This window comes from Meles meles, chromosome 1 (genome assembly GCF_922984935.1).
Source record: "Meles meles chromosome 1, mMelMel3.1 paternal haplotype, whole genome shotgun sequence".
Classification (NCBI taxonomy): Eukaryota; Metazoa; Chordata; class Mammalia; order Carnivora; family Mustelidae; genus Meles; species Meles meles.
In genome coordinates this window covers 202,706,787-202,775,403 of record NC_060066.1, presented here as the reverse complement: position 1 = coordinate 202,775,403, position 68,617 = coordinate 202,706,787, and the positions used below count along the sequence as shown (strand labels likewise).

The window sequence follows — 68,617 nt, the reverse complement described above, 5'->3', positions numbered from 1 at the left end:
TTTAACTCTGGAATTAACTTTAGGGGGTAGAATGCTCTTATCATCCTGAGTTTACGGATGTGAATACTGATGCTCCGAGGGGTTAAGCAATGTGTTCAAGGTCACACAGCAGGTTGATTGTGACTCTGGGATCCAAGCTGAGGTCTGGCACCCTTCCAGATGCGAAGCGGGTCAAAACGCCCATTGGACCTCTCCCGACGCCCAGCCCCATTCCTCCAGAGCCCCGCTAAGTCGCCGGACATAGGAGAAAAACAGAGAGCTTGAGTGTCTTGTGAAGGCCCAGCACGGGAAGGCAGTAAGCGCCAGACCTCCCATCCTCAGCCTCTAACTCCAAACCCGAGACCCCAGGCACTCACGGCATTGGATGCTCCCGTGGGAGAAGGTGTAGTTGTAGTGGTCTGTGTGGACCTGGCATTGGTGCTGCCTCAGGTGAGCATAGCAGCAGTCATGGCTCTGACAGCACCTGGAGAGACGGGACAGGAGGAGGGACGGGCAGGGAGCACGGCTGCGTGAGGCGGGAAACTGAGCGCACGTTATGGAGGGTGCGCTCGCTAAGGCTTACTGAAGGCTTCCTGAGAGCCAGGCACGTGTTTCGTGTGTGAATACTCTCTTCATCTTCACCACTACCCTGTGGTGGGGGCACTGATATGATCCCCGTGTCGCAAATGAAGAAACAGACTCAAGGAGGTCAAGCCACGTGCCCAGGGCCCCACAGCCTCTAAGTGGTGGATGAGGGGAGTAACCCTGGGTCTGGATGGCTCTCTTCCCTCCTGGCTGATTCCCCAGGGGGCCTGGTGAAGATTGCACGAGACAGTGGCAAAAAAGGAGTAGGAATTAAAAAAAAAACAAACAAAACAGCATGCCATGGCAGCGGGGGTGCGTGTATTCTAACTAGATCGGGGTTGGAAGGGCAGGAGGCCTTCAGAGACTCTGCAGAACCAGCCAGGAGGCAAGCTCCAGGAGGTATACGGGCCTCAGCAGGGTTGCTAAAACAGACTACAAAATGAATTCATGGAGTGACTACATGGGGGAACAGGAAAGGGGAGAGTCCCGGGGTATGGGCAGGACAGGAGGGCCACCCACCGCCCTGCCTGTGAAGGAATTACCTGTCTGTGGCATCTTTGGGTTGACCTCTGCCCCCAGGTCCACAGTGACAGCCGTAGGACCAGTAGGAGATGAGGGGTGTCTTCCTGGTCATTTGTTTGATCATCTTGTTCAGGTTCAAGATCCCGCCCTGGGTTGGAACCACACCTGCCAAGGAGTCCAGCAGCAAAGGGAGGACATGAACGTCAGAGGTGGCCAGTGGACCACAGGCCTGGTACTTGTGCCTGGTCGGACCAAACCAGTGACCTTGGATAATAAAATGACAACAGCCACTATGCACTATGGCTGTTTAAAAACACAGCAGCAGTGAGTGCTTATTACGTGTTTTTTTTGTTTTTGTTTTTGTTTTAAAGAGAGAAGGAGAGTGAGAGCAGGGGAAAGGGGCAGAGGAAGAGGCAGAGGGAGAAGCAGGCTTCCTGCGGAGCAAGGAGCCCAAAGCCGGACTTGATCCTAGGACCCTGGGATGCTTAACCGACTGAGCCAACCCGGTGCTCATGTAGTCATTTACTGACTTCATTCAACCCGTGAGATAAATACTCATCCGCCCCCCCAATAAATACACTTTTTATTTTGGTACTTTCTAGAGGTACAGAAAAGTTGCAAGGAGTTACAGAGCGATCTTATACACCCCTCGCCTACTTCCCTTTGAAGTGATGATCAGCCTACGTAATTACGGTATACTTTCGGGAACTAAGAAACTGACATTAGTACAACAAGAACTATGCTTAATGCCCACTTTATAGATGAGCAGCTCGAGCCTCGTACTGGGTCATGGTGGCCAGTCAACAGAGGAGGTAGGCCAGAAACCCCAGGCGGCTTGGGGCCATTTCCTGCTCCTACACTGAGTTTCCAGTCTGTAACAGGAAGACTCACCCTTCTCCCTGCACCCCGCCCTGCACACCCCCTCCCCCACCTCCCTTAGAGAAAGCTACAGGAAAAAGCACTCCGTGGCTCACCTGGGAGTGGGCCCTAAATTGGGGGAGGGGGAGGTGGGAAGAGGGGATTTGGGAGGGGCTTGTGCAATGGGCCAAAGGTGAGATCCCCAGCAGGTTGCCTTGGGCCGCAGCTAAAAGTGACCGGGGGTGTCTGGTACTTACAGGTCTGTTCTGTGCCTGGTGTGTCCCCTCAATGTACAGGAACCCATGTTGTTGCTCCTGTTTGACACGGTGGCTCCAACTGCACACCCTTGCTAAGCCTTGAGGGGACTAATGACCCATCCCAGGCCCACCGGAAGCCCAGTTTCTGTGCTAAGGAAACCGGAGGCAAGCCACAGAGGACTTACCATTCACCTTGTGCGCCAACCAGGGACTTGAATTCAGAATCTTGCCTTTCTGGTCTACCTCATCCCTCTTTCTGCCCCAAGTCTGGCTCTTTCCATGTCAGCTTAGCAATACACAAATAAACTCACACTTAAATGACATAGTTTTCCCTTGCCAGGCAAGCCATAAGTTGAGCTTTGGTTCAGAATGCTTTGGTATGGTAGTCTTATTTCTTATAATTTTACAGTAAGGAGAAACCAGCCCTGAGACACCGAGGAGCTCCATCTGGGGTCATGATGCCTTTAGTGAACTGGATTAGCTTGTCAGTAATTCCTGTCCTGGCAGCTCTTTCTATCCTTCGCTGCCACCAAGGGGGATGGGCGCCCCTCCCCCAAGAGTTATGCGGCTATCAGCTCATGTGTGAAGCTATTGTTTGCTCATTATTAATCCCACTTGCTAAACCCTTTGGATACATTTTCTCTTCAAAGTCCTAACAACCTTATGAAGAGGGTGTTATTGTGTCCATTTTATAGATGAGGATATAGAGAGGTGGGGTGATTTGGCCAAGGTCATCCTGCCAGGAGACAGCATTTGAATGCAGGCTCGCCTGTGTATTTTATCTCTGCAGTGTATTGCTTCTTTATGTCTGAGAGATGAGTTCCTGTAGCTTGACTGCAATTTCTCCCCGATGGTTTTTGCCATAGCCCTGGAGATGTGTTCCTCTAAAAAACTTTAGTAGTCCCAGGATTATATAAAACCCCACTTTAAACTGCTTTAAAATCCTTTCTAACACTGGATACTTGGATGGATTGAGAAACAAAAACACCGATTTGCTAGCAAGCACATTTTTACATTTGATCTGCGCAAGATTGAAAGGAAACAGCCCCATCTCCCACCACCATTAACAGGACCCTCTTCCCAGATTCGAAGGAGACAATGAACATGCAAGAAAGGGTTCTAAAAGTACATGGTGCTGTGCGTAAGTGAAAGATTGTTATTATCCGGTCAAGGTGACAGAGGGGAGCAGGGTGAAGCGGGGAGATCCTTTTCTGTAACTTGTGTCCAAAGTCCTGTAGGCACCTGCTTAGCCAGCCTCAGTGTCTGAGCCTCTAACTGCATATCCTCATGGCAGACCAGAGGCAAGCTGCACGGCGTGGCAGCCCAGAGCTCCCCGGCCACAGCCAGCGTTCTAGGGGACCAGTCACTGCTGCTGGCTCCTTGCAGGGGCAGAAAGGTTGAGGACTGGGGGCCAGCACAGGGGATCAGAGCAGAGGCTCAGTTGAGGAAGAAGATACAGTGCCCACTCACGTCCCACCTTCCCTTCCCAGCTCACCAGCAAACACCAGCAGTGTGCACAGCAGGGGAAGCTCCATGGTCCCAGCACAGAGCAGTGGACGCAGCTGCCTGAAGTCCCTTTCCATACAGGCAGCCTTTTATATCAGAGTCGCCCCACCCGGCAGAGCCCACCCCTGTCCTTCCCAGCTCTGTCATCCGGCACACTCTTTCCATTTCCTGTTTTTAGCAATGGGGGAATTTTATCGTTTTTATTTTTAATACCAGTTTTTTTTTAAACCCTTTGATTGCAAAATGAACACATTCAGTGGAGGAGACTTGAAAATCATAGACAAAACAATTTAAAATCGCTTGTGAATCCGGTATACACCATTCCCTTTTTTTTTTTTTTGGATTGAAATATATTTGACATATAACATTGTGTAAATTTCAGGTGTACAACATGTTGAGTGGATACATTCATATATTACACCATGACCGCCAATTTAGCAATAATTAGTACCTCTGTCACGTCAAAGAATTATAATTTCTTTTTAGTGGTTGGAATAAAGATCTAATCTCTTAGCAAGTTGAGTGATTGCAATGTAATATTGTTGTCTGTATTTGCTAGACTGTGCATTTGATCTCTAGGACTTATTTACTACTTGTTGCAAGCTTTTGCACATAAACATTACTTGTCCTATTTTCGCTCCTCCCTATCTCCTGGTAACCACCATTTTACTCTCTGTTTTTATGAAGGTTTGTTGTTTTTTTTTTTTTAAAGTAGTTTCCATGCCTCATGTGGGTCTGAACTACTAACCCTGGATTTGAGATTGAGAATTTCAAGCTTTACTGCCTGAGCCAACCAGGTGCCCCCTGCATATGGCTTTTTCAGACTCCACAGATAAGTGAGATCAAACAGTATTTGTCTTTCTCTCTCTGACTTATCTCACTTAGCATAATGTCCTCAAGGTCCATTCATGTCACAAATGGCCGGATGGCCTTCTTTTCAAGGCTAAATCTTGTTTCATCTTGGTATCTCTACCCCATCAACTTCATTCACCCACTGAGAGGCACTTGAATTATTTCTGCCATTAACCTTTTGTATCTGTTCTTCTGGTTCTATGGCTCTATGGACCTTTCCACACTTTTCCCTTTCCAGCTTAGAAAAATGTTACAAGTAGTTTTTTGTCTTTTCATTGACCCATATAGCTTGAATCTATTTCTATGTCATTAAGGATTCTTCTGTGGTAACAGTTGGCAAGGCAACTCTGTATTCCTTTACACATCTCTGCTGTACATTTAATGAATCCCCTATTGATGGACATATGGGTTGTTTCCACTTATTTATTTTTGTAATTTTGTAATACTAGTCCATACAGTGGTACAGTGAGAGACATCTTTGAGGCTAGATCTTAGTTTGTGTTCAGAATTATTTTGTAGGATCTGTTCCTAACGTGAACTTGAGCATCACAGCATGGGCACAACTTGAAGGCAGTTGATGGGTGTTGACATTTTATTCTGCAGATCTGCCTCCGTTTGCATAGAAGAATCCTAACACGTTCAATGGTATGGACTCAGCCTAGCTGGGTGGGGGTGCTGGTGGCAGGCGTTCTAGAGATGGTCTCCCACAAACACTCCACTGGTAACCTTTCAAGTTTTAATAGAGGGTCCACTGGTAGTAGAGACTGGATTTCTCCCATGCCTGTTAAACGGCTTTCAAGGACATAGTCCACAGACTGACCTTGCTGCCAATTCACCCAAAAAAGTGTGCCAGTAAAAGTCACTGCTGAGAGTTCTTTCTAATTTTTTCCTTTGTTCCTTGACTCAGTCACCAACCGACCACTTCATCTGTGAGAAAATAATCTTCATGCAAAATACGCAAGCAGTAAGCTCACCATATGTCCTGGGCATGGTCTGCGACATGCCTTCCTGTCATGGGCTCTGTGGTCATTCCCTTACACTGCTCTCAGTGTGGGACTTCGCCATACTGTCCTCCAGATCTGGGTTCCTGATGGGGCATGTGGGTACCTCTCAGAATCCCAGCTTCTCCTGATCTAGTTATCATTTGGGTAGGAGCAAAACCAGCAAGGACCACAGGTCCTTTGTTGATTCCAGAAAGCTTTTCCCTAATGGGAGAGAAGACATACCATTCATGCTACAAAGAGGCCTCAGAACCACCGTCCATGACATGTCCTGAGACACCAGGGCACACCTGAAAGGCTAGGTGTGGGGCCAGAGGGACCTGCTTCAAATTCTGGCTCCTTCTCTTACCAACACTGGGACTCTGAGCCAATCGCTCCCCTTACATGAGTCTTGGTTTCCTCATTCACTCGTGGGGACAATATGTGGACAATAGTCCCTCCCTTCTCTGATTGCTATGGGATTTAGAGACCATGTGCATCCAGCACACTGTACCGGGCCCCACATGTGGAAAGAAAGCCACCACAGAGACCGCAGCTCGGGCTGTGTAGCATTTCATGGAGGTGAAGAGGGTGGGAGGTGGTGTTTGAATCCAGACCACCTGGGTTAAGACTAAACTCCCTGGAGCTCCAGCTGCCTCACCTGGAGCATCATGTCTTCCTCTTCCCCATGTGTAAAATGGGACAGTACCTACTTCACAGGCCTGTTGCAGGAATTAAACATGGTAGGTGAATGGGGCTTGGTCCAAAGCTGGAGATCAACAGATGGTAGTTATGATGGTTCCCACCAACACCACCATCTTTATCAGTACCATCCCTGCTTCAGTGAACAGAAAACAACTAGCCTTTTCTTCTGTGTTGTCAAATATGCCTTAGTCCTGTCCACTGTTCCTTTCCTCTGAGTGTATTTGTTTTTCGCTAGAAATTTGCTCTGGTTTAAAAAAAAATCTATGATTCTACTTACCCCGCTTAAGCTTTCCTGTCTTAAGCATAAAGAATATTGTTATTGTAAGTGTTCTAATAGCTCTATCTACTAATTCTGTCATTGGGGTCATTTCTGGGTCTGTTTTTATTGATTGTTTTTTTCCCTTATTATGACTTTCAGGTCACCCCCCATGTGACACTGGGGGTGTTTAACACTGGGATGTTAAAGCTTTGTCTATGTTTAAAGGGTATTTGCTTTATTTTTTAAAAAGATTTTATTTATTTATTTGACAGAGAGAGAAATCACAAGTAGGCAGAGCAGTAGGCAGAGAGAGGGGGGAAAGCAGGCTCCCTGCTGAGCAGAGATCCTGACGCGGAGCTTGATCCCAGGACCCTGAGATCATGACCCGACAGAAGGCAGAGGCTTAACCCACTGAGCCACCAGGCACCCCAAAGGGTATTTGCTTTAAAATAGATATCCAGAAGTGAAATTGCTGGGGTGGAACAGAGCAAGGTTTTAAGCCTCTTCCATTCTTTGAAGTCTGTAGGAATTTAGAAACTCTCTTGCTTCTGTCCCCATCAGCACATACGAGTTTCCACTGGGGCTGGTCGTTCCTTGGGACTTGTTAGCAAGTTCTGTGTGCTTTTACTTCCCTGGAAATGGTAGGAAAAACGCTTGATGATACGATTAGACTGCAACCCGTCAAGACCTGCTGGTGGTGGGTGGAAAGGAGCAGGAGGGGCTTAGATGCTGGCATGCAAATTCTGTTAGGAATATTTATCGTTAGCTGAGACTCTACTCTGTGTTGGGCAGTGGGTTGCTGTCTCATTTAATGTTCACAACTGCACTTTGAGGAAGATACTGCTGTTCTCCTTTTACAGGTGAGGAAAGTGAGGCTCAGAGAGGTTAGAAAGTTGTCTAGGGTCACACAGCTGGTACACAGGGAATTTGGGTCTGAACACAGATCTGCCAGAGCCACCTTTATTGTGAACTGGGCACTGCTCTAAATGGTTCACACATAATAACGTAAGGGTAGATACTGCCCTAATCTCCATTTTAAAGATGAACCATTGGACCCAGGGGCTCCACAATACTTTCTTGCCCTCCCCACACTGATGGAAGTGGAAGTGAGGAGAATTGGCCCGAGTCTGGAAACTGGTTTCCCCCACCTCACTGCAAAAGAGAAGAAGGTGGACCCCATCTCCTAAGAGGTATCCCCAAGGGGGAGAGCCTGTCCTTTTAGCCAGTGATGGAATCCTCCCCTCGAGCCATTCCTCGCTCCAAAGCTCCACTCACTGCCACAGTCTCGTGGCCTGGGTTCCATCCACTGGAACATGCAGAAGGCATCAAACAGGAAGCTTGGAGTTACTGAAGGTTTGCAGGAAAGGGTGCTTCCCTGGAGGCTCTGAGCTTTGTCTCTGATCTCCTGTGTTGGCTGGGTGTTGGTTACCTTGGCGTGCTCACATTGTGAAAATTCCTTCAACATCTTTGCAATCAGACTGCTGCAGCTTTGAACTCCAGCTTAACAATGGCATTACCTTGGTTCCACTACTTCATCTCTCTGAGCCTCAGCATTCCTATCTGAGAAATTGGGCCAGCGATGCATCCCCGCTGGCTTGCTGTCATGAGTTCAGGTGGAATGATGGGGAATACAGGCACACAGGCAGTGATCAGTAAATGTATGGCACCTGGAGACCCTTCCTTCTAGGAAGAAAGAATCTAAAGTTCTGACCAAAGCAAGGAGCTGGGCAAACTGACCTCCCCACATGTCTCAGACCCAGAGTCTCTTGTTTCTAAATGACCCAGGGCTGGTCACACAGCAGGGGGATTTCCACTTTGACCTCTCAGTTCATTCAGAGTGACCTAAACTCAGACTAGTGGCCATGGAATGTACTTTCAGAATCACTTGAAATCCCCACAGCCAGCAGCTTTGCGGTGGTCATTGCCAGAAGGTTCTTCTGTTCCCAGCCCCAGGCTTGCCCCCGCTGCCTTCCTCCAGCACCACCCCAACCTGGGAGGTGGCAGAGCCTGGGCATTCAGAAGGAAGTGGGGCCAGACCGCCTGGACTGCTGTGGATTTGACTGCTCATCTGTTTCCTCATCTGTTAAATGAGGTGGAGGGAAAGGAGAAAGGGCCTCATCGGGGTTTCTGGAAGGTTTCCAAGGGGCATATGTGGTGCTTGGCTCGTACACTGTAAGCTCTCCATAATGACAGCCAGTGTTGTTATTGATATTAGCTTACGGGAGGCAAAGACCACACTTCCAAGAAATTCCGTGGGAAACCAGCAAATGGCCCCATTTGATAGGCATTTCCTGAGTACCTACTACATGCTAGCTGCCAGCATGTACAGCATGCTGGGTAGGATGAAGAGAGGAAGGAGTAAGGCAGATCCCCACTAGGAACTCATGATGTCTCCAGAGCAACCAGATACTTTGGAGCTGGTTGGAACCTGGGCTGTGCCAACCCCTGGTGCACCAACTCCGGGTGGAGATAAGGTCTCCTACCAATTTACATGAGATGATTTGGAGGGAGGTGAGTTGATCTGCCTGAGGAGTCAGAATGGGAGGATGACTGTGGATACCAAGATATTCGTTTGCGGGATTGGGCTGGAGACCCATGGAGAGGGCCATATAGAAGTTTCAGGCCTAGGCTACAGTCATGGGGTGGGTCCCAGGGGACAGAGGAGAGCAGACATGGCACAGTGTGGAGCTGCAGTCATATCCCCTCCTCTGAGCAGAACAAGAGTGGCTCTGAGGCTGGAAGGTGGGGTGGCCCCAACGAGTGTCTGAGAGCCTGCAGCTTTGGGGTGCCAAGACCTCCATGAACAACTGTGGAGGTCACATGGGGGAGCAGAAGAGAAGACTAGGAGAATCCTGGGGCTCCCAAGGCTACTACAGAGACTCCCAGAAATAACAGCAGGACTTTATTTGGGAATTAGGAGCTCAAGGGGGTTCTGACTTACATGGGCTGGATAATAAGCCAGAGGCATTTCTTACTGTGATATGACCCACAGACCCTGTAAGCCCTAGTAAAAGGGTTAGCTTAGAGGGATACACCATTAACTCCATGGAAAATAACAATGCTTTGCCTTGCACAAAACCTTTGCTCTCACTCCCTCCTCAAAGCACAATTTAGAAGCTGGTACTATTTGCTCCCTTCCAGAGGGGTTAGTGGGACTTTAAAGGGTCAAACCACTCAAACAGAGGGCTAATCAGACCCAATGTCACTCCCAAGTCTGGTTTTTCTAGTGTAGCTAATGTAGCTGTGGGCCATGTGGACAATGGCTGAATGGTGTCCTCCCTCAATTTACATTGAAATCGTAGTCCCCGGTACCTCAGAATGTGGCCATATTTGGAGAGAGTCTTTGAAGATGTAATTAAGTTAAAATGAAGTCATTAGGGTAGATCCTAATTCAATATGACTCCTTTTAAGAAGGGGAGCTTGGGACAGGGACAGGTAGCGAGGAACGACCATGTGAGGACCAAGGAAAAGATGACCATCCATGAACCAAGGACAGAGGCTTCAGAAGGAACCAACCCAGCTGACACCTTGATCTGCATCTTCCAGCCTCTGGAAATATAAGAAAATAAATGTTGCTGAAGCCACCCAGCCTGTGGGATTTGTGATGGCAGGTGGAGCAGACTAACACAGGTGTTAAGGGAGCCCAGAGAGAAGAGATGTCCTGGTAGGCTCCCTGGAGGAGGTGAGCTTCTATTAGTCATCATCCTCTTTCTTCTGCTTGCTCCCCTTCTCCACCCCCCAGTGTACACACACAAACAATGCCTGCAGTGCAGGGATCTGATCTGAGGGACTGGCGTGGTCTTCCTGACACTGCCTGTACACAGGCCTTCCCTGACTCATAAGGCCCTCCAGTTTATTGCCTCAAGTGTCTGCCTCCATGAAATGGAAGCAATGTCCTTTGATGCCTCACTTCCTCCACAGTCAACTGCCTAATGATTAGGGATGACTTGGCAAAGCAATCATTATAGATATGGATATATAAAACATCTTTGTTATAAATGTAGAAGCTGTCTGTTTTTTCTTAGAAGGGTTCTTTGTTTCTTTTAAAATCAACTTTACCGAGGTACAATTTACATAGAATAAAATGTACCAATAAATGTGTCAAGTTCAATGAGATGTGTCAATGTACACATTGTTTCTTTTAAAATCAACTTTACTGAGGTACGATTTACATAGAATAAAATGTACCAATAAATGTGTCAAGTTCAATGAGTTCTGACAGATGTGCACACCTGTAGAACCATATCCCCAGCCATGACAGGAAACACTTCCATTCCCCAAGAGAGTTCCCTCGGGCCCCCCTCAAGGTTGTGCTGTCCCATGGAACAGGGGTCCCCTCTTTTCAACCACGGAGCTGGTATCCCATTGTATGACTGTATCACAGTCTGTCCTTTTTCTGATTGGTGAACACTTGGATCGTTTATAATTGGGAGCTGTTATGTTTGTGTATATGTCTTTGTATGAACACATGCTTCCTTTTCTCTTGGGTAAAAAGCAAGAGGTGGAATGACCAGGTCATATAGTAGGAGTATGTCTAATTTGGTAAGAAAGTGCCCAACTGTTTTTCAGAGTGGCCATACCATTTTACATTCCTTCCACAAGTATGTGAAAGTTCCAGTTACTTCACATCATCCCCCAGATTTGGTACAGTCAGTCTTTTATCTTTTAGGCACTCTCATAAATGCGTAGTAGAATTACATGTGGTATTAACTTTCATTTCCCTAATACCTCATGAGCCTGAGTACCTTTTGTATATGCTCATTTGTCAACTATGATCTTCCTTGGTGAAGAGTCTGTGCAAATCATCTACTCATTTTAAGAAATTGTGGTCTTTTCTTATTATTGAGTTTTGAGAGCTCTTGCAAAAGAGCTTTGGAGAGCTCTTGCAAAACAAATCCCGCCCCCTTTAAATATTAACTCCCGTCCCTTCCTCTCTCTAGTCCCTGGCCACCAGCATTCTACTTTCTGTCTCTATGAATCTGGCTATTCTGGGGAACATCATAGAAGTAGAATCATACAGTGTTTGTCCTTTTTGTGACTAGCTTGTTTTACCTAACGTAATGTCCTCAAGTTTTATCCAGATGGCATGAATCAGAATTTCCTTCCTTTTTAAAGCTGAATAATATGATCCAATAAAAAATGCCTTTATTGAAATATAATTTTGGTTCCATACTATTCATTCATATCAAGTGTACACTTTGGTGTATTTTTTCTCTATATTCAGTAATGCAACCATTACCACAATCTAATTTACCACATCCACCCTAAAAACCTTACCCATTAGCAGTCATTCTCTAACCCCCTCGGTCACACACTCCCTCCCCACCAACCCCCACCCTACCCCCCAACCCCCAGCCCTAGGCAGCCATGAATTTACTTTGTGTCTCTACAGATTTGCCTATTCTGGACATTTTATGTAAATGAAATGATATAATATGTGGCCTTTTGTAACTGGCTTCTTTAATTTCACATACTTTTTCAAGGTTCATCCATGTTAGAACATGTATCATCAATATTTTTTCCTTTTCATTGTTGAATAATAGTCCACAGTACAGATAAGACACATTTTATGTGTCAGTCCATCAACTGATGGACATTTAGGTTTTTGCGACTTTTTCTTATTATGAATAATGCTGCTATGAACATCTGTGTGCAATTTTTTGTGTGTGTGGATGGATGTTTTCATTTCTCTTTGGTATATAACCAAGAGTGGCATTGCTGGGTCGCATGGTGACTCCACGTTCAGCGCTTTGAGAACTCCTGAAGTGTTTTCCCAAAGTAGCTGCTCTGTTTCACATTCTCAGAGGCAATGTATGCGGGTTCCAATTTCTCCACATCCTCACTATTGCTTGCCATCATTTGTCCTTTTTATTATAGCCATTTAGCGGATGTGAAGTGGTATCACATTATGGTTTTTATTTGCATTTCCCTACTGACGAATGATGTTGAGCATCTTTTCATAGGATTCTTGGCCATTTGTTTCCTTCTTGGGCAGAAATGTCTATTCAAAGCCTTTGCCTATTTTCAAATTGGGTTGTTATATCTCTATTGCTGAGTTGTAAGAGTTCTTTTTATATTCTGGACACAAGTCCCTTATTAGGGATGTGCACATATTTTCTCCTATTCTGTGGGTTGTCCTTTTACTTTCTTGATAGCATACTTTGCAGGGAAAAGGTTTTAATTTTAATGAACTTCAGTTTATCTTTTTTCCCCACTGTACTTTCGTTGTAGTATCTAAAACGTCACCCAACCCAAAGCCACAAAATTTTAATCCTGTGTTTTCTTCTAAGAGTTTTATAGTTTTAACTTTTCCATTTAGATCTGTCATCCAGGGGCGCCTGGGTGGCTCAGTGGGTTAAGCCTCTGCCTTCGGCTCAGGTCATGATCTCGGGGTCCTGGGATCGAGTCCCGCATCGGGCTCTCTGCTCAGCAGGGAGCCTGCTTCCCTCTCTCTCTCTCTGCCTGCCTCTCTATCTACTTGTGATCTCTCTCTGTCAAATAAATAAAATTAAAAAAAAATCCATTTAGATCTGTCATCCATTTGGAGTTAGCTTCTGTGTATGGTGTGAGGAAGGGATCCAACTCCATTCTTTTGCATGTGAATATCCAGTTGTCTCTGCACCATCTGTGGAAGGCTTTCCCTATTGAATTGTCTTGGCACCCTCATCGGACTATAATCCGTTCTGATAAATTTTTGCATATAATGAGAGGTATGAATGGACATTCTTTTTCTCTTTCCCCTTCCTTCCTTCATCTCTCTCTCTCTCTTTCTTATTGATAGTTAATTATTCTAGCACTATTATTGAAAATCTATTCTTCCTCCATAGAATTGTCTTTGCATCTTTGTTGAAAATAAATTTTCCAGGGGTGCCTGGGTGGCTCATCATTTCAGTGACTGACTCGATTTTGGCTCAGGTCATGGTCTTGGGGTCTAGGGATTGAACCCCATGTCAGGCTCCATGCTTAATGGAGTCTGTTTGGGATTCTCTCTCCCTCTCTTCCTCTGCACCTGCCTACCCCGCTCGTGCTCTCTCGCTCTCTCTCAAATAAGTAAAATCTTAAAAAATTTTTTTCCATAATTCTGTAGCTTTGATTTTGCATCATCTATTTTGTTCTATTGGTCTCGTTGTCTATTTTTATACGATTGCACATTGTCTTGATTATATAATGTTACAAGCCCAAAATCAGATGATGTAAGTCCAACAACCTTGTTCTTCATTTCAAAGTTGATTTGATATTCTAAAGGTTTTTAAATTTCCATTTGAATTTTAGGACCAGCGAGGCAATTTCTATAAGAAAGTTCTATAGGATTTTAATTGGGAGTGCACTGGCTCTATAGAGGAAATGGGGAGAACTGACATCTTAACAACATGCAGTCTTCTGATTCATGAACATGGTATATCCCTGCATTTATTTTTGTCTTCCTTGATTTTCCTGAACATTGTTTTATAGTTTTCAGTATACGTGTCTTCCATATATTTTACCAAATTTATCCCTGAATATTTCATATTTTTGGATATTATTATGTGTTTTTCAATTTCAATTTCCAGTTGTTCATTACTAATATATAGAAGTACAACTAATTTTCTTACATTTTCACCTTCTATTACATAATGTTCTAAGCTCATTTATTAGTTCTAGTAGCTTTTTAAAGATTCTACAGTATTTTTAACATGGACTACCATGTTTATGTCAGTAGAGACATCTTACTTCTTCCTTTCCAATCTGAATGTCTTTCATTTCTTTTCTTGCCTGGCTAAAACCACCAGTACTATGTTGAGTAGAAATGGTGAGGGTAGATATCCTCACTTTGTTCCTCATCTTTGGGGGAAGAGCAATCAGTCATTCACCATTAGGTATGATGTTAGCTGCAAAGGATTTTGTATATGTTCTTTTTCAAGCTAATGATGTTCCCTTCTATTTCAGTTTGCTGACTTTTTTTTTTAATCAGGAATGGATGTCAGATTTTGTCAAATGGGCTGTTTATTTGTATTTATTAAAAAGATCATATAGTTTTTCTTCTTTAGTCTGTTAATATGGTTAATTACATTGATTTTTAATGTAAAACCAAGCTTCATTTCTGGGATAAACCCCACTTGCTCATTGCCTTTTTTCCTTCTTTATATTGTCAGACTCTTTGCTAATATTTTGTTAAGAATTTTTGCATCTAGGGACCCCTGGAGGGCTCAGCTGGTTATAACTCCAGCTCTAGATCTCAGCTCAGGTCTTGATCTCAGGGTCATCAATTCAAGCCCCATGTTGGACTCCAACCCCCAAAGAATTTTTGCATCTATCTTCATGAGGGATATTAATCTGTAGTTTTCTCTTCTTGTAATGTCTTTATCTGGTTTTGGTATCAGAATAATCCTGGTTACCAGAACAAGTTAAGTGGAAACATTTCCTCCACTTAAATTCCCTGGAAGAATTTGTTTAAAATTGGTAATTATGAGCTGCATTTTGCCTCCTCCCACATTCATATATTGATGCTAACCCCCAATATATCAGAACGTGACTGTATTTGGATATATGGCTTTAAATGGGTTATTAAGTTAAAATAAGGTCATTAAGTGATTCCTAATCAAATTGGACTGGTATCTTTATTTTTTAAAAGATTTATTTATTTATTTATGAGAGAGAGACAGAATGGGAGAGGGGCAGAGGGTGAGGGAGAGAATCTCAAGCAGGATCCCTGCTGAGTGGAGTCCGGCTCAGGGCTGGATCTCACCACCCTGAGATCATGACCTGAGCTGAAATCAAGAGTCAGACACTTAAATAACTGAGCCACCCAGTTGCCCCATAGACTGGTATCTCTATAAGAAGAGGAAATTTGGGGGCACCTGGGTGGCTCAGTGGGTTAGGCCTCTGCCTTCAGCTCAGGTCATAATCTCAGGATCCCAGGATTGAGCCCTGCACTGGGCTCTCTGCTAAGCAGGGAGACTGCTTCCTCCTCTCTGCCTGCTTCTCTGCCTACTTGTGATCTCTGTCAAATAAAGAAATAAAATCTTAAAGAACATTAAAAAAAAAGAAGAGGAAATTTGTACATACAAAGAGACAAGAGGGATGTACCTATACAGAGGAAAGACCTTGTGAGGACACAGAAAGCAGATGGCCACCTGTAAGTCAAAGAGAGGCCCTCAGAAAGAAGAAACCAACCCTGCCAGTGCCTTGATCTTGGACTTCTAGATGCAAGAACTATGAGAAAACAAATTTCTGTTACTTAAGCCTCTCAGTCCATGGTAGTTTGCTACAGTAGCTCTAGCAGTCTCATACAACTTATATTATTTCTTCTTTATGTATTTGGTCAAATTTACCAGTGAAGTTATATGAACCTGGAGTTTATTTATGAAAATGTTTTTAAAATTTTTTTATTTATTTATGTACTTATTTATTTGACAGAGAGAGACACAGCTAGAGAAGGAACACAGCAGAGGGAGTAGGAGAGGGAGAAGCAGGGAGCTTGATTCCGGGGCTTGATCCCAGGACCCCGGGATCATGACCCGAGCCAAAGGCAGATGCTTAACGACTGAGCTACCCAGGCGCCCCTATGAAAATGTTTTAATCTATGTATTTAATTTCTTTATTAGATATAGGGATATTTCCAGATGTGTGAGCTTGTGTCTTTCAAGGAAATTGATCTTCCATCTTGGCTATCGAATATATTGTCTTGCATTCATTTTAATAAAAAAACACAAATAAGAAAACAAAACCACCAGTTATCCTACTGTCTAAAAATAACCATTACTCATGTTTTGCTGTATATTCTTCCAGATAATTTTTATACGTGGGTACACCAACTTCCTTATTTCCCTCTGCCCCCACCTTTTTTTAAAAATAAAACTGTTTTTACTCTTAATACCCAGGGTTTTTGTTTTTTGTATCACCAAATTTTTGAAGACACAATTATAGATAGATGTCTACTAATATGCTTAACTCACCCCCTAACTTACACTTGTTCTGATTTGTGGAAGGAGCATCACAAAGAATGCCACAGTCAGAACTCTTTGCATTGTTGCTGGGAACAACTCAGGTGTGCATCTTGGTTTACAGGCATAGAAGTGGAATTACTGGGTTGGCCGGTTTATTCTTGACTTCTGGTGTTGAGTACCCTGTGCTTCAGGGGAAGTAGGGGGAGGGAAGAAGCCATCCCATCTCCTCACCCCATCCCCCAGGGACTCACTATCTCTAGAGAACAACCCAACCAGCACAGCCAGTGGGGAATGTGAGATGGGAAAATGACAAAAAGGCGGTCCAGAGGCTCCCAGGAGTCCCCTGCTCTGGCCATGGCCTCTTGCATAGATCAGCAGGTTGGAGCTGTATCTTCAGTCTGTGGACTGTACTGGGCCTTTCTTCTTGGTTCTTTCTTCCTTCCTCAAGCGAGTGATATCATTAAGAGGTGTTTGCAAAAAAGCTTTGTGCAGACATGTGAAGACAGAGACCAGCTTCATCCTCCCATCTTGCTTTGTCCTCAGGGATCTCCCAGTCTGCTGGGGCTGATGCAGCCCATGTCCCATGAAGAATGCCCAGACATTTTGATAAAGTTATAGTCCCCTGTTCTCTGGGATTCCCAGGCCAAATGAAGGGTCAAGGTCCGCAAGTCCAAACACGTACAGGTACCTACAAAGGAATGAGTAAGCAAGTGCGCGGTAGTACCTTCCATGCAGGGACACGTGAGCGGGTGCAGTGGGGTTTCGGTAGAGTAACTTTCTTGGAAAGAGGAGGCCTGGCATCCACAGAGAGGAAGTGGGCCAGGGGAGGTGGAGGCCGGCGGGAGAAGGGGAACAAAGGCCACCTGGTTTGGCAGAACCAGAAGAGGAAGTTGGAAAAGTGAAGTGTGGCAAGGGAAGTCCCAGGGGATTACTTCTGTCCCTTGTCAGCAAGTTTAGGGATGCTGGGGGACACAGGCTGATGTGAAGGTGGGGGAGGGTGTATGGGCTAATTTCCGAGAGTACTGTTCTCTCCCTCTTCCTTGTTCCCCTTCCCAACATCTCAGCTCACCTCAAGGGCTGGAGAACAGGCTTCTGCTCGGTAGCAGTCAGATCTTTAACTGGGCTCTCACCACATGTCCCGGATGACTGGACACCTGTCCGCATGATCCTGACTCGGTGAGGCCTGGTTATACCCATTCTACAGCTGCGGACTCAGAAGCCAGGGAAGGGGACTCTCCTGCTGGGCTCTCAGAGCCAAGAAGAGGGGGTGCTGAGTTTGAAGCCCCTGTCGGTGCAATGGTCCAAACCTTTGGGGGCTCCAGGGCTCCAGCCCTGTTCTGTTTCCTTCCTGTCCCTCTCCTCCCACACACTTGCCACCCCCACGAGAGGCGACTGGCAGCAGCTCACAGGCCACCAGACTTTCAGCTGGAGACAGCTATGCCCCCAAGGGTACCTCTAGAAGTGTCTGGAGACAGTCTTGGTTGTTACAACTTGGCAAGGTTCGGGGAGAGGAGCGTGGGGAGGGGGCCCCTGCTGGGTCTCATGGTGGAGGTCAGGGATGCTGCCCAGCACCCTGGGTGCCCAGGACGGCCCCCACCACAGAAACGCATCAGGCCACGCGCGCGTGCCCTCGTGGTGCTGTGGCGCAGAAGACGGCTCCTGGAGCAAATGGGCTCGCCCTTTCAGATGCCCGCTGGGGGCTTCCTCCAGTCTTCCTCCAGTCTTCGCAGACGTGCTGGCAGGTGTGGGTAGAGCATTCCCTGCAGATTCTGGACCAACATCCTTCCAGCTGTGCACGGATGCTTTACAGACATGGGCATAGCCACTCGGAGAGCCCCTGACAGAGACTTCCTCTTTGACCAAACCCTGCTTGGGCTCCCTCGAGCTCTTTTTCAAAGAGGGCTGGACTTTCAGACTCCTGTGTTCGTCTCTGCGCTGACCTGCATTCTCTCCAAGAACCTCTTTGAGCCGGCTCAGCCAGGAGCCCCCACCCTCATATCTGATCACCCCCGACGTCTGACGGGGCTCCCCATCAACCTGCCACCCCCAGGTGATGTCACCCTGGCCTGTCATTTGCAGGAGTCCTGCTAGGTGGGTTTTGCTAGGATCCCCTGGCCCCCTTAGTAACTTTCCATCTGTTGACCCCCATCCTGCTCCTCGGCCACAAATTCCCCTTTTCTTTGTTGTATTTGAAGTTAGACACAGTCTCTGTCCCACCCCCGCCGCCCCCGAAGTGGCCCCACTTCTCTCCAGTGCCCCCTTGTGTCAAACCCCCTGCCCTGTGCTTTAACAAATGTAACTGAATGATTTTTTTGTTTCACATCCGTTTCAGGTGGAAACAGGGAAACCTCCGGCTGATTTTCCTTCCAGATGTGCAGGGAGGGACCAGCTCCTGGGCAGGTGTGCAAACCCCCACCTACACCCTCCCTGGGGCGGGGACCGTACCAGGCAGCTGTGGACAGGGCGGTGGCTGTGGGAGGGAGGAGGTGGAGTCTCCTTTTTCTAGGGCAGTGTCACCAGCCTCCCGCCCAGGGGCACGGCCCCAGCACTACCTTGCCAGTGTGTGTGGCTGTGTGAAGCTGGGGCCTGTCCCCGGAGCCTTCAGAGAGATCACAGACCTTACAAGCCCTATGTTGCTGGACCCCCAGAACACAGAACATGGCAGATGGGGCACAGGCCAACCCCAGAGTGTTCAGGAAGAAGGTGCTGGTTAGGCATCCCCCTGGGTGGAGGGGCCCAAGCCTCGGGGCCACTTCTCCTTGGAGAACCTCCAGGTATGTGCCTACTACCCTGGGATGAAATCCTCCACGGGGAGCAGCAGGGATGGGGCTGGGGAACTGGCACCTAGGGTTCATTTCTTCAGAAAGAAGAGCTCTAAGTTTCTGAGTGATGGCTGAGATATGTCACTGCATTTTCAGCACCAGAAGGGCTTTGGGATCATCTAGTCAATGCTCACAAGGCACTTGAGGCCCAGAGAGGGTAAGAGATCTACCCGAGGTCACACAGCAACTTGGAAGAATAGCCAGGATGAGAATCTAGGGACCCAGGTCTCTTGGCTTCAAGTGCAAGACCCAGCCAGCAGGTTGGGTCATGTGACTTCCTAGAGTGTGTATGGAAAGGGGGTTGGTTCTGATCCGTGACAGTGGCCCGACCCCATGGGACAGTGAGTTTCCTGTCTTGGAAGCTGGTGCAGGAAGGGCATTCCTACTCAGGGTAAGAAGGAAGGAGGTTCCTGGTGCCTCCTGGCTCTGCCATCCTGGGGACTGTCCTTTCAGCAGATGCTGGGCAGGTGGGGGTTGCTCCCCACAGAGCCCGGGTAGCAGGAGCAGAGGCCTGAGGGGCAGCATTGATAGGGCCTCTAATGAGGCCCGGGAGGGAGCAGCAGGCCTGGAGCTGCAGGAGAATGGAAGGGACGGACCCAGGACTTGGATTTTTCTCCTCTCTCAGATCTAGCTTGGGTATGAAGAAGTTCTTCACCATGGTCATCTTGGCTGGCAGCGGTGAGTAAAGGCTCTGGGGAGACTCCTCTTTCTCTCCTGCTCCCAGACTTTCTCCTGTGACTTTGGGCACCTAAGTTCTCCAGCCACCGGCTGGCAACAAGCCTGTGGCCTGGGCTGCCTGTCTGGGCCACTAGGGAGCCCTTCATTGTGTCTTGGGGCTGTTTGCTGCCCCGGCCAGCCGTCAACACACCAGGGGCCCTTGGTTTGGCATTTACGAGCCTGCAAGGCGGCAGGGCCCAGAGCTGAGCAAGCGTCATAAAACGGTCATGTTTGCTTAGGGCGTCTGGCCGCCCCAGGACAGCCTGGGTGTTTGTGTACATGTGTACATTAGACAAGAGCTAATGAGTTTGTGTGTGGCTGTAAGCAAGTCTATCTCTGCGTGCAGAGGTGTGTCTCAGCACATGTCAGGAAAACATGTAGGTATATGTTAATTGGGACACCTGGACCGGCATGAGGTGTGGGTAGCAGGTGTCTGTGAACGCACAAGCCACTGGGGGCAGGGCCTGGGGGCCCCTCCTTTCCTGGGACTGCTGTTCCCAGGCACACTGCCTGGGGACAGCTGAGGCTCCTGACACAAATCTGGCCCCACACACAACTGGGTGTCTTGGGGAGGCGGGAGGTGGCCGGACCCCTCGCTGACTTCTCCTCCAGCCTGTTATACAGCATCCAAACACAGTCTGGTTTGAGGGAAAGAAAGAGACACCAGTACAAAATAGGGTTCAACGCGGCCAGATGTGAGAAGGGGGGGGGCTTGAATCTGCTGCTAATGTGATTGTTGTTTAGAAAACAAGCATCTGCCTTGAGCCCCATGTGCAGGCCGGGGACCGCTCCCGCCCGACGGAGCGCGGACTCCGTCTCTTCTGCTTGGAGCGCGAGTGTGGGTCGTAGGGCCGCACATGTGCCTGTGTGCAGGCATGCGACCGAGTCTGCGAGGTGTATGTGTGATCATGGGTGTGTTTGCGGGTGTGAGGTGTGTGAATGTGTGAGGCGTTTGCGGGTGAGTGTGAGCAGGACTGTGTACGTAACAGTGTGTATCCGCATGGGAGATGTCTGTGGGTGTGTCACGGGTGTGTGCTTCGGCACACGTGTAGTGTGTAGGGGCAAGTGCGAGCGTGCATCTCGCCTGAGGGTGCTGTGTGTGAGGTGGGGGATGTGTGCAAAAGAAGTGTGTTTCTACGTGCACTATGCATGGCTGGGTGACTTGTGTGTGTCTGAGTGTGAGGTCGCTGGGTGTGACCATGTGACTCTGTATGAAGTACGGGTGGGTGAGTGTGTGTTTGTGGGTAGTGTGTTCCCCAGAGTGTGGGGTGCGGAGGAGAGTCTGAAGTGTGTGTGTGTCCATGGGAGTGTAATGGGGTGTGTCCCGGTGCATGAGGTGTGGGGGGCTCGTGTGATAAGCCCACCTCATATGGAGCTGCTGTCAGGGCGCCCTGGGGAGGGAAGCTGCTCCACCCCCACACCCCAGGGTAACACCTGCACAGCCAGATTGCAGTGGCAGGAGGCGGGGCTTCAGGCTAGGGAGCCAGGAAGCCAGGACCCCACAGGGCACCCTGCAGGAGTGTGGCGTTCTCCCTAGCTTGGGCCATGGTGTCAAAGAGCTTATGCAACCTGCTTTACGGTGCCGCAGCGCTCAGGGAGAAACCTGCTTGCAAACCCTCAGGTGTCTGGGTTTGACTTCCAAGGTCAGATTCAAGATCAGACTCCCCGTGCTGCTCGGCATGCCCACCCTGCTCCAGCAGCAGGACGCCAACACAGCGGGAGGAAGGGCTGGGGGACAGAGCTAGCGTCCCGTTTCTCCCTCCCCTCACCAAGAGCCCTCACACCCTTGCGCAGCTTAGGGATGGGCTCAGGCCCAAGGGACATGGGGTCCTGCCTCTCCCTGCCCCAAATTCCGCTGACGCGTGTACTTTGCTCTGCACCATCCTCTTAAAGCCACTTGTCCCAACTCCTTTCCCACTTCCTCTCTCCTTTGCTCCTTATTTTCTGCAATGACAAAAATCACCCAGCCAGCAGACAGGGAGGCTCGGGAAGAGCAGGGGTCCCCAAACCCATTAAATGGGGCTGCAGCGGCTCTCCTGCCTGTGTGCGGGGCAGCCTCCCCCGAGTAAAAACTTTAGCACCTGGCTTGGGGTTGACTCAGCGGTGAGCGTGGAGGAGATACTGAGTCAGCACAGGCCCAGGGCCCAGGAGTCGGGGAGCAGGGGAGGGGAGAGTCTGCCAGGGTGGGCTGGCCTGGCAGGTACGGAGAAGCTGCTGAGTTTGCTGGTGTGGGAAGGGGTCATTGCGCTATTGCTTCCTGTGAGACACAGACCGAAGGAGAAAGGGTGTGTGTCTGTGTGTCTGTCTGTGTGTCTGTCCATCTGTCTTTGAGAGTGACCAGAGCGCTGAATCGTCTCTGACTTCATCATGAATGGCACCAGCCCCAGGACTGTGGCAGGGACACTGAGTCCTTGCTAGAGGCAGAGAAGCCAGACCAAGCCCAGGGCCCAGAATCAAAGCCCTGTGTTCAGGGGAGCACATGGCATTTGTGAAGCCTGTTACAGTGAGTGGACTGGGCATTGGGGTCTCACTGCCTGGGGTCCAAATTCTATCCCTACCGTTTTTGATAATGTTCTCAGGCAAGCTGCTGGGTGCTCTGGGCCTCAGTCTCCTCATCTATAAAGTGGAGATAATAATACCACTCAGTGAGTTAATGCATGGGAGTGGCTTAGGACAGAGCCTGGCACAGAGCACTCAGCAAATAGCAACAATGATTACTTTCTAAGGGCCCTAGTGCCTCACAGTTGTTTGTTTGTTTTAAGATTTCATTTATCTATTTGAGACAGAGAGAGTATGAGCAGGGAGAGAGGGGCAGAGGGAGAGGGGGCAAGAAGACTCCCCACTGAATGGGGAGCCCAACACGATGTAGCACCTGATCCCAGGACCCCGGGATCATGACCTGAGCCGGAGGCAGACGCCTAACAGACTGAGCCACCCAGGCACCCCCCTCACAGTTTTTTATACATTGCTTCCCTTCCCCTCTGTGCTCACCTTCCCTCCCGCCCCCCTTCCCTGGCTCTGGGGTGTGGGGAGGACAGTCACTCAGATGGGGCAGGGGTAGGCACCCACCAGGACACTCACAGCACCCCTTGATTTTCTTGCAGTCCTGCCTGAGGCCCATAGCAGCCTGCTTAACTTGAAGTCCATGGTGGAAGCCATCACGGAAAGGAACGCCATCCTGTCCTTCGTGGGCTACGGCTGCTACTGTGGGCTGGGAGGGCGCGGGCTGCCCATGGACGAGGTGGACTGGTAGGTCCCGGAGTGCCTGCGCTGCTCCTGCGTCAGGACAGGGAGGGGAGACAGTGAGGGTTGGACTGGTCTCCATCTCTGATAGATGGGGGAGGACTCCTTTCCCAAAGGATGAGGCTGGTTGAATGAGTTAGTGACCTTGACCCATGCCCTCCTCAACTGTCTTGGATGCTTCCTACTGTCCTTCTCCAAGTCTTGGGCTTGGAGGCATTTGAACTTGCACTCTTGCCAGGAAGGAAACATTGATCTGCCCCCAAAACACATGGGAGCAATGAACACGCAGTTCACGCTCAGCAAAAGCAAGGGCTGTGACCTCTCTTGCCCCCATCACCTTGGGGGCTCTGATGGAGGGCTGAGCTTCTTCCATCAGACTGCAGACCGAAGCCATGGTTACTTTCTGCTCCTATCTCCCCAGAAGCAGCCGGCACCAAGTCTGGTATCATGGGGGGCAGGAGAGGGGGGGAGACTTGATGAATGCATGTTGACTAATTGCCTTCCTCCACCAGAGGGGCTGGGGTTGGCTACGCTACATTTGCTTCCTGTCCCTGCAGACTTTGTCTCTCCCTGACCATCCCGCATAGCCAGGCATGGCCCCTTCTTATAGCCAGGCAGGCTCTTTGGACACTGACTGAGCCCCGATTCTCTTTCCCATCCTGACGGCATTGCCAGAGAGCCTGATGCTTCCTGCCTCCCGCAGCTGCACTCAGGGCTCTCAGGGGGAGAGCTGGGAAGCAGGATCATGGGCAAGAAACTGGGACACTGGCCGGGCTCTGCCTGGCTGTGTGACTTCAGTCATGTGACTGCCCCTCTCTGGGCCTTAGTCTGCAGGTCTGCTCCGTAAGGAACTGGTACAGATTGTTGGGGTCTCTGACAGTGGGAGACAGGCCAAGTCTGGCTACATGGCCTGCTATCCTCCACCTGCCCCTAGGTGCTGCCACGCCCATGACTGCTGCTACCAGAAGCTCTTCGACCTGGGCTGTCACCCCTATGTGGACCACTATGAGCACACCATTGAGAATAATACTGAGATCGTCTGCAGTGAGTCCTCCCTCTGCCATTCCCTCCTCCCCAACCTAGGAGAAGGGCTTAGATTGCCAGTCCCTCCCCCACCACCCTGTGCTGAGGCTGTGCACGCGGTTGCCAGGCAACAGACAGGATGCCCAGTTAAATTTGAGTCTCAGATAAACAATGAAAACTATTTTCACATCATTATATCCTAAATATTGCATGGGACATACTCATACTAAAAAATTCAATGTTAGTGTAAAACCAATTAGTGTTAGTGTAAACATAAGAATTAGCATAAGTATATCCCATGTAATATCTGGGACATACTTACATAAAATATTTACTGTTTGTCTGAAATTCAAATTAGCCAGGCTTTTTGTTCTTGTTCATTAAATCTGAGAACCCCGGCAGTGGTCCTCATCCTGATGTGCTCTAATCCTCCAAGCCTGAACGAGCACCCTCATTCCCTGGTCCTTGATTCCTCAGCTCCTTGGGGTTTAAGGAGTAGTTCTAAGTCAGTGGGTCTGGTTTTCAACCAGATCCTCTGGTGATGGTGAGACTTTGTGACATGCTGACCTGGGTTCAAATCTGGATTCTGCCAGAACCTCCTGCTGGGTATAACCCTACCCAAGGTGTTCCCTTACCTGGCCTCAGTCTCTCCATGAGTCCTTGGAAGAGTTTGGATCAGAGCAGACCTATTTCCTTCTAGTTCTGTCTTTGAGACCCTGCTGGAAGGTGGCCTCATCCTAGGATGCTCAGTGTTTCCAGGTTTTAAGGGATGAGAATCAGGCCCGGCAACATTCCCTCCCTTGCCATGGACTTTCCAGGCCATTGTTCAGTTGAGGGATGTGACATTCAAGTTAATGGCTCAAATGTCCCTGCCCTGTCTCCCCTTAGGTAGCAGGTGCCTCCTGGCCTGGTCCCTTGGACAGCCCCGGGCTCCCTTTGTCTCCTTGGCTTAACCAGGTTCTGCTCACTATTCTTCAAGTTCACCAGCGAGCCCAGCTTTGCAAAGAAACCCCAAGCCTCCTGTTCTCTGGTGGGGAACTGGGCTCAGGTGGGGCCCTCTGGGAGCCCAGGACCCTGAGGTCCCCGTATTCTGCTGTTCAAACAGTGGAGTGGCAGGGCTGGCTTGGGAGAGCGAGGTGGTCCCTCATTAAAGCATTTTAGGGATCCCCAAAGGTCATGGACTAACTCAAGCAGGGGTTTTCGCGTTAGGTGCTGGGGGTTCCTGGTGTCACGGGGCGTGAACAGTGACTAGGTCTTAAGCCTTTGCCCGTGGGTGGCCCTGCGCCAGGTTCTTTAGGAAGCGGGCCTTCCACTGAGGCTCCTTACCACCAGCTCCCTCCAAAGGTGGGGGTCCTGTGATTCCTGTGATGGAAGAGAGGAGGCCCCGGGGCGGGGAGTTCCTGACCCCTGGGTGTCTGTCCCAGCTCTACCTTGGGTTGGCTGGGTGACTTAGGTAAACCAGCCCCCACCCCTCCCTGGGCCTGCCTCAGTTTCCCCAACTACAAAGTGGCCCATTGGACTTCAGGGCTTCTCCGATTGAAGTGCACCGCAGAGCCACCGGCAGGGCGGTGGACACAGACGGCGGGACCCGCTGAGCCGCGGGCCTGGGGTGAACCCCCCGTGAGGCTCTGCTGCCCGCCCCCCACCCCATGGGACCACCTTCTGAGGCCCACAAGAACCTCTGCCCCGTGCAGGTGAGCTCAACGAGACGGAGTGCGACAAGCAGACGTGTGAATGTGACAAGAGTGTGGTTCTGTGTCTCCGGAACCAGACGTACCACGAGAAGTATCGAAACTACCTCAACATCTACTGTCAGGGCCCCACGCCCAACTGCAGCATCTATGAGCCGCCGCCGGAGGCAGCCTGGAGACACACCGCCCTCACTCCCCCTGCACCTCCCTAGTGCCCTCTGGGGACCAGACAGACTGAGCAGGGGGAGCTGGGGCGGGGGGAGACTGGGAGCCCGGGGGCTGCCTGGCTGCTTCTCCCTGGAGCCCTTCCATGAGACTGGCCCCCTGAGGGCTCGGGAAGGCCTGGGCTCTGACTGTGGCCCCCAGGCTGGTCCAGCCCGGCCCCGGGCGTGGCCATGTTCCACCACCAGTCCTAGACTTGGCGGGGAACGTGCGGCTTGTTGGAAGGCAAGGCCTGAGAGAGAGGAGGTCCCCTGAATGGGGCCTCTGCTCCTGGCCACAACCTGACTTGCTCAGCCTGACCCTCCAGGTTGGACCCCGGGGACTTAGAAACCGAGAGTCTGAGCTGCCGGCACAGCCCCCCAGAGCTTGGCGTGTTCTCAGACAGGTTCCCAGACCGATGGCGGGCTGGTCCCAAGACCTGGGCTCTGGGGGCCTCCTGGCTGCCCCTAGGAGAACTCAGGGTGACCCTTGCTTTCTCCCTGGAGCCCCAGGGTAGGTGGCCCGGAGTCAGAGGTGGCCCGGACATCAGAGGGTGGCCACAGTGCTTAGCATCTCAGCCCCAAAGTCTGGTCTCAGAGCGGTCTCCAGGGCTCCGACAGAACCCACATTCCTAGCAGCACTCCTCTCGGTGCAGGGTGACCCAGATGGGGGCACAGATATGCCCCCAAGAACTCACAGTCCTTCCCCTGCCTCCCTGCTGAGCCGCCGGGCCTGCCATATGGCATGGCCCAGAGGAGCTCCCAACCCCAGGCTCCTGGGACCCTGACAGACATGGAAGTGACCTCCCCTCCTCCAGCAGCCAGGCCAGTGGGTGGAGCGACCCCAGACCCTTCTCTCCCTGCCAGGGAGAGGCGAGGCTGCACCCTGGGGTCAGAAGTCCTCTCAGTGGGGAGGAGGCTGAGGGCGGGGACCCACCTCCGTGAAGGGAGAAACAAAGGCAGGAGGGACCAGGTCCAGGTAGGAGGCTGTGGGCAAGATTCAGGAAGGCCGTGGGGAGAGAGCAGCGTGCAGAGGGATGGGAAGGGAGAAAGTGGGAGAGAGGTGGGGTCCAGAGGCATCTAGACCTCAGTGGTCTGGGCAGGAGAAGTGGGGTAAAGGAGCCTGGGCTACAGGACCCCCCTTGGGCCCAGGTTCCCATTGAGCCCATGAGATTGTGGGCCGAGGTGGAGAAGGATTGGCCTCGGGGGGAGGGGGCTGCAGCTTTCTTGACTCTGCGCGAGCACTGCTATTTCTCCAGGTGCACCCTCCCCTGTCCTGCCCGCCTCACCTCCTGACCTCAAGCTCAGCGGCCTCCAAGTAGCCAGCACGCCCTGCCTCACCCCGATGACCCCCTGGCCCAGCACTGTGACTCACCTGGACACCGAGAGCAGCCACCAGGAGCTCGCCCTGCCCTGCCAGCCACCCGTAGGCCGCTGTCAGCAGGAATGGCCAAGAAAGCCGGAGGCAAGAGAGGCATGGGGGTAGGGAGAGAATGCCCCCCCCCAAACAGCAGGATGGGGCAGACGCCTTGCCCAGTGGCACCTTCTAGAACACCGGTCTTGGAGACTGAGGATGAAGCTATTGGCATCAGCTGTCACCGTGCGTGAGAGGAGGTCCTTCCACCGCTCACCTCCCTCTTACGTGGTGGCTGTGGTCTGCTGTGAGCCTCATCGCTGACGTCTTCCAGCTAACGAGCTACCCTCTCCCGGCCGTCTTGGGAGGGCCTGTTATCTCTGAGCCGAAGCCCCCACCAAGCCAGGGGTGGGACCACAATGGGGCACCCAGTGTCCCCGCTGGACTTGGGGTCTGCAGAAGCTTCTGCCCCTCCCCTGTAGGGGTCCAAGGTTTCGGGCTGTGCCTCTCCACCTTGCACACCTTCCACCCCAGAGAGTCTGGGCCCATGTGTTGGGACTAGGTTCTGCCACCCAACAGTCTTGTCTGCCCCAGCGCCCACCTTGCCCCGGCCTGTCCAGGATGCTGCACCCCACAGACACTCCCTAGGACTCAGCATACCCTCCTCAATCTAATAAAGTCCTCCTGCCTCAGCTTCCCACTGCTCATCCTCCTTGGCTGGGCGCGCACTGGCCGGGCATCAGGGGAGGGCACAGAGACTCTGTCCAGGGTTTGCAGCTCTGGGGAAAGCAGGTTCCCTGACACCCAGCATCTGGCATGGCCTGTCCCCTTCCTGCCCCGGGGCCTGGATGCAGTGGTCCCGCTCTAGCAGAGAGGCGAGTGTCAGGAAGGCTGGAGAGTGGTGTGTTGCAAGGGTTGGACAACGATAACTGTTGGGCTGGGTGCTTGTCAGGCATCAATCTCCACCCTGTCCTTTACTGTTGAACATCTGAGGCCCAGAGAGGGAAAGTAACGTGTCCAAAGTCACACAGGTTGTCAGTGATGGGGCTGGGTCTGACTCCTCGGGATTGACTTTTTTTTTTTTTTTAAGATTTATTTTCTTTATATATTTATTGGGAGGGGGCAGAGAGAGAGAGAGATAAGCAGACTCAGAGCTGAGTACAGAGCCCAACTTGGGACTCTATCACATGACCCTGAGATTATGACTTGAGGCCAAAACCAAGAGTAGGACACTTAACCAACAAAGCCAGCCAGACACCCTGCATCTGACTTTTAACTGCCCTTCCTTGCACTTTCTTAATGATGACCTGGCAGCTGGGCACAGTGTAGCCAGCAACTGGAAACCCACAGGACACCAAGTCCTGGTCCCTGTCCTACACCTTCTCTGATTTAAGTCCCTTCCCTGTTGTGGGCATCAGTTTCCCCATGTGCAGGGAGACCAGAGAAGCTGTTCCCCAAAGCCATGTGTTTTCCTGGGCACATCTGGAATGATCTGTGGGGCTCTGCTCCCCCCACCTCAATCTTCAGTTGAACAGCTCTGCTTTGCCTCTCTTATGTACTGAGTGTTCACACAAATTACCGTAAGAAGAAAAAGACCCTCTTCAGTAACTTCTTTCAAAGCTTGAAAGCTCCTGGACAAGACTGTCTGTTGGTTCATTCATTCAATGGAACTGTACCGACGGTCATCCGTGAACCGGGGGGGATATCTCTGATCAGACACGGACTCTACCTGAGGAAGCCCAGAGGCTGGCGGTGGGGGCAACATAAGATAACCTGGCTGTACGGGGCCAAGCAGTGTCACGGGAAGCTTGGGGAGCATGGAGACTGAAGCCCCAAGTGTGTCCGTGGCAGTCCCAGAAGGGGCCCCCTATGGGAGAAGGGGTGGAGCACCCAGTATCTGATCAAATTCCTTACCCTCCCCCATTTCCCGGGTGGTCTTCCGTCCACCAGCCTCTCTCCCTGCTCCTTGGCTATACACCCCCATCTAAGAAAAGAGAGTGTTCATAATTGTCGTATGGAGAATGGAGAGCCCAGTTCCATACGGGCCCTTGTTGCAACCGTTCTTGAATAAAATCTGTTTCTACCACCGAAACGACTGTCTGGCTCTGGTTTTCTTTTCTTTTTTTGTTTTTTTAAAGTTTTTATTTATTTATTAGACACACAGAGAGATCACAAGTAGGTAGAGAGGCAGGCAGAGAGAGAGGGGGAAGCAGGACCCCCGCCGAGCAAAGAGCCCGATGCGGGGCTCGATCCCAGGACCCTGAGACCATGACCTGAGCTGAAGGCAGAGGCTTAACCCATTGAACCATCCAGGCACCCCTGGCTCTGGTTTTATAACCGCTGTGGTGCAATGACTCGTGTGAGAGCGGAGTCATCATCACTGGGCCCCTCGCCGTGTCACCCAGGACCCCAAGCGGACATCCTGAGGCTTTAGTCTTCAGCCCTGACTGATTGATGGTGGATCCACTGTGAGCCCCACTCCTGAGCCGGGGCTCTGTGTAAAGGTCCACTGAGGCCCGGCAAGGATAGGTTTTGGTTCTTAAGGTTCTGAGTACACTCTGTGAAGCCGGATGAGAGGTGCAAGATGCTTTGTTTGACAGAGACCTGCCGGGCTGGAAGTCTTTCTTCCGGACCCTTTCTTTGGAGTGGGGATTCACTCCCTGACTCCCGAGGCTGAATATTTTCCCTGGTTCTTTGGGATGCCTCTCTATTCTATTTGATCCTGCTTCTTCCAAGGAAACTTCTCAGCTGACTCAAGCATCCCCCACCCCTTCCTGACCCTCTGCTGAATTTGGAAACTCACTGCTTCCTCTAAGACCTCTCCCTTCCCAAGCCCCGCACCCCCACTTTCTTTGATCTTCCCTTCAGTTCCCCTGTATCCTCTGATATGACACCTTCAAACCCCTGCCTCCTCCCTCCCTCTGCCTGCCCCTGGCCAGACGTTTTCCCTGCCCAGGCCAGCCCTTTAGGTCCTTTCGTATTTAGCTCTCTGTCTCCATAAGTGTTTCTCAAGGGACTCGGGGACCCCTAGAAGCAACCACCTAAAGCTAAGAAGGGAAATGCTCTTTGGAAACAGACTGGATATTTTATTCATTTAGAAGGGCTTTGGAGACATTCTGGCAGCTGCTTGACTTCCCCTCAAATCTCTCCCCTAAAATGTATTCCGTGGCCTCCTTAAAATTACATATTGGGGTGGGGGGGCTCCTGGGTGGTTCAATCAGTTGAGCTTCCAACTCTCGATTTTGGCTCAGGTCATGATCTCAGGGTCGTGGGATCGAGCCCCACGTCGGGCTGCCCACTCAGTGGGGTGTCTGTCTCTCCCTCTTCCTCTGCCCCTCCCCCTGCTTGTGCTCCTCCTCCAAATAAATAAATAACCTCTTTTTAATAAAAATTACATATTGGGGCAACTGAAAAGCTTAAAAGTCTCCGCCACAAACACCGGTAAAAATCTTTGCTCTCATACTGAACACACAACTTCAGCTTGTCCCATCTGCCAGAAACACAATTCAGATAAAAAATACACAACGGATCGAAGATGAGATCCAACTATTTTGTATAAATCAGGGAGTGTGCATCACTAGGTTTTGCTATCCATGGCTAAAATTTTAGAGGGAAACCGGTAAGATCTCTGTCTGCCTGTCAGTTCCTGTGCGTATGAATAGATGTAATGTATATGGGATATCATTCTATTCAAGATAGCATTGCCAGATTAATTCACGACATCTCTTCATGGAGCTCTGTTCAAAGTGGCTTGGATAGAAATCAGCACTTCCATTAATTAAGTATTCCTAAAACACCCAGAAATCTCGAAAAGAACCCAGGTACCATCCAAGCCCATACGATTCAAGCAAATCTTGGTTTAGTGGTATTGGTGGAACAAAACCAGAAATGTCTTCTGAGTTACCAGCAGGAAAGGACAATATGAGCATATGTTTTATTCTGCTGGGGTTTAGTAGTTAAATAAGATAATGTCATACCGACTAGGTGTTTAAGATTATAAAAAATTATAAACTGAACCTGAGGAAAAAATGTCTAAGTCAAGGTACAGTAAAAGTAAGTTGCTTGATATCCGTTCATTTGTGTCGATCAAGCACTGCAGAAAACAGAAAACCCGTGTCTTTAGGTTTTTTAGGGTTTTGTTTCTACAGTGTTTGCCGAACGTGCAGGGACTGTTAATATAGTTAACGGAAATAGCTTGAGATGCTGGAGAGTTTTGCTTGATGTTCTTATATGCTCACCTAAGAACAGCTTCCAAAATTTTTTTAGTAGCTTGCCATCTTTTTTAAAATAATTTTTTAATTTTTTAATAAACATATAATGTATTATTAGCCCCAGGGGTACAGGTCTGTGAATTTCCAGGTTTACACACTTCACAGCACTCACCATAATACATACCCTCCCCAGTGTCCATAACCCAACCACCCTCTCTCTACCCCCCTCTCCCCGGCAACCCTCAGTTTGTTTTCTGAGATTAAGAGTCTTTTATGGTTTGTCTCCCTCCCGATCCCATCTTATTTCATTTATTCTTTTCTTACCCCCCAAACCCCCTACGTTGCATCTCCACTTCCTCATATCAGGGAGATCATATGATAATTGTCTTTCTCTGGTTGACTTATTTCATTAAGCATAATACCCTCTAGTTCCATCCACGTCGTTGCAAATTGCAAGATTTCATTCTTTTGATGGCTGCATAGTATTCCATTGTATATATATACACCACATCTTCTTTATCCATCATCTCTTGATGGACATCTAGGTTCTTTCCATAGTTTGGCTATTGTGGACATTGAGTAGCTTGCCATCTTAACAGTTATGCTAAATTAAATTAAGTAATAGATAGTCATTAACTATCTAAATCATTTCTAAGTCAGATAAACCACTAAGACATTAATTACTGAGCACAAGTGTAAGCTTATATACTTTTGGCTTTTTATTTTTATATGGCATGAAGAAATACCTTTGAGTCTATTAATAAAAAGGGAAAATTGTACCAGAAGAAATATATGTATTTCTAGGAATTGTGAGATGGTATATTCAAAAAATTTACTAATTTATTATAGAATGTTGATATATAGCAGACAGTTAACAAGTGTCTACTTCCTTGTTTTCACTGGAAATTGAGATTCCTGTGGGTTAAAGATCCCAGTCATGTATAAGTGAATTGCTAGAAACTTCTAGGAATAATAAGGGTAAAGAAAAGACTGCATGGAAATTATGCAAGAATGTGGGCTAAATTTCTGTTAAGGAAAAAGGAGAATAATTTTGTCTTCAAAGTAAAAATTGTTTAGAGGTTGATTAAAAGTTATTTTAGGGGCACCTGGATGGCTCAGTGGGTTAAGCCTCTGCCTTCAGCTCAGGTCATGATCTCAGGGTCCTGGGATCAAGCCCTGCATCAGGTTCTCTGCTCAGCAGGGAGACTGCTTCCCCCTCTCCTTCTGCCTGCCTCTCTGCCTACTTGTGATCTCTCTCTCTGTCAAATAAATAAAATCTTAAAAATAATAAAATAAAATAAAAGTTATTTCATAATAAGAAAGAGGAAAATATAGGGCAAAAAAATTTTGCATGGGTATAGAAAGTTGTAGAGGGTGTGTGGAGAAGGAATTTCATGTGTGGTCAAGTTGACTTAGATTGAATTGATTTATTTATAAAGTTTTAAAAATGAGCCCGATAGTGTAAGATGCAAAACTAGCATTTTGTTTTCTTTCTGCTGAAACAAGAAACTTTTCTTGGATGATTGGTCTGCTCTTTCTATGAGATTGTAGAAAGCTTCTCTTTATCTTTTAAGTAAAACTGCCTAGAAAACAAAGATTACGTTTTATCCGAATAATTTCCTGTGTTTACATTAACCATACCATGTCAGTGATTATTTAAGAGAACACGGACTTCTTACTTGTTAAAAAAAATATATTTATTTGAGAGAGGGAATGTGCATGCACAACCGTGGGGAGGAGCAGAGGGAGAAGGAGAAGCTGGCTTCCTGCTGAGCCCCAGAAGCAGGGCTCCATTCCAGGACCCTGAGATCATGGACTTAAACTAAAGTCAAATGCTTAAACAACTGAACCACTCAGGCACGGCCCCCAACCCCCAGACTTTTCACTTTGAGAAGAGCTAGGGGTTTATGGTTTGTTTCGTTTTTACGTTTCTTACAATTTTGCCTTCCCCAAAATCAACTCCTAAATGAAATCCTGGTCTTAAACTGACCTTGCACTGGGTCCCTGGAAAATCTCCAAAAATTCGTTCTTTCACCTTGTAAAAGGAGAGATGTTAAAAATAATCTGGTTTATTCGACAGGTTGGATTGCTTGGACGGCACTGTCAAATCAGAAGTACTTTAACTTTCCTGTTATACTTGTATGGGTAAATATTTTAAATTAAATATATAAATATTTTAGAAAATTGTGAAATTCGTAGAAATTTGTCCATGCTTCATTGTTTATGAAACATCTTGGCATAATGTTATCAGTCATAATTCTAGTTATTATCTTAATGTGTTGTATGTCACAGAGACGATTACATTCCTTTGTCGGTTAATTGTTTTATAATGAGCTCTCATCAGATCTTTAACCACAGCTATATTAAGCCTCTTGTCGTTTACAGATAGTAAGCTTTCCTCTGATGCTTTCCTGAAAGGTCGTGCCAATCAGCTGTCAGCCAAAATGCTCCATTTTCATTAGCAAGGACAATTTCAGAGACCCCTGGAAAGGGCTAGGGCAGGTATTGTGGGGAACAGGCTTCTGATGACATTCAGTAACCTTTAGATCACATTGCTGACCTGAGTAAGGGTTTCCAGAACCAGTAGAGAAGCTGACAGGTTCATCAAATTGTGAACCCAAGATCAAGCAGAACAAGAATTAATTACGTGGGACTGAATTAACCGGTGAAGGATGATTCTAGTTTTCCCTTCAAATGTTGCTGCTTTTTTTTTTTTAATGTTCTATTTTCTGGGTTTACAGAACTGCTTTCCCTTCTCTCTCAAGCTGTCTATAATTCATGACAATTTAGTAGATGGTACTTTTGCAAACAGAAACATAACAGGCTATCTTTTCTCCCTGCCTGACGCCTCCAGAATTTAGAAACTTACACTGAATATTCTTATTTTCATGGCAATATAATTATTTGCAAAAGTTCAAGAAGAGTCCGTTTCCTTATGACAGAATGTCATTGGAGACTGGTTATATTCCCAAGGCCTTGACTGGAATGTCGTGTTTGAGAACACAATGGAAGAAACTAAGGTTGATTCATGGAACCCTTCTGGAAAAACCAGCCTGGGACCTGGCTTTGCAGGGCTCCCGGCCAAGGCAAGTAAGGAAGGTCATTTCCTGGCAGACCCAGCGACCTTAGGCTATACTGGGGATCTTGAAAGGAGAGGAATTCACCCAAATCTATAGGCATTGCCAGAAAAATCGGGTGGTGACTTTTAAGTTTTGCTTCCTAACCTTGAGAGGCTCTTAAAAGGCTAGCCTGAGATTCCTTACAAAAAATTCCAGTAAAGCAAAGTTTAAAAGGCCTATGTGGCCAATTACCTTTTTCACTGCCCTTGTGTGAACAGTTGTGTCAAATCTAATGAAATTAGATGTATTGTAGAAATGGGAATCAACAAGGGAGGTGCCTATAGAGATAGAGTTTCAGTGTTCCGATGGGAAACGATGGCGCATACCCTTGGCTTTTTAAATGATAGTCCTATTCATTGTTTTTGAGCTGTTTTTGCCCCTTGGTGAAACTCCATTTTCCTCTCTACTTCGATGTCCACCTGTAGGCTGGACTGGGCTCTGCCTTCTGCACCTGGTGTTGGATCTTCTGGTCTCCTTGGAGATCTAGCTAGAACGCTCCAAACTGACGTTTCCGATTTTCCTGCTGACCTGCAGTCACTGAGAACTAAACCCCATTGCCCAGATCCTTCGGGGGGGAGTATCTGAAGAAGCCCTGGGAGCTGAGGCTGGACGCTTCCACGCTCTTTTCAGAGGAATAGACGTGGCCGTGACACCGATGACTGGGCCATCGCCGAGGACATTCAAGCCACAAACCAGGAGGTCCTTTAGATTTCCTCTGGTGTTCTCACTTCACCATCTAAAGATGCTCCAGGCTCAACTTCTAGAAATCTCCACTGGCTGCCTTCTGGGCTCAGAAACTGGGTTTCATCCAGTTCCAGCCATTCATCTTTGGTTTTCTTTTATTTGCATGGAAATCTCCCTCATTGAAATGCCTGGTACTTTGCAACATCCAGCAAACATCCTCTACGACCAAACCTCACAGATGGTTCTGCGGGCCACTTCTGAACAAAATGACTGATGAGAAATGGACTCGTATTGTTCATAAAGGAGGATGTCTTTTTCTTTCCTCGAACAAGAACGGGGATGGACGAAGACTGTCTCCTTGACCAAACTTCAGTCAGACTCCTCTGAGACCTCTCCCCAACCAGACCTGACCGTTGGGCTTCCGTGCCCCTCTTTGCATCACTGGCATGTGGCAAGAAATCTGCCATGTCTGTGTGGCAAGAGCGCCCACCAGTCCTCAACATCTGGTCAAATTCACTCCTCCCCCTGCCTACCCCCCACCGCCAGTGTGGTCACCAGGCCTGCCTTCAGCAAGACTCCTGTTAGATCAGTTTAGCAAGAGCCCCCCCACCCCCACTGTCTTAGCCATTCTCCACCCAGAGAAGCCTCCCCCTGCCCTGCTCATTTGGCTATAAATCCACATTTTTCTGCTTCAGGTGAATGCAGTTGGTATACTGAGGATTTCCCCCCCTCGCTGCCGTAGTTCTTGAATACGATCTGTTCTTACTTGCACCTCCATCCAGCTCTAGTTTTCCACATCAGCATCTCTGCCCAGATCTAGGTCAGAATTCTGCATTTTCTGGAAGCTCAGCTCCCCCCACCCCAGTCTACAGAGCCCTCCAGGGAGGGGCTGCCAGCTCTTTTCCAGGACTCGAGTGACACCTAGTGGTCACTCTGGGTCACCACCCATGCTATGCTCCACATCCCCTGCCCCTCTGTTTCTGGACCCTGTCGCAGACTGGCCGTGCCCAGGAGAGCACAGGACAAGACCAGCTGGCGATCAGCATCGCCTCTGTCATCCTTTACTGCCGTCAACACTGTCTCCTGCAAAGCGCAGACGGGGCCACATGGCCCTGAGCACAACACCCCCCTACCTCCCTTCCTCTGCCCTGCACAATGAGGGTCCTAATGAAGAGCACATGGCGGGCACGAAGTGAGGCCATGGGTGGGAATGCCCCAGCACAGAGTCTGGAGCGGAGAGGGGAAACTGTCAGCACCGGGGACTGGTGCCCTCGGCTGACGTTTCAGACCAAAGGTCTGCAGGGCCAGATTGGCAAAAAGCAGTGGGTAGAAGGAAAAGGGAGCTAATGGAACATTCATGGGGAACCTTCTCCCCAAAATGGAAACCTGGCAAATGCAAAGCTGTGGGTTAGCAAGAAAATCTGGCTCCCTGCATATGGGTGTGAGGGGGAGAGGGAGAGCGGCAGAGAAGGAGGAGGGGAGAGAGGCAGTAGGAAGGTTCTGTGGAGCACGCATGGCCGTGAACCCACAGGTGGGCACCTGGCATCTGTCCAGCCCTGGGCTTGCTCCACTGGGCCTGGGACGCACCACTCCCCCCAACTCAGGATCCGACTGTGAATTCAGAGAGGCGGCCCTCTCCTCCCCAGAGGTTGGCACGGCGATGCGGGCTGTCAGCTACCCAGCTGTGGCTTTCTAACAAGCAGCTGACACCACCAAGTGTGACAAGAAACACAGTTCGGGAGGCAGGGCTGCCCGTGACGCGGGTGCAGGCCCCGGGCCCTGCCAACAGCAACCCAGCTGGAATTCGCATGCTCTGCCCGGCCACCCATCCAGTATCTCATGCTGTCAGGGCCCTGTAAGAAGAATGGGGTGTAATAAACGCCTGCTGTATGCCAAGCAGGTGCTCAGGGCTTTGTGTTTGCTATCTCATTCAATCCTCTCAACGACCCCACAAGATGGGGACTAGTGATGGCTTTATTTCTAGAAGAAGCAAACGGGGTCCCAGAGAAGGGCAAGGTCATGCAGCAGAAACAGGGTTTGAACCCTGATTCCGGAGCCTCCGCTTCAGAAAGCAGCCAGTCCAGCCCCCTCCTCTTGAGAAAGAGGGTGGGAAACGAGATTTGAATCAGAAGACACGGGTTCCGATTCCAGCCAACCTGTTCCCTTGGGCCTTCTATTTCTATCTGTGAAAAGAGGATGAATCATCCCTGAGACCCTCTGATGATCAGTAAGACAATGGATGAGAAAGAGCCTTGGGAAAAGTCAGAGCTACACAAATACACAAACACGAAATGTTTTCGGGACCAGGACAAAATCGGGCCCAGAAAGAGGAGGGGCTTGTGCGAGGTCATCCTTCCTCCAGCTGCCTTCCTCAAGACCTGGGCTTTCTCTCCTGCACCACCCCTGCTCTGCACTCACCTCTGCTCCTGTCTGTGCCCCCCAGCTCCCCGCCCTGCACCAGCCTCCCTCCTGGATCACGCGCTCCTCTCCTCTCTACCTTGCCTGCTAACACCCACTTATCCTTCAGGCAGGTCGGAAGGCTTCCCAGAGCTGCAGGTCCGGATGGGGGGGTGCCCCGAGGTCTGCCTGCCTCAGGGCTCCCTGCTCCTTACTGTGCTGTGGTGTCTGTGTGTCCCTACCTGGGCTGCGAGTCTCAGGTGGAGGGGAGACCCCCCTGCTACTCCCACTGAGTCCACAGTGCCCAGCCCAGTCTCACCACCCTGGATATCCGTGTGATGGATGGTTCAACCCATACCATGAGTTAGTGGCTTAGCCAGAACCTAGGCCTCTCTCTAGGGCAAGTGTTTAAACCCTTGGAGTAACACCCTTGGTCACTGCCCTCCCCATCCCCGAGTCTCTCCAGTTCTGGATTCCTTCTGAGACAAGCCTGCTGAGGGGAACTGTGGGGTAGCGGGGGCGGAGTCTGACAACACCCGGCTCGGGTCCCCTGTTCCGGCCGTGTTAGCTGTGTGGTCTTGCAGTAAATTGGAGTTTTAATAGCACATGCCTGAAGGTGGGTCGCTACTCTGTGTTTGAAGGTAGCCCTGTGTCTGGACAAGGAGGGCACTCAGGACCTGGGGACTGCTTGGTGGGGGTATGCGTGGACTCCCCCTCTCCCCACTTAGGGTCTTGGGGCCCGGACAATGCCCCCACTTCTCTCATCTAGATGGGACCCCGTTTCCGAGCCAACCCAGCAATGCCTGGCCCATCCCAGGAGCCACCAGCCCAGGCACTCACTGACCCAGAAACCCAGTCACCTCACTCCCACCACGCCCTAACACCGCCTGCTTCTCAGGCCCACAGCCACGCCCCCACGGCCATACGTCACGGTCCCCACATCTGCTCGTCAACACTTTCACAGCTTCGCGGACACCCCGGGAGTGGGAATGCAGGACAGCGACTCCAGACTCAGCCCACATGTACACAGTCACATGTGCAAAGCGGCGACTGTGGAGCATCTCCCCTGGAGGGCACGGAGCCCGGCACCTTGGTGGAGGGTGTGCCCGCTGCTCCACCTCCCTCGCTGGCTGACAGCTTCCCCGGACAGCAAGAAACAGCTGGTGAAAATCCGTAGAGAGCTGCTGTAAAAATGCATCCACATTCAAAGGCTGTCCCCTTGGAGGCAGGGCTCTCACTCCAACTGCCCCCAGTGGTGAAGTGATTGAACCTTAGGGGACCCCTGTCACTTCCCTGTGGGTCCCCCCTGACCACCGCAGGCCACGCTCTCGGCCATCTAGGTTGCCCCCGAGGATATTAGGCCTCAAGACACTTGAGTCGCCCAAGTTCACACATGCAGAGAGTGGTCGTGTTGCAGAGAATGGGGTGAGGGGGAGCCTCACTGCTCCCAGGATCAAGCCCAGGCTTCTCAGGGGGGCTGCAAGGCTCTCCTTCACGCAGCCCTGCCCGCCGCCTCACTTGTGTTGGCTCTGGAAAGCCCCTCCCCGCATTCCCTGCTCTCTGCTCTTGAGCTCCTAGCCATCCCCTACATTCCACATTCTCTCTTGACCATGTCCCATTCAGCATATACATCTGCAATTAAAAAAGAAAAAGACAAAGATTCTTGCCCTCATGAGCTTACACGCTGGCGGGGGAGACAGAGGTAGGGTGTCGAGTGGCAGAGAACAGAGCTGGAAGGGGCAGGACCAGGGAGAAGGGAAATGCCAGGAGCCAGTGGGCAGCATCTGGCAGGCTGCTAGGCACCAGCTTTATGAAGACGGGGAGATCCCAGTGCAGCTGGAGGTGGTAGGGAGTGAGCGGTGGGGGAAGCCCATTCCAGGAAGAGGATGGGGCGTTATGGGGACCTCCTGGGTCCCGGGAGGACGTTGGCACTTACAGGGAAATGGGGAGCCATTGCCCAGCATGAGTAGAGCAGGGACCTGGGGGGACGCCAGACGCTGTTCTGGCTGACCGGCTGCTGCGTGGAGAAGAGACGGTAGAGACCCAGCGTGGCAGGGGGTGTGGGGGGGGTGTGGGCGGAGAGAATGAGGAAGAGCAGCTGCCGTCGCCCACCCTGGGAATGGCGGCTCGGACCCGCCATCGTGGCAGCCCTGAAGGTGGCGAGAAGTGGTCAGATTCTAGATGTTTCCTCTCTCGTTTTATTTTTTTAATGTGTGCATTTACTAAGTGTTTTATAAATACATACAGAATCTAGTTTTATTTTGAAAGGAGTGCCAACAGATTGGATGTGGGATGTGAGATATGAGAGAGAGAATTTGACAGGCAGATTTTTGCCCTGGGTGGGGGAGGGCAAAGATGGAGGAGCCCCCCCCCCCCGCCCCGCCAGCGGAGAAGGGGAGAGGCAGGTGGCAGAGGCTGTCTCGTGCGTGCACATTGAATTACCTTCCATCCCTCTACAGGGAAGCTCTGCACACCCCACTGGGCCACCCCGAGAGCCTGCTTTGTGTTTTGGCCCCCAGGTGAGATGTCAGACCCCCAGCATTCCTCTGGGAAGCCTGGCCTGGCCCTCCTGGACGGCAGTCATTGCTCCCCACGCGGATCCCGTACCAGCATATTCTGCAGCCTGCTTTGTGGTTGCTTGTGGACTTGTGTCCCCTGATCTGAGAGCCACTTGGAGTCTGATGCCTCTTTGTTTCTCTGCTCTTAGCACAGGGCCTGGCTTGGAGCAGCCCTGGGAGTGCACCTGTGGGTAGGGGAATGGTTGTCCTTCCAGGAGAGCAGGTTTTCCCAGGGAAAGTCAACGACATCCCTCTGCAGTCCCATGTCTCAAACCCGAGCAAGGCAAGGTGGCCTGGATCTCTCACTGGAACCTCTGTCCCCCATGCGGAGTGCAGTCCTGGCCTGCCTCTTCCTTGGTGGCAGATGGCCCAATACGTCCAGAGCCCCTGAGCTGGCCTCTGCTGTGGTCGGAATCCTGCTGGGCGCCGAGGTGCCTGGCTGGGACCTGGCCACACTAGGTCCGCACCCGCCTCTCTGCAACCACCTACCTCAGACCTTTAGGACCAGAGCCAATAGATACGCATTGACCTCAAGCTCCTCTTCTGTGGTTGTAATGACTAGAGCACACGTGGGTAGGGAGGAGGGAAGGAAGGGGAGAGGGAGGGAGTGAGGGAGGGAAGGAGGAAAGAAGGAAGGAAGGAGGGAGGGAAGGAAGGAAGGGCGGGCAGGTGAATTTACCACTCGACTTTGGCCGCTGAACAAGGCAGAGCCCAGAGCACCAGTTCCCAGACCCTCTGCCGACCACCCCTGGCTTCCCTTACTGTCTTCATATCAGGGAAGCATCACTCAATTCAGATTCTAAGTGTCTGAACTTGAACTTCTAAAGGATGCTATGGGTCTTGAAGTTCTCCCCAGGATACTGAGCCCTGATTTTGTTTGTTTTCTTAAAAAATCTCGGAATCCCTACTGCCCAGCACTGGTGGGGGTACCCGATACTCAGTGGGGGCTCACTAAATGTTTGTTGGATGACTGTGTGATCATAGCCCCTTACATGTTCTCCCTTATCATATGAGCATGACCTTCCTCCTCCCAGACCTCAAGGTACGGGTCAGAGGCCACGCCTGTGATGTTTTCTGGCCTCCAAGGGCAGCACAGTGCTGAGAACTCAGGAGTCTCCAGGAACAAAGGCCCATTATATCAGTGAGCTATCCTGTGTAACAGACCACACCCCACACCTTAGCGACTTGAAGTGGCAGCCTTTATTCAGCTCACAATTCTGCAATTGACAACTTAGCCTGGGCTCAGCCGGAAAGTTTTCTTGGTCCCAGTGAGCTTCTCTTGTGGGTCATGGTCCACAATGAATGGGTTTCGCTGGCCTTTGCCAAGAGTTCTTATATGTCCAATGTCTGAGAGGACACAGCGGGGCTGATGGACTCTGGCTCCCACCTGCCAGTGGGCTAGCCCAGGCTTCTTCTCGGTGGAGCCTGCCATCCTGAGAGAGTAGAGCACCAGATCTCCTTGGCCCAGGCTTGGGAACTGGCAGACCATCCTTACGTTTCACTACATTCTACTAACCAAAGTAACTCACAGGACCGGCACTGAGTTCGGATTCAACCACTGGAAAAATAAACTCTACTTCTTGATGGGCAAATCTAAGCATTCCTTCATGAGAGGCAAGGACGCAGTGAGGTTAAGGACAATTGTGGCCAATTGTGGATTCTGCCATGCCAGTGGGCATTGAAAAGAAGAGAATCTGCTCAGCTCAGGTCGCTTTGGTGTTCATTAGACTCTAAGTCTGATAGCACTAGGAGATTCTGAATTTGGATGGAAATTCTGGGTCCCTCAGATGCCCCCTTCCAGGCCCTTTCTTGATCTCTGTGACATCTTCCTGGCTATGACACCCATGTGGCAATGGTGGGTGTGGATATCCTCATGCTCTGTCTCTGGAGAGATGGAAATGGCATTAATCATTCCTACCTGGGGGATTTTGGAGAGCAGAACTGGAACAGAGGAGAAACAAAGTCCAAGTGCAGCTCTCAGATCCTTGGCTGTGCGCCAAGACTGTGTTTTGCAAGATCCCTGCTCTGCCCACACCTGGATGTAGGTTGTGTGACCCGTTCCCAAGTCCACCCTGCATCCTGATTTGGGGATCAGGGTGGAGGGAGAACTTAGGGTAGATCCTGCATCCTCTTCCCCTCCTAGAAATTCCTGGGTTGGGGTTCAGAATATCTCTCAATCCTGCCACTGGCTGGATTGCTTCTGAGCACGTACGACTATTGGAAAGTGTTATTTATGTGTGTCTATATGTAGAGGCTATTCTCCCTCCATAGCATGCCAGGATTTTATCTTTTCCATTGCTGATCAGCTGCCCCCTGGGGCCGAGTGACAAAAGAGTACCCTAGGCCATGTGCTGAAGGCTGACTGCGGAGCTAGAGCCTCTTGGGGATGGCATGAGACGGCTTCAGGAAGGACAGGTGACCTTGGACCCCATGCTGACCGATGAGGGGGCCCGTGGCCGCCTAGCACTGGAGCTTATGCCTGCCACAGCGGGGCCGGCTGGAGAAGAACGGCTTGAAGTTTTTCTCGTAGGTGGGCAGGCTCTCCCGGAAACAGTAGGCAGACTGCCTGTCACACTCACATGCCCGCAGCCCACAGAGGCAGCTGACGCTGGGGCTGAGGGCACACTGACCTGCAGAGAGAGAAGGGGTGACTGGGGACTCCACTTGGTTCTAAGGTCTAGGAAAATGGGGGCTTGCTGCAAGGGGTCAAGTGTTGGAAACAGAAAGGGAGGAAATTGGGAGTCTGTCTTCTGGGTGCCTAGTCACACCTGGACATGCCACAAGGACTGGGGTGAAGAGAAGCCTGGAAGGAAATGGGGAGGGGGAGGCTGGGCTGCATACAGGGGTGCCCTGAGTGAACACGCAGACCAAGGGTGCGGGACCCACTTTCTCAGAACTCACCTCATATATCCAGCTGCTTGCTTGACATCTCGCGAGGATGTCTCAGGCATCTCCAGCTTAAGGCGTTCAGAAAGGAACACTCGATGTAGTGCTCCCTCTGCCCACCAACCTGTCCTTCACCCACGCTCGCGGCTTGAAAACGGCACTGCCTCCTACTCGAGCCCGGAAGTGAGCGGCAGCCTGGGTTCCTCCCCTCCTCCACTTTGCACATCCAGTCCGCAGCAAATGCCATCAATTTCTCTGTTTAGAGTACTTCATGCTCTGCCCTCTTCTCTCCACCTTCCTGGCCACTCCCGCATTCCCTGTCTCCACCAGCCTTTCCTCCCCAACAGGAGGAAATGAACAGGGACTTTCTTAAACTGCCACCCCGATCAGGTCCACTCTCCTGCTTCAAGCCCCAGTGCAGTTTCCTAGCACTGTGGGAAGACATCCAAGTCCTCACCAGAGGCCGGAGAGCAGCCTTGCTGTGATCTGGCCCTTGCAAACCTCTCCATCCCCACTGTCCTTTGCTCTGCTCTGGGCACATTGTCCTGTCACATGCTTGGCTCCCTCCTGTCCCAGGGCCTTTATTCTCACCATTCTAAAACACTTCTCTCCAGGATCTTCAAATGACTGGATCCTTCTCCTCCTTTAGGTCGTGGTCAGATTTCCTCTCTTCAGAGAGGCGCTCCCAGGCCCCCGACCTGGAGCACCATCCAGCAACCCCCTTCCCGTTTATCTCATTCACTGTGCTTTGCACAACCCATGCATCTCTTATGCATTTGCTTGCATGTGTCTGTCTCCCCTTGACAGAGTGTGAGCTCTGCGAGGCCAGGGGTTTGTCTGTCTGGTCCGTCACAGCATCCCCAGTGCGCAGAACAGATGCTAGCGCATAGTGGGTGCTCAGTCGAGGGTCCCAGATAAATGAATGCAGCCAGCCTCTCTCTGGGCCTTTGGGGTTGAGTGTCTGCCCTTTGGCCAAGTCACCACTAGATGGGGATCTTTTATTTAGTTGCCAGAGCTGCAGTGCTCTGTGTGTGTGTGTGTGTGTGTGTGTGTGCGCGTGTTCCGCTCTCTTCTGAGGGTTGGGGCTGAGGAAGGGAGGCAGCCAGACTCACCAGTTTGTTGATCATGGGCAAGTTAGCGGCCACATCCACATTTACAAAATGATGATGAGAACTGTAGGTGTCAAAAATAAATAATGGTGTCTGCGGTGCAGGCTCGTCGTGAGGGTTTTGGCCGCCGGGTACGGAGGGAGCGGTTTGCACGTGGCAGGCACACCCACCCTGCTCCGTAAGTGCTGACGGTGATGACCATGGTGACGCCTCTGGGAAAAAGAGGAGCCCTTCGAAGTTGGTCCCAGCATCGGCCGTCCTCCGTCCTCCGTTCGTTTGCCTCTCTCCCTCTGAAGTCCAACTCCGGCAGCAAGCTGTCCTCCCACACCTCCCCAGAGACTTCGTTTCTCAAGACGCGTTGACAGCCATCCTACACTCCAGCTGTGCCCTCCGTGTGCCCTCCTGGAGTGTGCCAGGGATGTTCCCGCCCCTGGCTCTCGGCTCCTGCCTCTCCCACTGTTCCCGACACCTGGGTCACCTTTGCCCTCACACTCCCTCTTTCCATCTGAGAAAATCCTTCAGGATCCATCAAGCCTCAGCTCCCCCCAGAAGCCCCGCTCAAGTCTCTGTCCCCTTCGGGTCTCTGGCCTCCCTCATACCCAGCACACCCCTTGCTTCCTGCCATGGTCTGAAGGGGCCTACTTGGACTCGTGGCTGGTGTTCTCGGGGGGCTACTTGGATGCAGGGCACTGCCCCCTTCAACCATGCTCTCTTTGGGAAAGGGCCTGCCACTCGTCCAGGCCACTGTCACTCTGCTTCGATCCCCTCCTCTTTCTTGTCCTCTTTCTGGTCACCTCTGTCTTCTGTTCCTCTCTTCCTCTTTTCTGCCTCTACTGTCCTTTGTCCTTTGTCTCGCTTCACTGTCCCTTTCTGGCTTAGTCTGGTTCTTTCATACACACAGATTCTGACCCTCTCCTGACACTCAGCGCGACCTCTGAACACCTCACCTGGGCCCCAGGCCCACTGGAACTGATTTTGAGCCGGGGCCAATGGCTGTGGGCTATCACTTCCGGGGCATCCCATAGCCATGGCCGGGCCAGGCCCCTCAAGACCTGGAAAGAGAGGAAGCCTGGGCCAAGAAATGTCCTCCTTGCTTGCCAGCTTTTCCCAACCAGCCCGAATCCAGTTCCTGCATCTTTCGGTTTGCTAGTGGAGACGCCAAGACAGGAACTGAGGTTTGAAGAAAGGACCTGAAGGCTTCAGAGCTGTTTTTCTCAGTCTGTGGAGTAGACTTCCACAATGGGACGAAGCAGGACGCTGTACGGGAATGTTCGCCACAGAGAACTCGGGCTGCTGACAGGCCTCCACCGGCCTGTGTCCCAGGCCTCCGCCCTGCTCTCTAAATTCTCTCCCTGGGCCTCTGCTTTGGTCTCAGGGAGTTAAATGCCATCTGAGGGATGCCTGGTTGGCTCAGTCGGTTCCGTATCTGCCTTGAGCTCCAGTCATGATCCCAGGGTCCTGGGATTGAGTCCTGCATCGGGCTTCCTGCTCAGCGGGGAGCCTGCTTCTCCCTCCGCCTCTCCCCCTGCTTGTGCTCTTTCTCTCTCTCTCTCAAATAAATAAACTCTATTTATAAAGGAAAAAGAAATGCCATCCGAACGCCCATGACTCGGGTCCTTGCCCCAACCAGGTGTCTCCCCTGAGGTCTAGACTCCCGTATGCTCCTGGACACTTGACTTCCCCATCGGGTGTCTGATAAGCATCTGAGACTCAGGAAGCCTCATGCCAAGTGCTTGCTGGCTCTCGTAGCCTGTTCTTCCCCATCTGCACAAGCTCAGACAACACCTTCCGCACAGCCGCTGGGGCCGGGAACCTTGGATTTAGTCTTTTTCCTCCCCACCCCGCATCTTATCCATCAGCAACTCCTGACAATTGACCTGCTAAACTCCCGGCATCCGACGCTTCTCTCCTTCTCCACTCCACACCCCCCCCCCCTCGCCCCTGTGGAAGCTTCTCCCACTGCTCACTAATGGCTCCGCATCTCTCCTCCCGGTTCAACAACCACTGTGGACCGTGGCCAGAGTGATCTTCCTAAAGCAAAAGTAGACCGTATCCTGCAGCAAACGCCCTGGCAGCTTCCCCTGCAACGGAAGGAGAAGACGCCCTCCTCACCTGTCTGCCCAGCCCCGCGGACCCTTTCCCCATGCGACACCAGCCACCGCGGTCCTGATGCCCCCCACCGCTGCTCCTGCCACACTGGCTGAATGCTGCTTCCATCAAGGGCTCCTTCGGGCCCCCTGAAGTAGCTGTCCTTCCCTCTCCCTGTCGTCATCATTCTGTATCCTGTTGCCTTGTTGGAACACTTCATTTCTCAATATTTGGGAATACTGACTCGCTCCCTGGAGGCAAGCTCCCTGGGCAGGGAGTGTGTCTTCTCACATATCTTCCATCCTAAACATCCAGGAAACACTCCGTCCCTAGGTGCCACTGCCTCACTGGCTGGAGGTTCACCCTCTGCGTGGCAGCAAAAGATCCCCATCCCAGGCAACGGGAAGCAGCATTCTCCATTCAGACCCACCGCCTGTGTGCTTTAGGATTTCAGGCAAGTTCCTTGTCCCCAAGCCTGTTTCCTTGGCTTTCAAATCGGGAAACAGACATTAGCATTGACTATTTTGAGTTCATTCATTCACTCATCAAACAGGTATTGAGTTCTGAACATGTGCTTGGCCTTTGGCTAGGCATTGGAGGTAGAGGTCTGAGCCTGCAGACCCTACTTTGCATAGCTTTCAGGGCATCCTTCTTTGTGGGTTCTAATGGGGATGAGTGCCCCCCACACAGACAAGCTTTTTCCTTGCCCTCCCAGAACTCACATTCTGGTTGGCGGGAGAGTGGATGCATAAACAAACAAGGCAATTTCAGGTAGAGACAAATGTTAGGAGAAAAAAAAGGGTGATGTGTCAGCGGGTGAGGTGTTGTGAGGGATACATTCCGTAATGAAGGAGAAAGAGCTTTGCCCACCACGAATTCCAGTGGTTGCCATGTTCACCTTCCCTCGTCGGCAGAGGGAGAAGTCAGAGGCTGTCAGACACGGAAGTGGAAGAGGGACCAGGGCTGGAACATGGTCTCTGCCTCCCATGGCCCCTTGCACAACACATACATGGCTGTGTGGGTGGAGAGGGTGGGGGTCTCTGCTGGCTAATCTTAAAGTCCCTTGCAAATGTCAAGAACTTACATAAGCCCACTCAGAGGAGGGGTAACAACCTCCCTGGTCCCCCGGTTGCTCGCTCGAGGGTGGCTGTCCCCACCTGGCAAATTGGCCCCAGGGCTTGGGTTATAGGCCTTTCTCTGCACTGATCTCCCAGTGACATTTAAAGACATGGACAGGCCAAGTTGTTTTTTCTCCTTTCCCTTCCCTGCTCACTAACTGCATCCCGGATCAGCTGCAGGTTGCTAGGCAACCCGGGGCCAGGCTCTGGGTAGGGATTTCAGAACTTGGAGGTTGGGGGTTGGTGATGGGGGGAGGCAGTTAACCCTTACAGGGCCGCACTTTGAACTGCAGTGTAATTGGGGTGGGAAGAGCTTTTCTTCTCTAGGGAGTTAATGATGTTAGCTTGAGGGGATACAGGGGCAGAGGAGAGGCTTCCGAGAAATCTAACAGTCATGAAGAAAATCCCAGTGCTTTTCTGCAAAAGTAAAGGGGAAAAGAAAACTTAGGGGCAAAAAGAAGTTTCGGCTTCTAAAAGGAAAAGCATTGCCTAAGCACCTGCTATGGGCCAGACCCTGTAGTGCGGTTACTGTAGCAACTTTACGAAGTGCAGAGTATTAGCCCCATTTTACAGACCGGGAGACTAAGGCCCAGGGTAGTCATGCAATTATCTGGCTAAAAGTGGTGGAGCTGGGATTCAGACCCAGCTCTAAGCCTGACTCCCAACTACGTGCTCTCTCTGGGCCTCTTAGCAGGGGACAGAAAGCTAGAACAGAAAGATCTGGGGCATCACAAAGGAGCCAAATTCATCTGCCGTTCTCTGTCCGCTGGGCCGGTGCTGAGCATTCTGGTGAGTATGCTGCCGACAAGCAGGGCAAGTCCAACAAGACCTGCAATTGTGGGAGCCTTCCAACCAAGCGCAGCCCCCCAACACCTTCTGAGCAGCCCCATGCCATGCGGGGGTGGGGGGTGCAGTGTGAGGCAGGAGCACCAGCTCTTGGACCAGACAATCTGGGTCCGACTCAGGACTCTTCTCTCCCTGGCCGTGTGACCGTGGCCACCTCAGCTAACTTCTCTGAGCCTCAGGGTCCTTCTTGATTACCACGTTCACCTCAAAGGTGGATCCCAGGGGTTAGGGTGCTTTGTGTAAAGTACCTATCACAGATGCTCATGGACTGCCGCTGTCACTAATGTACCTGTTTCATGAATTTAAAAAACTGAGGCCCAGAAAACTCAGGCTAAGCAGTGCGTTCCAGAGCACTGGAAAGGCTAAAGACACATGTGTTTTAGCCTTGCCTGCTACTCAGATCAAACTCTTTCGCTCTCTGGGCCTGTCTCCCTGTCCCTATAATGAGGGGTTGGTCTAAAGGGACACTTTTGGGTCTGGAGAATGCCAGGAAAGCAGAAGCTGAGTCTGCCTTGCTCTGCGTCCCAGCCCCTGCACAACACTGGCCCTGGATGGGCAGCCAGTAGGCGCTCAGGCAATACTGGACAAGTAAATGAATGTGCCTGGGTCTGGTTTGTGGGCTCAGCAGGTACCAGCAGCACACCCACGATCAGAACCCAAATCACCAGCTCCTGGCCCTGCTCCTGGGAGCTGGGGCTTGGCAAGGTCAGGTGGGGAGGACATGGGATTAGCCTGATACTCACTGTCTGGGAAGCACCTGCCCCCACCCCATGCTAATGCCCTTAGCAGGGTGCCAGACTCCAGGAGGTCTTCTCAAGCTTTAGGGGCAACTGGCTGCCTGGCAGCATCTGTGGGAACCACAGCCCAGCCTGCAAACTTTTCCCCCCAGCTCCCAGCTTGGGCCTGCACCTCCCACCACCACCCAGCAGGTGCCAAGCAGAGGATGCTTCTGTGTGCCACATTGGCAGGGGAGGGGAGGGGTCCATCTTGTCATTCAGATCACTTTCACCCCCAACTCCTGGAGTCCCAGGCTGTGGCTCTGGCCCTATATGGGAGAGGGAAGGGGACTGCTAAAGAAGCTGCTCAAAAAAAAAAAAAAAGAGAGAGAGAGAGAGAGAGAGAGAGAGAAAAGAAAGAAAGAAAGAAAGAAAAGAACAGAAAAGCTGCTCCAGGTGCAGAGGGCAGAGGCTCGCCCCAAACCTGGGACCACAGTGTGGGCAGGTGCTCCGCACCGGCTGAAATTCTACTTCCCTTCTCAGATCACCTTTTCCATTTTTCCTCAGTCTCCGAACTTCATGGGGGCACCAGAGGACAGAGCTCCTCGAGGATATTTTCTCTAAAAGTGGTAACTTTTCAAGCACTCTAAGGTAACACTTGACATGACAGATGTTATGATCAAGAGGAAAAGCAACGAGAAGAAACCATATGGAAGTGAGACCACGAGCCAGGCTGAGAAGAGTCAGGGGCACCTTTTCTGCACGCGCCTGCTCCAGCCAACCGCCAGGCTTGCCCCCCTGACTCCTGCCAAGGGTGGGGGAGGGGCGGAAGGGTGAGAAGAGCCAGGCAGAAGCTTGGTCCGTGCCTCTAAGGGCATCATGTGTCAAAGTAAGCAACACTTTGGGCGCAACTTCCTCCAGCCCTCTTCCCTTGCCCACCCACTAGGCCCTGACCCCATCCCAGCCCCTGCACATGGTCTGCAGGATCTCCCAGGAGACACACGGCTGTAGATATGAGCACCGTCATGGCCAGAGAGCTCCAGCACAGAAGTCTCTTTGAGCTCACGTGGGAAATCGGGGTTCTCCCCATTGACAGTGTGGCTGGGTGCTGGGGGCTGTGGAGGCTGAGAAGTAGACCATCTGTCCTCCCATTGTGGGGCTCTGAGACCCCAGCCTCATCCCCCACCCCCGCCCGGCTCAGGTCTCACCACTGGGTCAGGGACAACACATAGTCCTAATGCTTGATCCATCTTGGTGTGTCCTGAGCCAGGGCTCCAGGGTTGGGGGGCGCTGGGAAGCCCTAGGGTTTGGACACTGAGCACCCATTCTAAGGGGGGAGATGAAAGGAAAGGAGGTGGTTGTTCCCTGACCTTGGGGGGCAAGTGAATTCCAACACACTCACAGCTGAGCACAAATACATGTAGGGAGGAAAGTGGTTTGCACAATTCCGCAAGGGTGGGAGGCCAGTTGCCCTAAGGGACACTCAAATCACTGGCTACCCCCGAATGAATGACATTTATGAGAAACTTACAGCCAGGGACTTCGAATGTGCTTGCTCTTTAGATCAAACTTGCCCCAGACACACACCCCAGGAGCCCCTAAACACGCTCCAGGATAGCGGGGGCCACCCCCACCTGCTGGACACTCAGTGCTTGCCCACCCTTGTTCTTTGCTCTCCTCCTTGAGTGGCCTTGATGACACACGAGTTCCCTTCCCCGACCCCTCCTATTTACTTTTGTGCCCCCCCCCCCACCGCCGCCCCCGATAGTACCTACCAGGGCTTGGCATGTCCTCGCCCTTAACAAATATTTATTCAACTGAAAGACAGCTAAGCTGCTTTGTTAACACATGACAGACAGAGGAATGTTCTCGACAGCAACAGTTGCCAAGCAAAGCTGCAAGATTCAATGTAATCTTAAGGCAACAACTACTTATCGAACAGGTGCTATACCCCAGGCTCCCAGAAGGTGCTGGAGATGCAGCCATGGACAGGAGAGACCAGAGACCAAGCAAGCACTCCCAAGAAGCTCCGATTTCTAGAATTGTCCATCTTCATCTCAAAGCGCTCCTCTACCAGGAGGCAGGCATTAAGGAGAGGCCCAGGTTCAAGGGCATGTCCCCGCAGAGAGGGCTACTCACAGGCCACGGTCCCGTTGGTGATGTGGAATTCGTAACTGTTCAGCACGGGCTGGCAACCAAACTGCTTTAGCTTCCCGTAGCAGCAATCATGCGCCAGGCAGCATCTGGGGGCCAGACCAGAGCAGGTGATGGGGGAGGGCCTCGGGGTATCGGGGAGGGGGGATGGAGGGGTGGGGGGAGCCGTGGGCAGACCTGGAAAAGACGCCCCTGCCTCCTCCCCAGAGCGAGAAAGCATTGATGAAAAGAAGGTAAGTTCCTGAAAATATTAACAATATAAACATTACCACTCACATTTCGTGAGCCCTTTCTAGTACCTTCTGCTATCTCATTAGTTCCTCCATGTAACCCTGTGAAGTGTGATTGTTGTCCCTATTTTTGTAGGGGAGGAGATGAGCTCCCAAGGGGGGAATTTCCTTAAGTGATACAGCTGGAAAATCACACACACACACGTGTGCACGCACACACACACACACACACGGGGCTCAAACCTAGGTCCCTGTGACTCGGTCATTCACGTAATGAATTTTTCCTGAGCACCTACCATGTGCCAAGCATGTGTGATAGTCCCTGAAAAGACAGGGCTCACCAAAACACCCAAAGCACCAGTTCTCATGGTACTCAGAGTGGCCCGGGGCAGAAAGGGAGAACACGAAGCGGAGTAAGCAGCATGGGCAGGACTGGGAACTGGATTCTAAGACACAGAAAAGCAAATGCTCTGGGCCAGGTGCTTCCGTCCTTCCTCTCCCCGACCCTACCTGGGAGCGGGCTCTTTGCTCTTTGTCATCTTTGTCTCATGGTATAAAATTGCCATCAGCCTTTGGGCTTGGAAGGGGAGGTACAGAGGGTCAAGGGTCCAGATTTGGAAACAGGCAAATTCTTATTCAAATCCTGACTCGGCCACTCAGGGGCTGGTGTGTCTTTAGGCTTTGTCATGGTGGTTTAGGGGGTCCTCACGGCTGCTGCCTGTCACCTAGGGATGGGACCACTGCCTTGGCCACCGGATATGTAAGGATTAAGTTAGGTCCCTTGTGCCAATCACCGATCCCAGTGCTCGGCACATGATGGGGGTTCCAGCTGTGTCTGTCCCCCTGTAGGGCTCTGGGATTCCTCTGGATGGAATATTCTATCCAGAGCCCAGTCCCAAGGAATCAAGCTCCAGGAGTGACATTTCGGGTCCCACTGCAGGAATATATTTACGCACAGGAGCTTAAAAGTGGTGAGAAACATCTTATTTCTCCACATGAATGATGTACAAGCTTTCCTGTTTCCTCCCTCCCCATGCCCTCGCCAGGTTACGCCAACCTCCACTTCTTCTCAGGACTCACACTCCCCACCCCACGCTCAAGAGTAGTCCTGGCAGCCACGCTGGGCCATGTGGCCTCGCCCAGATGGACAACTTTTCCAAACTGGGCCACTGGGATTCTCTCTCCCGGAATGTGGAATTAGGCCCAGGAGACAGCAGGGCGGCCTTGCTGTGGTCTAATCCTAAAAACTGGGTTGCTGAGCGAAGATCACGTTTGCTGTGACGTTTGAGAACTGAAGACGTTTCTCGAGCTCTGAGCAGGACTGACTGGATGATTTTCAAGGCCTGGTGCAGCATGAGAATTCGGGGCACGTCGTCTGGACACAAGGATTTCAAGATGGTGGCTGCGGGACTGCGAATGGGCTTCTGTCTCTCGCAGTGTGAGAGTCCTAACACCCTGCCTCACCTCAGGCTTGGGTTTCAGTGCACATAAAAGGAGAGCAGGCCCGGAGCCTCCAGACTCACCTGTCTGTGTCATCCACGGGGGTCCCTTTGCCCCCAAGGCCACAGTAGCAGCCATATCCGTAATACGAGAAGAAGGCACTCCGTCCTGTGATGAGTTTGACCATCCTCTGAAATTGCCAGAAGCTGCTGTGGGCAGGGGCCATCACTGCTGGCCAGAACACAAGAAAGAAGACACTGGGTAGTGAGACCATGCCAGCCTGGCAACCTGCACCGAGAGCGCTGGCCTCTGGGACATCAGGAGATCCCAAAACTTGCCCCCAGACATGGGCATGGCCCGGGATGATCAGCCCCTTTCCTGGGGAAAGGAATAGGATCAGAGAACACTGTGTCCCACAGCCAGTTTCTTGCCAGCCCAGGACGAGAACCCAGCTTCCATGATGTTCGGGACATTACTGTCAACCATGCCTCCCCCCAGTGCACCCCCTGCCCCACCAAGTGGAAAACAACCACCCCAGGCAGAAACACCCTTGGGTCTCATGCAACATGAATGGGAAATGTTTAAAACCAGAGATGCCAGTTCCTACTAATATCCTCAGGCATGTACAATCTCTTAAGAGGCAGGAAAGATGCCCTCAATCTTATTATTTTTTTTAATGACAAATACACAGGGATCTGGCAATTTTTAATTCTACAGAATGTTTACAGAAGTGGGGGTAGAAAAAGCACACACACACACACACACACACACACACAGGGATGTTTGCTGCAGCTTGTCCCTTGTGGTATCAAAAAATTGAACACCACCCACATATCCACTAACAGAGGGAGAGTAACTAAATTGTGTCTTGAAAACATCTACTTTTAATAGCAGTCTCTCCGGGATTGAGCAGTGGGATTGAGGAAGTAGGTGGAGAAGAAGATAGACACCATTTATATACTTTTATGCTGTTTGGCTTTTTTTTTTTTTTTTTACAGTGACCATGTATTACTTTCCTATTAAAATGGTTGAAATGAACATGTGGAAAAGCCTAGAAGCATGTCTACCAAACTCTGAAGAGTGGTTAGTTACCTTTGGGTGTAGGAAAAGGACTAGGATCTGGGAAGGATGAGAAGTGGCTTCGGCTTGTTATATTCATTTATTTTACTTTTTAATTACCTGCATATATTAATTTTGTAATGAAATAACATAAAAACATGAACTTGGGGAAGAAACACAGAGACAGAGGCGTTTGGAACCCGTTCACAGGAGACTCCCCACGTGAAACTGTGGTTTTGTTGTCCTAAAGCACCACAGAAGGGGTGGGGAAGCCTGGGGTAGTCATCGGTGTCCCCCAGCAGCCCCTCGAGAGAGAGACCAGCCACTGATGTTGTAGAAAGCCTACCACGGGGGCAGCGGAAGTGGTCCTCTCCGCGTATCTCCTCCCCCCCCACCCCCGCCGACTCATGATCTTGAAAACTGTAAATTCCACCCCGGACTAAAGGGAAAATGGGAGCTCCATTTCTGACATTTTGACTTAGAGACCTGACAGTTACAAAGCTGGAACAGACAGAAAAACGGATCTGGAGACAATTCTATGAATCAAACTCATCCGAGTCAAAGAGTTTTCCCACAAACTCAACACAGTTTGCTAGCAAGTTCTTTCTCACTGTGTGTTATCTGATCTCTTGGTAGCAATGACTTATAATTATCCATTATTCCATAAGTCACCATAAGAGAGCCTTTCTGGTGAGAATTAATTGTCCCTAAATTAGCTGGATATACGTCTACGTTTCTGTTCTGGAATCTACGTGACTTTAAACAAAGGCAAAGAAGGAAAGAATAAGAGGCTTCCAAAGGGGGTGTGGGGTAAAACAGTGTCAAGGCTTCTTTCCTTAGCAAATGGTTAGCAACCTTTGATTTTTCTCGAAGTTTCATGAGGTCCCAATGCTGGGACTAGCCCATTTTGTAGAAGAAACAGAAGGAGGAGGACTTTGGTGGGCGCCTATTCCACTCCTGATTCTCTTTTGAGTAACACCTGATTCCTCCCCCCTCCCCACCCGATGCCCCATCAGAAGGGGCTGCCTGGAGACACGGACACCCAGACGGGAGGACAGAGCCCTGGAGCTCTCCCAGCTCCATACTACTTACGGCAGGAGGCAAAGACCACGAGAACCCCAATGGCCTTCATTCCCGAGGACACCAGGGGGTCGGGGGCAGGGCGATCACACCTTTCTCTGCTCATGAAGGGTCTGCCAGCCGAACTCCTGAAAATAACCAAAATGAGGCGAGGCCACGTGGGTGCCAAACCCCAATCACAGCTCAGGGCTCAGAGCAAAGGGATCTTTTTCAAACCTAATTATCTCTGAGTATGATACCCTTTCTGGTATTTAGAACCTAAATATAAAGATAGGAAGGGTTCCGTTGTCTGAAGAGTACAAGTGTTTCTTTTCTTTTTCTGGCAATACCGTCCCCTCTTTTTTTCTTGTGAGGAGTCGGTATTTCCACGGTTCCCAAGTTTAAAGGCATCCAGGGTATCCGTGGTGGAAATCCCATGCCAGGAAGTCCATCCCCGCTTGCACGGTGGGCACCCACCCGTGTCTTCCTTCCCTCCTTGGTATCAGGTATCTCATTCAGGAGCTTAGAGCCTCTGAACCTGGGCTTCCCCTGCTATCAGGTGAGTCTAAAAGACCTGTCAGTAATGTCAAACATTGATTAAGGAGTTCCTCAATGCCACCTGCTGATTTCTGTGAGGTCTTTGCGGGCATTCCATGATTTCATCCTCACAAACAGAGAGGCTCTGCCATTGTTTTAGAGACAGAGAGACAAGAGTCAGAAGAGCCTTCCCGAACCCACAGAGCCCCCAGCCTCGCAGACTTGGGGAGACCAATGGAAACAAGGCAGGTAAAGCTGCTCGGTACCGAAAAATGCTAGGACAGCGAAACACACCCGTCTTAATACTATTTGCAGCACTAAGGGTCCTCAGATGTGGCTCGCTTGCCACAGGACAACGGAGGAGGGCTCAGGGACCCCCGTTGTCCCAAGGAGACTTCCCACTCCTGTTCCGGCACGAGCTCTAAGTGTAAGTGGCCTTGATGTGGTCCATCAGGAATCAGGCTCGATCTGCTAACAGCAGGACGCGGAGCACGAACAGTAGTTCTGTCGAGCCCAGAGATTTTGACAGACACCGAGCTTTGGCTAGCTTTACTCTCCGTGACAAAGTTTCCCGGGGAAACTTCAGAATGAGCTCCTGCTGCAGGGCCCCGGGCCAGTGCATCAGGTGTCCTTGCTACCTCTGCCTCTCTCTGGCCTGGTTCTGCTGGAGGATGTAAGGCTCAGCCGGGACCAGGCCTGGTCTCGTCCAGCCTCCATTCCAAGCGCTGCAGGGAAGTTTTTAAATTAGGTTCCGTCTCTACAGGCTGGCTCCCTTTCCTCTTCTGAGTCTGCAAAAATAACCGTGCGATGGTGTAGTCCAAGAAGAAGGCATGCACGTCTTTTAGATGAGCAGGTGATGACGCTTTGGAGAGACAAAGAAAGGGACTTGGGTGCGTTACTGGTAATGAAATCAGTGTCTCTCTGTGCGCCAACTCCTCGTCTATGCGTCAGCTTCTCTGAGTGTCAGCTTCTCCCTCTGTGTGCCAGCTTCTCCTTCTCTGTCAGCTTCTCCCTCTGTGTGCTAGCTTCTCTCTCTGCCTGTCAGCTTCTCCCTCTGTCAGCTTCTCCCTCTGTGTGCCAGTTTCTCTCTCTCTGTCAGCTTCTCCTTCTGTGTGCCAGCTTCTCCCTCTCTGTCAGCTTTTCCCTCTGTGTGCCAGCTTCTTCCTCTCTGTCAGCTTTTCTCTCTGTGTGTCAGCTTCTCCCTCTCTGTTTGTTTTTCCTTCTGTGTGCCAGCTTCTCCCTCTCTGTCAACCTCCCACCGTGTGTGCAGCTTCTCCTTCTGTGTGTGAGCTTCTCCTTCTCTGTCAGCTTCTACTCCTGTGTGCCAACTTCTCCTTCTGTCAGCTTCTCCCTGTGTGTCAGCTTCTCCCTTTATGTGTCAGCTTCTCCCTCTCTCCAGTCCATCTTTGTTCACTTCCTGACAGGTGTCTCTCCTGGGAGCCTCCCGAGAATGCACTTCTCCGTCTCAGAGTCTGTGTCCAGGGAGGCCAACTTAGTCTCATGTAGAGTGATAAACAGTGAACTCACCTTCAAAAGGAGGAGTTGGAGGGGGCCTTGAACTTCCTTAAGTTGTATTCCACTCCTCTTTGCTCCTCCTACAACCCGACAGGTAAAGCCTATCACTTTCCTGTTTGGCAGTTGAGGAAAGCAAGGCTCAGAGAGCAGCAACACACAGCTACGAAGTGGCAGGACCAGAACAGAACCTCTGGTCCCGACCGCCCAATTCAGCACTCTTTCCACCTCTCCAGGCTCCCTGCCTAGACCTCTTGCCCGTGTGGCCTTTTGAGGGTGACAGAGCATTTTCACAGACGTCTACTGGCTCCAAGGCTGTGACTGAGGCGAGACGGGCACGGTCCTCTCCTTTGACTGACTGCTTGCGGGTGCTTTGGATTGCACTGAACTGACAGCGGGGGCACAGGACCGGAGGCCCCGGGGACGTGACGAAGGGCGAGAGCATGGTGGGGAGCAGGGCGCGGACTCCAGCTCCAGCCTCTGGCGAGGCAGCCAGCGGGTCGGCAGGTGCCAGTGAGCGACGCCCTCAGACCCATCAATTCATCTGATGTAGACAATGCTGAAATGTCGGCTGGCTTTTCCCCCCACAGAGAAAATAAGGAGGAAAGAACCCACGAGCTCCATAATCAAAGCTCTTTCTATTTTGCTCACCTCTTTGTTCCCAGTGCCTCCCGGCACACGCAGGGCCTGGCACACACGAGTATGACGGTGAGGATGAGTCACTTTCGTGTCACACTTCCACACCCTGCGAGGCTTCTGAGCACAGCCCTCGGCATCACCTTCATCGTGCAGATGAGAAAACCAGGCACGGAGAGGTGGGAAGTAAATCCATATTTGAGGAACGAATGAAGGAAGGAAGGAATGATCAGAGTCCGATGATGCGTTGAGTTACAGAAACATAAACAAAACCATCCCCTCCCCAGGGCCAGCTCGGACTAAGCACTGTTTGTGGATTATCTCCCTTAATCCTCTTTCAAGGTTCCCCTTGTGGCCCTGATGATCAACCCCAGTTTCTAGATGGGAGAACAGAGGCCTGCAGGAGTTAGGGATTTTGTCCTGCACACTGATGGAGCCAAGACTCGCCCCAGGTGTGTGGACACCAAAACTGGCATCCCTAACCCTGAGCCATTCTCCTGCTTCCCAGTAGGGCACGGTGCCCAGGGCTCTACCTACCCAAAACACAGCGAATGTTCTTACTTGAGACACAATTCCAGCAAGGGTCAGCCTCTTTTTCTCAGACCCAGCAGATGAACGGGAAGGGAGTTAAATGGTGGCTTGTAGTAGGCGGGCAAGGGAGAGAAGGGAGTGATGAAAACGGTAACGGACCAAGCCCGCGAACCTGGAACCACTGAGTATGGGGACGGATAGTTCTGACTACAACAACACCGTTGCCCCTGGAGTGTTGGTGACTTCAAGTCGTCGAGAAAAGGCTGCATTGTGTAAGAGACTGCGGTGCAGGGCAAACAGCTCTGGATTCTCTGTTGGAGAAGAGGGTTGGCGTGGGGCTCCCCCACTTCCTGGCAGAACGACTGAAAGTTCCTGAGCCGTCCCTTCATCGTCCGCAAGGGGGAAACAACGAGCCTGCCCCTCCCACGGATTGCCGGCAAGACTGAACAAGTTCCTGAGGTCAAAAGCACTTGGCCAACAGTAGCCAAGGTGAAGTACCATGTTTGCTATGTTCTGCTTAAGAAGACAGGGAAGGAGGCACAACGTTAATGGATGTTTTCTAATAATATGGGAAATAGAATCCTGCACTTCAAGAGGGGGATTTCATTATCTAGAAACTACCCTCTTGCAGGTCCTGTTGGGATGCTCAGGCACCAGAACGCATAGTAACTGTGCCAGCGTCTTGGCCTCTCCACCAACGACACCCTGTCCTTCTTCTGCTTGAAGATTACCCACGGTCTCAATCAACAGGTCTAATGGGATCGAGGGCAGAATAGTACACTGGGTATAGACTCCAAAATTTGGAGGCCACCTGCTCTTTGGGGATAAGCTGCTGAGACATTGAAGCTCTTGCCTTCCGCCCAGCCCTGGGGGAGGTCATTTAGACTTCAAACCAGATATCCTTGGGGGATGTCAAGTGGCAGCCAGCCGGGTCCCTCGGTGGAAAAGCCAGCTGTGGAATCAGCATTGTCTCTTCATTAATTTAACTCATTTGCTGAGTGCCTATCATGAAGTGGGCACCGTGCGGGCAAAGCAGGGGACTCAGACACAGCCAAGTTCCTAGCCTCGAGGAGCTCAGGTCCTACTGACGGAGGCGGCACATGGAGGGTGAAACCAACATGATAATGAGCACTAACCCTCCCCAAGCAGTCACAAACGTTCCCGGCACATGCTAAGACCTTTCCACGCAGCATCTGATTTCATGCCCAACCCACTCCCATTCTTAACCGCCCAAGTTCTACAGTTAGAAACCAAGGTCCAGAGAACACTAATAAGTGACCCGAGGTCTCTAGCAAGCTAGCAAGTGGTGGGGCCGGGATTTAAACTCAAGCCTGGATTCCAGGGGCCATGCCCACCACCTCACGACCAGTGCAATAGGCGGGTACAGGTAAAAGTGCCATGTGGGAATGCCGGGCTGGGGGTGGGCTCTGGAGTACGGGGTGGAATCAGCCAGAGGGGGGTTCTGGAACAGCTCTGCCACTCAAGAACTTGAGGGACCCCAAGGGTCAGTTGTTTTTTTGTTTGTTTGTCTTTGGTTTTGTTTTGTTTTTGCAAAGAAGGCCAATGACGCCTTTCTGGAAGAGAGCACTGAAGATCGGAGGACCTGACCGGGTGAGGGTGGGTGGCGCCATCTTGGACACGTTCCACTGGACCAAAAGGGATCAGCAAAAGCCCATGTGGTTTGGGGTTGAGGAGGAGGTGGTCAGGAAAGGCCTCTATGAAAGAGGTGACTTTTTAACAGGGGCCTTGAAGGATCAGTACATTTGGATTGACTTCGAGGAAGGAAGCAGGGTGGGGCAGGCATGAGTAACGACCCTGGAGATGAGAAGACCAAAGGCCCGTTTGGGAATGAGCTGGCTGGAACCCATGGAGGAAGCTGGGGAGTAAGGGAACCGCGGCTGGGAAAGAGGGTGACCCCACTTTGAACCTGACAGAGCAGCCTCTGGCCACGTTTACTGAGAATCCATTTGCACGCATGTCAGAGACCAGGCCTTATAGGGTTCGTCTTTTGAAGACATGCTCTTTAAAGAAAGGGGAGACAGAGGTGGCAAAGTCAGCATTCTCTTTAAAGAGCAGGAAGACACAGCCATTGGCGGGTGGGCTCTCCTTCCTTCCCTCCATCTTCTCTGGGCACTGTGCGTTACATGGCCCTGGGGAGCAAAGGACATGTCCTGCTGAATATTAAACAGACTCCAGGCATCAGCCCCATTTCAGTGCGTGGCCACGTAGGGACACACACACACACACACACACACACACACACACACACACGGTAGGGGGAGAAGCGGATTTGATTTTCCAAAAGATTGCATAATCCTTAGGTGCTATTAAAATAGCTGATGAAGAATCTACTTTAATCTTTTTTGGGTGGGCGTCGAAGGCCTGAAGAGCATTGCTTAGATATTTCTGACAGAATCATTTACAAGAAAGAAGCCACCCAGCACAGAGCTGCGGAGCCAACAGCTCCTAAGACCCTCACCTCCTGCACCTCCTTGGGGTCCCCAGGTGCCACCTCAGATGTCCAGGGCTGGGGAGGAGGCCACCCCAGCAGGTGGCATGGCCCACCCACAGCTCCCATAGTTCAGGCACAGCTTTCCTGAGACAGGAGGGAATCTCACTGCTGAAAGGATCCCCTCCTCCTGGGGCCCAAAGACGTTCCTGTCAGGGTCAGGGGCACATAACCACGTCCAACCCCTGCCCGTTCTTCTATTCTTGGCTCAAACTGTATTTTGAAAACAATCTGATCTATAACTCCTGAAGGGCGTGTGACACGCCTCCTCAACCAGACTGTGACCATCTCAGAGAAGGGTCGCTGTCGTGCCCAAGCGCAATCCCGTGTCCATGTGTCCAGGACACACGAGACAGCAGATATCCGGTCACAATGCTAGGATACACTGATTCTTTCCTGTGATAATTTGGTTTTTGTCTACTAACATTACCTTCCAATAATACAGTCATGAAATTATTCATCTGCATATTCCAAGAGTCTAGAACTGTGCCTGGTACACAATAGTAGTCCAATAAGAGCTCCTTCTGAAGCTATGTTAATTCTATTTTGGAAGAAAGCCTTCATCCATTCAAGTTGGGATCTGAAGGCTACGTGGGCATTAGGCAAAGGAAGAGAGGAGGCAAAGTTTGGGGAGGAGGGAGAAGAATCTTCCAGGCATCAGGGACAGCAGGAGCAAAGGTCTGGAGTGTATGTATGTGGCCCTTTGGCAGAGAATTGGCTTCGGGGCCGTTGGAGGAGCAGTAGGTCTTGGACAGAGGCAGAGGACATGTCCCTTCCCATTCAAGCAGGAAGGACGGAAGAAAACAGGCAAGTGTGTAGTCTAATGAGAGAACATGAACAAGGCTTCCATAGGATGGCTTCTCTTTTGTCTCCAAAGAGGGAAGTAAGGATTCTTCTGCGTTGGAGGAGGGGCAGAGGAGAAGGGAGAGGTTTCAGGAGAGAGGACAAGGTTTGAAATAACCACCAAAGGAGAGAGGAGACAGAACTGAACTGGGGGAAGTGGGAGGATTTCTGCCTGGGGTTAAGGGTCCAGTAGATGTTGGAGACCACACCTTTCCATAAATTATGCCAAGGTCTGCGGCTGGTCAAAGTGTCTTCAGCCCCTGGGTGTAAATGGACTGATGGAGTTTCATCAACTGGGAGGGACAGAGTGGCAGCAGGACAAGCGCGTGGGGGATTCTGCAAAGGGAATGGCCTGGGTAAAGGACTGTGAGCTGGTCAGGGCAGGAAAGAAGCAGGTTTGGGGGGCGGGGGCTGTGAGAAAGCATAGAGGGCAATGGGCTGCGGTTTCCACTAAAAGACAAATGGGGTGGAAGTGGGCGGGGTTGCTGGAAGTACAGGGGTCGTGGTTAGGGGAGGCAAAACGGGGCAGAGGTAGTTGATCCCAAGGGTCCCTAAGCGGCGGGGAGTGTGGGGCTGGTGTTAAAGACATTGCCCTGAGAACAGACAAGGCAGAGAGAGGCCCCAACCCAACACAAGCCTAGAATCAACCACTGAGCCTGGAGGGTGCGGGGGAATCAGTCCAGCAGCCTCTCCCCCAAACCGAGGACACTGAGCGGGTTGGGGCCTGGCCCCAGGTCACAGCCCACGGTGCCCCCCAGCCCCACCCAGGAGAGGACCCAGGAGGCCCCCCACTGGCGCGCCCCTGGGGTGGGCGGGGTGCCCCACCGACCGGAAGCACGTGGCCCCCTCCAGCCCGTTGCCCCGGAGACGCCGGCTGTTTACCAGCCGGACTGAGCCTGGCGACTGCGGGGCGGATGGAGCAGAGGCGAGGTGAGCGCGCCCGCCGCCCTGGGACAGGCCGCCCCCGGGGGACAGGAGGGGTCCCAGGGAGAAGCGGCCACTCCGGGCCAAAGACAGCCAGCCCAGCCCAGCTCACCGTTGCCGGATGGGACAGCTCCCGGGCTCCGTGGAAGCCGAGGGGGCTGGGAAACCGCCGGGCCATGCGCTCCTGGCTGGGCAGTACGGACTGGGACACGAACAGACCCACGGGGGCCAAAGGACGTCCTGCACTCGGAGAGACCGGAGCCAGATCAGAGCCTCCCCAGACCCATGCGCTTTCACCCAAGGCACCGCTCACTTTCTAGACGTTCTTTCTTGCCCCTCCCCCAAACGTCTGCTTCTGCTGTTCCAGCTCAACTCCTTTCCTTTTAGAACTGTCCCTACTAGGAAATAATTAAGCTCTCCTCCTCCTCCTCCCCCCTCCCCCACGCTGCTCTTGCAACCATCCCCACTGCCTTTTCCAAACCTTTGATCACTCGGTGGCTTGTGGTCCAATTTCTCCACTCCCCCTCGTAAACGCGGCACTCTGCACTCTGCGTGGGACAGTGCATTCTAATCATTTAGCCGGGGGTAGAACTGGGAATGGTACCAAAGTTTTCTCCTGCTCAGGCCAACTACCATCTCCTGTTGATTCTTCTGAGTGCTTTCATCTTGAAAGCCTCAAGCCTCACGGAGGGGCGGGGGGTGGACTGGGGCTGGGGGGTGGTGGGGTTGTTGGCAGGGGATAGTATTAACTGATAAACATTTTTAAAAGACCAATTCAAATGTATGCATGCTCGGTATATACCAGCAGATGGTACGTGGGCGGGTGTATTTTACTGCATTTGCTGTGGGTTTAGATTTGGGTTGCCAGTGAAAGGGGGTGGTCTGACCCTGTGCAGAGAGGTGGGCTCCTTTGGAAAGCAGGAATATGGCCTCTGCCTTTCCTGCCCAATGTCCTTCCTTTCCAGTCGATTGGATAATTCATCTTAAGCCATAGGTACCTGCCCTTTTGGCAGTTCCCTGGAAGTCATTACTGATGTTTGTTTCCTGACTCCTAGCAGGCCTCTGGGGTGTAGCTATTCTGTTTAAGCAAACAGGCCACTTGCCTATTTGGTTGGTGGCTTGATGGATGCCTACACCAAGATCTTGTCAAATCACTTTGTGGTTGAACGTCTGCCAGGCCTAGAGGTGGGGAAATGAGCTAAGGGGGGGGGGGGGTAATGATGGGCACTGCCCAAGCCTTCCCAGATTCAGGGGAGTGGACAGGGTTCGGGACCCAAGGTGTAGATACAAAATCATGGTTGGCCCAGGTCCTCAAACACCTGTTCCCCACCACCACCTCCCCAGCTCCCCCTTTCTATGAGATAGATGCTGCAGAGAGTTGGTGTTCCCTCCGTGTAACAGATGGTCCCCGCGCTCGGGAGGAGGCAGTGGGTTATGAAAGCAGGTTCGATGGAACGGTTTTACCTGAAGGAGGTGTTAGTCTCTAAATAACCATGAGTGGGCTTATAGGAATTAGTCATAATTGAGGTTTTTTTCTCTGAGATAGCTCGCAGTCATGTTATCTTATGACCAGGGTGTCTTGAATATGACACCCCCTGAACATGGATAATTATATAGTACCAAAAGGTATAGAAAGTGCATGCACATAGTCAAGTTTTACTGTTAAAAATAATCCAGCAGAGAGCCTGCGAGAACACATGACTTTCCTCATCAAAGTTGTTAAGGAAGAGGTTTCTAAGTTACCAAACTTACTGACAGTTAAACCTTCCTGAGGCATGTGTGGGAGTTAGAAGCCAAGTCTGTGATAATTCTGTAGAAGCTGTGGCAAATTAATAGCCATTGCTGGGGGGGGTGGGGGAGGGCCGAGAAGGGGAGCTGGTTCCCAAATTGCGCTTATCTTTGGCAGAACAGTTGGACAATCACGACCTTCTCCTGTCACCCGAGTTAAAGTGCAGAGCTACTTAATTGCAAGTGAAAGACTTTAGAACTCAGCCAACAGGGGAAAAACCGCATTCTTCACAGTTGATCAGAAAACAGATTAAATTAACAAGGAGACAGGCCGGCTTTTTTTTCATGCCAAGGAGAAGGTTCCTGAACTCCCAGCAGCCAGATTGGGTGTGAAAACCTAGCAAGAAGTAGAAGATGGGAAGTGTGGAAAGGCCCAGTCTGTGGACAGAAGGCAGCAAGCCTAGAGGCCTTTAAGTTAAGAAAGGGAGGCCGGCTTTCGAACTGGCTAGTGGCTGGGGATATAGGAGAAGACCGTGTCTTGTTTGGGTGTGGTTTTAATGGAGAGGTAGAGGATACTTTCTGGAATTTGGCAACATGGGTAAGAGGCACAGAACGATAGCGTTAGAATGCAAGGCTACAGGGCTGGAATTGCATTTGCTCAGGACTGTGTGACGAAGCTTGGTGTGAGCTGGTTTGAGGTAAGGATGCAATTAAAGTGGGATATCAGAAGGCATTTCTTAGGAAAACGTTGTTTTGCATTTTTGAGCCAAGTTCACGGGCAGTCGAAATCGACCTTCTGGCATTTCTGTGCAGTGGGCGGGGCAGGCACGGGTTCCAGGGATTGCCCTGCTGGTTGGAGGTGGCCAGGAGCAGAACCACCGAGGGCCCCCTGGGGAAAAAACTCTGCAGCAACAGGTAAGGTTTTTGGACCTAAAATAATAGAAAGCACTAAGCAAACAGAAAACCAAACACAAAAGCAAAAGAACCTTACCTCTTCTTAAGCCTTAAGACTACGCATGCCCCGAGCCTGGTGCTTATGGCCGTGGTTATGTGATTTCGTATTACCATCTTCCTGTTGTGGATCAAGGGACTGACCTCAGAGGTATTGAAATAATGTCTTCAAGGTCATATGGCTAATTCTATAGATGAGGAAAGAGGTGTATCAGGAAGGTAGAATGACGGTCCCGTGGTTGCTTAGCTAACTCCCAGCAGAGCCTGCAGTAGAATCCCGGACTTAGGACATCAGGTCCTGGTTCCTTTGCACTCAGACGTGCTGCTCCTTGGGGACCGTGAGGCACTGGGAAATTACCAGAAGGTCTTTAGAGTGTAAGGAGACACCTGGTCAGCCTATGCGGTGGTGGTCAGGATTCCAAGGTCAGGGGAGCACTAGACGCCCCGCAGTGTCCAGGAAAGGATATCACCAGGGCCTGGAAGGGGGAGATGGTGGCAACTGGGTTAATGAAGGGTCCACCAAGATGGTGAGGAGGGACTTGATCTGGCCATCGGGGCCTGCACAGAGAAGTGCCCGTGCCTCCTCCTGAGCTTGGGAACCTGAGGCTTCTGTGAGACTTTCCTAGCACGCATGAGCACCCCCAGCGGGAGACGCACATACAGAGGCCCTCAGAGGGTTCTCCAGGTAGCTAGGAAGACAGAAAGTGAAGCCCCGTCCTCCAGAACGGAACCAGGGTTCATAAGACCTGGGTTCAAGTCCAGACTCTGACGATAGGGGGCTTTGTGAGCACGGAGCAAGTGTTCTGGTTCCTACACCTGTGGGATGATCTCGTGCCCAGCATCCCCTATGGAGCTGGTCGAAGACGTGGTTTGGTACACGATGGCCCACTGCCAATTTTATGTAGCTTGTGGGCTAAGAATAGGTTTTGTACTTTCTAATGGTTGGGGGGAAAATGGAAAGAAGAGGAATCTTTTGTGCCCCATGAAAATGCTATGAAATTCAAATATCAGTGTCCACAAACGAAGACTCATGGGCACACCCCCTCCCCGTTCATTCACCTGCTGTGAATGAACCTGCGTACCTCCCTGTGAGTTCTGGCCAACGGGCTGAGATCAGCAACGGTGCCCCCTCCCTAACCCCGTAAGAATAAGAATTCGCCCCCCCAACCAAGTCATTCCCTGGTGCCTACTTTGTTTATCTTCCTCATGGCAATTATTACTCATTGAAAATATCTCTTTACTGGTGGGCTCGACACCGGTCTCCCCTCACTCTTGGTTCACTGATTTTTCCGAGTGGTTGAAATGACTGAGGTTGTGAAGGAATGCGTGGCACCCAGTGGCCTCGCCCACACCGGAAATCCAGAGAGGAGCCCCAGACTCCCAGCCAGTTGGCACGGATTCCGGCCCCGGGGGTGACCGGCTTGGAGGCGGGAGTCCCGGCAAGTATAATCCACGGCTTCTCTTCTCTCCTGCTTCCTTAGGGGTCTTGAGAAGCAATGGCCACCAAGGCCCCTGTGAACATAACCCCCCCTGAACACAGCACCGCGGGCCGCACGGCCGCTGACGGCTTCATCTGGCAGCCAGACTCGGCGAACATGCACGTCCTCAGGCCCAAGTCCGCCAAGGGACGGACGCGGCCCAGCCCGCACAGACCGCAGGGCACAGAGCCGGGTCCTCACCGCGCGCCGGCCTCCCTGCCTCCAGCCATCCCCTGCGAGCCACCCGGTGGCCAGAGGCCGGGAGCCTGCACACCCAGGTCTCCAAATCAGGGAGCTCCCGGCGAGATCCCGGAGCTGCTGCAGCAGGTGCCAGCTGGCGCTTCCTCCTCCCTCAATAAATACCCAGTCCTCCCTTCCATCAACAGGAAGAGCCTGGTGGAAAGGTCTGTGGAAACAGTGGTGAAACAGGCCAGCTCCCTGCAGCTGAGCGGCACCTTGAAGACGAGTGAAAAAGAGTCCAGAGCTCCAGCTTGTTCCCCAGAGAGGAAAGTCGTCGTCCAGACCAGGAGACAGACCTCCCCCAGGGCGGGGGACCCGGAGGACCCGTCAGATGGAGAGCCCAGGCTGCTGCTGGCCATCAGGTCGCCGTCGGGCCGAAGGTTCGTTCACCATTTCCGGCCCACCGACGCCTTACAGACGGTTGTCGCTGTGGCTGAGGACAAGAACCAGGCCAGCTACCAGCCCTGCAGCATTGAAACCATGGAAGTGCCCAGGAGACGGTTCTCTGACCTCACCAGATCCCTGCAGGAGTGCGAAATCCCCCACAAGTCAGTGCTGGGCATCTCGCAGGAAGAAGGGGAGAGGGAGCCCTGAGTCCACAGCCCCCCTAGCTGGGGTCTTGGGTCTCTGAGCAAGGAGCACGCTTGGCTGTTGTGGCCTTCTGGGCAGCTCAGTAACAAGTTTAGCCGTGTGAACCTGGGGCGGCTGTGATCCTTGCGATCCACCTTCACAGCCTCTCCTCTGCAGAATGAAATTTGCATATGCACCAAGCACACTGAGAAGGTTCTCTTCCAGTTGTTAGATTCCCTCCAGCACTGGAGTGAGCTGGCAGGTTATCAGGGCTGTTCCTGAAACCACCATGACCAGGTCTCCCCTTTCCCTGAGGTCTGGGTCCTTTCTGGAGCACCCGCTTGCCTTTACAAATGAACTCTCCCTCTCTCGAAGCCAATGGTTTGCCTTTCTGTATTTGATGCAGGATTAAATACTTCCCAGAGAGGATTCAAGTCTCGTAAATAACCAGGGCTCAGGAAATGTCGAACTGGCATTTGTATTTCTTGCAAACATCTTTAAGAAACAGGCAGTTGACACTATCTTGGAAGCAGCCTCTTTGCTGGGTGCGGGTGGCTAGAGTTTCTTGGGGATTACAGTTTGTGAGATGTGGCTTCAGAGGAGAGAACAGGTCTTTCGCTAATACAAATCCCCCAACACATCAACGTTTCTGAAATAGCCCGGGAGCTAGAAAGCATATAGCTTCCACAACCGTGGATTAGCCAAGTAGCCACTTTTAAATAGAGAATAAGTAGGTTTGCAAACATTGGTAGCTACTCTGCATGCCGCAGTCTTCCCAAACTGAGAAAAGCCAGTGTATTCTGATTTCCTTCGCTTTTGTCACTCATGGAATCTTTTTGTTTCTAAACCGAATGAACATACAAGTCTGTACAAGTTTGCAGTGAAGGCGCCGTTGGCTTATCGGGGTGTGGAGACATGGTCTCGGGGTTTCGCCTCCTTCCAACAGAGACTCTCTGGAGCGGGGACAGTGATGCCCCTGTTTTGTGATTTTGGAACCCCAGGGAG

The 68,617-nt window shown here is 51.2% G+C and overlaps 4 protein-coding genes and 1 long non-coding RNA gene across 10 annotated transcripts in view; 3 read left to right on the top strand and 2 right to left on the bottom strand.

The window, feature by feature from the left end:
* LOC123948328 overlaps positions 1-1,350 on the top strand; it is a 6,620-nt gene extending 5,270 nt beyond the window's left edge. The window contains exon 3 of the long non-coding RNA XR_006819963.1: positions 1,220-1,350. This is a non-coding gene — a long non-coding RNA (uncharacterized LOC123948328). The remainder of the gene's footprint in view (positions 1-1,219) is intronic.
* The window catches only part of LOC123948318 (group IID secretory phospholipase A2-like), a 6,563-nt gene extending 2,779 nt beyond the window's left edge, over positions 1-3,784 (bottom strand). Inside the window, exons 1-3 of the mRNA XM_046015081.1 lie at positions 3,697-3,784; positions 1,107-1,251; positions 357-463 (exon numbers count right to left, since the gene is read on the bottom strand). Of these exons, the coding sequence (XP_045871037.1) occupies positions 357-463; positions 1,107-1,251; positions 3,697-3,784 (340 nt within the window). The remainder of the gene's footprint in view (positions 1-356; positions 464-1,106; positions 1,252-3,696) is intronic.
* Positions 3,785-18,980: 15,196 nt separating this feature from the next.
* Positions 18,981-29,568, top strand: PLA2G2F (phospholipase A2 group IIF). Of its 5 annotated transcripts, none has more exons than XR_006815296.1 (6): positions 18,981-19,203; positions 19,877-19,929; positions 23,073-23,217; positions 24,146-24,255; positions 25,929-27,104; positions 27,385-29,568. XR_006815296.1 is itself a non-coding variant. In XM_045980666.1 (6 exons), exons 1-6 carry the CDS (start codon positions 19,088-19,090, stop codon positions 27,419-27,421), a joined length of 552 nt encoding a protein of 183 aa, XP_045836622.1. In that variant the 5' UTR covers positions 18,981-19,087; the 3' UTR covers positions 27,422-29,568. The 5 variants fall into 5 exon arrangements, 4 of the variants coding, with proteins under 4 accessions (XP_045836622.1, XP_045836604.1, XP_045836590.1 ...); XM_045980666.1 differs by having other exon boundaries at positions 25,929-26,019; XM_045980648.1 differs by lacking the exon at positions 25,929-27,104 and adding an exon at positions 25,760-25,928.
* A 13,210-nt stretch (positions 29,569-42,778) lies between these two features.
* PLA2G2C (phospholipase A2 group IIC) lies at positions 42,779-63,198 on the bottom strand. 2 transcript variants are annotated; one of them, XM_046023769.1, is made up of 6 exons: positions 63,127-63,194; positions 57,854-57,981; positions 55,187-55,302; positions 53,119-53,263; positions 51,351-51,454; positions 42,779-43,078 (listed from the first exon to the last, which is right to left on the bottom strand). In XM_046023769.1, exons 3-6 carry the CDS (start codon positions 55,278-55,280, stop codon positions 42,909-42,911), a joined length of 513 nt encoding a protein of 170 aa, XP_045879725.1. In that variant the 5' UTR covers positions 55,281-55,302; positions 57,854-57,981; positions 63,127-63,194; the 3' UTR covers positions 42,779-42,908. The 2 variants fall into 2 exon arrangements, with proteins under 2 accessions (XP_045879725.1, XP_045879733.1); XM_046023777.1 differs by lacking the exon at positions 57,854-57,981 and having other exon boundaries at positions 63,127-63,198.
* Positions 63,199-66,820: 3,622 nt separating this feature from the next.
* Positions 66,821-67,788, top strand: UBXN10 (UBX domain protein 10). Its single transcript, XM_045993294.1, has one exon. The coding sequence runs from the start codon at positions 66,821-66,823 to the stop codon at positions 67,634-67,636; it is 816 nt and encodes a 271-aa protein (XP_045849250.1). The 3' UTR covers positions 67,637-67,788.
* The last annotated feature ends 829 nt before the right edge of the window (positions 67,789-68,617 follow it).

What these genes read in the sequence shown, in the direction of transcription:
- PLA2G2C (XM_046023777.1), bottom strand. Translation starts at nt 55,280, where the DNA reads ATGAGCAGAGAAAGGTGTGATCGCCCTGCCCCCGACCCCCTGGTGTCC. An exon ending in CGTGGTCTTTGCCTCCTGCC is followed by an intron (nt 53,264 to 55,186) that starts GTAAGTAGTATG and finishes TCTGGCCAGCAG; the next exon opens with TGATGGCCCCTGCCCACAGC. An exon ending in CCCGTGGATGACACAGACAG is followed by an intron (nt 51,455 to 53,118) that starts GTGAGTCTGGAG and finishes TCTGGCCCCCAG; the next exon opens with ATGCTGCCTGGCGCATGATT.
- PLA2G2F (XM_045980634.1), top strand. Translation starts at nt 19,088, where the DNA reads ATGGCAGATGGGGCACAGGCCAACCCCAGAGTGTTCAGGAAGAAGGTG. An exon ending in CCCATGGACGAGGTGGACTG is followed by an intron (nt 23,218 to 24,145) that starts GTAGGTCCCGGA and finishes ACCTGCCCCTAG; the next exon opens with GTGCTGCCACGCCCATGACT. An exon ending in TAATACTGAGATCGTCTGCA is followed by an intron (nt 24,256 to 25,928) that starts GTGAGTCCTCCC and finishes TGCCCCGTGCAG; the next exon opens with GTGAGCTCAACGAGACGGAG.
- UBXN10 (XM_045993294.1), top strand. Translation starts at nt 66,821, where the DNA reads ATGGCCACCAAGGCCCCTGTGAACATAACCCCCCCTGAACACAGCACC.